This window comes from Peromyscus californicus, unplaced genomic scaffold (genome assembly GCF_007827085.1).
Source record: "Peromyscus californicus insignis strain IS unplaced genomic scaffold, ASM782708v3 Scaffold_14__1_contigs__length_90479793_seg_2, whole genome shotgun sequence".
Classification (NCBI taxonomy): domain Eukaryota; kingdom Metazoa; phylum Chordata; class Mammalia; order Rodentia; family Cricetidae; genus Peromyscus; species Peromyscus californicus.
The window spans coordinates 55,768,365-55,830,418 of NW_026294436.1; the positions used below are offsets into that span (position 1 = coordinate 55,768,365).

The 62,054-nt window shown below is 48.3% G+C and overlaps 1 protein-coding gene across 4 annotated transcripts; it reads left to right on the top strand.

The window, feature by feature from the left end:
- Positions 1–21,036: 21,036 nt before the first annotated feature.
- Olfml2b (olfactomedin like 2B) lies at positions 21,037–57,883 on the top strand. Of its 4 annotated transcripts, none has more exons than XM_052737563.1 (8): positions 21,037–21,591; positions 24,141–24,404; positions 26,220–26,327; positions 37,640–37,816; positions 42,281–42,512; positions 44,161–44,643; positions 56,110–56,290; positions 56,792–57,021. In XM_052737563.1, the coding sequence occupies exons 1-8, from the start codon at positions 21,418–21,420 to the stop codon at positions 56,904–56,906; spliced, it is 1,734 nt and encodes a 577-aa protein (XP_052593523.1). In that variant the 5' UTR covers positions 21,037–21,417; the 3' UTR covers positions 56,907–57,021. The 4 variants fall into 4 exon arrangements, with proteins under 4 accessions (XP_052593523.1, XP_052593524.1, XP_052593520.1 ...); XM_052737564.1 differs by having other exon boundaries at positions 21,039–21,591; positions 42,287–42,512; XM_052737560.1 differs by having other exon boundaries at positions 21,041–21,591; positions 56,110–56,286; positions 56,792–57,883.
- Positions 57,884–62,054: the final 4,171 nt, after the last annotated feature.

A 62,054-nucleotide genomic window follows, 5' to 3' on the forward strand; every position in this document is an offset into this window, starting at 1 on the left:
TGGTCGTTCAAATAGAGGAAAATGTGGGAGAACTGAGTTATCCCCAGGTATGTTGAGTTCAAAATAATCTACATGTTTACATCAATACTATTTTTAGAAGGTTCATTTAAAAAAATGACTGGTGCATTCACACTAAAGAAAATATAATTTTGTTTACAGCCTAAGTTATCATTGAGGAAGGAAACCTTAGTCCTTGAACCATTCAAAGAATTCAGCATCATCACAACAGCTGTGGGTCAATGCCGTTTTGATGTTAGGACATATCTGACTTTATTACCAACACAAAGAATCAAGTACTACACCAGGCGTGGTAGTGAGTACCTGTAATTCAAGGGGTCAGGTTGAGGCAGGTGGATTGCTATAAGACTAAGGCCAATCAGGGCTATACAGCAAGACTCTGTCTCAAATAAATAGACAAATAAACACATAAGCAGATAAACTACAAATAAATAAAAGGTAATGCAGGGCCCTAACAATCATGAATGTAAATGTGAACATGAGTCCTGAAATCACAGCAGTAGTCCACATTTTAGAACATCTTACACATGGCCTTTGGGATGTTTTTAAAATGAAAATATTAAGATTAAAAATTCTGCTGGGCAGTGGTGGCACATGCCTTTAATCTCAGCACCTGGGGAGGCAGAAGCAAGTGAATTTCTGTGAGTTCGAGGTCAGCCTGGTCTACAGACTGAGTTCCAGGACAGCCAGAGCTGTTACACAGAGAAACCTTGTTTCAAAAAAAACAAAAAAAGGCTAAACAAACAAACAAAAACAAGAAAACAAAACAAAACAAAAATCTGATGAGATTCAAATGCTGGCAATTTTTTTTAGTTTGGTTCTTGAAATTTTATTTTGTTGGGAGCAGGTTCTCACTATGTAGCCCAGGCTAGCATCAAGCGCACAGCAACCCTGCTGCCTCAGCTTCCTTAATGCTGGGATTTCAAGTGTGATGCATCATGAGCAGCAGCTGGGATCTTTAAGAGGCCATCGATACTATCATAAAGCAAGCCTTACAGTCACCTTACTTTCCGTATATACACATATATCATAGGTCACATGATCTACGTGGGATGTTTCGGTAAGACATTTATAAGTGGATATATAATTAATACAGTCATGAGTATAGACAAAGAACAGGCTAACCCTGTGGCCAAGAGAAAGAAAGTTACCATAGAAAATTATAGCTAGAGGGTGGCAGGATAGTTTAGTGGACAAAGGTGTTTGCTGGCAAGCCTGAGGACCTGAGTTCAGTCCCTAGAACCCACGTGAAGGAAGGAGGGAACCAGCTCCCAAGAGCTGCCCTCTGATCTCCACCTTCGGGCCATGGCTTTTGTGCACGAGCATTCGTTAACTCAAACACACACACATGCATGTGCACACACACACACACACACACACACACACACACACACACACAGTAAATACAGTGTTTTGTTTTAGGTCTTTTTTTTTTTAATACATGGGTTATTTCCCCTGGTCTCTTCCCACTAAGCTTTATTAGCCAGCTGCGTAGTACCGGTTCATGGAAGTAATGGGCAAGGAAAAGGAGCCAGCAACAGTGCCTGGAACCTACTAAAACAACTCTGAGAAGCAGATGGGGTTACCATGAGACAAGCCACTTGGATAAGAAATGGAAAATGAGTAATAGGAATGCATCAGTAACCGAACTGTAATCTCTCAGGAAAATGCCTAATCCCAGCCAGCTCCACTCTATGACATCCAACTCTACTGTTCTTCACACCCAAAGAGATTTCTGATTTCTAATAATTAGCTACTCCATTGAGGTTTTTACAATGTACCTTTGTTTCTACTTTTGTTGTATTAGACCTATAAGGCTGATGGTATGTCCTCCCCACCCCCATCCCACTCCCAAATTTACATCCAGCAGAAACTCAGAATGGGACCTTATTTGGAAATACAGTCCTTGCCAATATAGCTACAATGATGTTACTGTAGACCCTTCCTGTGAGAGAAGACTACAGGAGAGTGCTAGGTGATGGCTGGAGAGACAGTTACCATTCACACAAACCAAGGCATGCCACAGATTGCTGGTCCCCTTTGGAAGCGAGACAGAGGCAAGAAAATACTCCTTCCATGGCCTTGTGCTAGAATGTTAAAACAACCACCAAACAAATTAGTCATTGTTCCATCTGTCTATCTGTGTCTCTGTCTGTCTCTACTCTAACTTTCTCACTCTTGCCAGCATAAAGTTTTATATTGGGATAGAGATTTTATACTTTATATAATCATGCATTATTATATTATTAATATTATATGAATGCATGTAATCATGCATTACATCCTCTCCTGGCTTGCATTGTTTGTTCTAAGAAGTTAGAATCAACCTGGACAGATGATGGGGGGATGGGAGGGTGGAGGGGAGGGGAGGGGGTAGGGCTGGGGATGTAGTTCAGTGAGTAGAGTACTTGCCTAGCATGCACAAAGCCCTGCGTTCAGTCCCCAACATGACCCTAAACCAGGTATGGTGACAAGTGCCTGTGATCTTAGCAGATGGGAGGTGGATGAGAAGTGCAAGGTCACCTTCAGGTACATAGGAAGTTCAAGGACAACCTGGGACACATAAAGGACCATCTCAAAAAAGAAAAAAAAAGCTTGTATCATTACATAGAATGTGTCTTTTTTCTGGTTGTTGTTTTCAAGGTTTTCTTCTTCCTGCTGGTTTTCATTGATACAATTATCACATTCCTTCTCCGTCTGCAGATGTATGTGTTTTTCCTACTGTGAGTTCATTTAGCATCTTAGATAATTAGTTATACGGTTTTCATCCACATGGAGAATTTTCAGCTACTGTAGTTTGAGATATTTGTTTTCCTCAGCGTGTGGCTCCAGCTACAGGTCTGCTTGGCTCCTTGCTTATCACTGTGTTCTGGAAAATTCTCTGGTTATTTTGTTGTCCCCCGCCCCACCAACCCTGAGTTTTTCTTCCTCTGACGTTCACTTTAGATAGTCTTTATTGCTGCATCTTCAAGTTCATTCATCATTTTTCTGTAGCATCTACTATGCTGTCCAGTGGGCTGGTTTCCTTTTTTCCATTTTGAAATGTTGTATTTTAAGTTCTAGTGATTCTGGTTTTTTTTCTCATATTCATGTTTCCCATTTGTCAAAGAACAAAATTATGTATACTTAAAGGTCTTATTTATTTTACTCGGGAGTCAGGTAACTTTCATTCCCTAAAACAGAATAAGTACATTAATGGAACAGAGAGTGGGAAAGAGAGACAGAGAGATTGAAAATACACACACACACACACACACACACACACACACACACACACACACACACTCAGAAGGGGGTGGTGAGAATTTAAAAATAACTGCCTGGTTAGGGCAGGGTTACCTCAGAAACACTTCCTTATCATGCCAACTGCTACTGCCTGGTTTGGGAAACTGAGCTGTTATCGCTCTACCCCTGACTTCTTGGGCTGGTTAGATACAGAGCTCAGCATGACACAAGCTATTCTGTCTTCACTTACACGCTCGTCTGTTGGAGCCACACCGAGAAGCTTAGACCAAAGCACTGACCCTTCTGACACACCAGTCCCTCTCCCACTCCCCACCTCAGTACTGCACCATTGAACCAGAGACTTGAGATCAACAGGCAAGGACTTTGCCAATTCAATCATGTCTCAGATCCTACATTAAAATGTTTAAGGTTTCTCTTACTGAGTGTTATGCTATCTACTCTTTTTCAGTTGCCTGGGTCTATTTCTATTGGCTGGGTTTGTTTGGTTTGCTTGCTTTTGAGACAAGGTCTTATTCTAAACTCATGATCCTTCTACTTCAACCTTCCAAGTTCTGGGATTAGAGATTTGGCCACCATATCGGGCTGATGTTCCTTTTGATGAGGAACCATATTTTCCGTGTGTGTGTGTGTGTGTGTGTGTGTGTGTGTGTGTGTGTGTGTGTGTGTGTGTGTATGTGTGTGTGTGTGTGTTTAGCAATATTTTTGTTAGATGTTGGACATTCAGGATACTGCACTGTGAGAATATGTCATTAGTTTCCTTTAGCAATCGTCTAAGCTTCATTTTGTTTTAGAGACCAGCTCTTACTATGCAGCCCTGGCTGGCCTGAAACTCACTATGTAGACTAGGCTGACCTCGAACTTACAGAAATCTGCCTGACTCTGTCCCCCCCAAGTACTGGTATTAAAGGCAGTGCAGCAATAGTTTACTTCTGTTTTAAGGGATAGCTAAGTTCCTTGTACATCAGCTCAATCTTCTTGAGGCTTATTTCATTTAACTTTTTATGGTGAATGGTAAGACAGTATCTCTTAGTGATACTGGTGGGATTTCTTTTCTCTCTCACCACCAACCAGTTCTGACATCAACCAGTGTCCTGTAACTTAACTCTAATGACTCAGAGTTTGCATCAGACTCTACAGTTCAAGGCCTTTAGTCCCACAATATTGTACTCACTTATTTATGTGCCTGTCTTTATCATCAGGTATTCACAGTTCATAACTCAGCTACCAAACTGGGGGTTCCCCAGACACCTACCTCCTTTTTTTATGACTTACTAAAGGGACCTGAGAAACTCACAAAGGTGCTTGGCTGACGTCATGAGTAAAAGAATGCCTTATGGGAGCAACACACAGTACAAAGTATGTGGGGTGCCATGCTTTCATACCCTTCTCCAGGTGTGTGCCCCGCAGCATATCAATATGTTCAACAACCAGGAAGTAATATGGTTAGGGACCACCAGAAAGGGAAAACTGCAAAACAATTCTGGGCCCTTGACCAGTTACCCATTAAAAGCATGCTTTCACCAGCATTGTCTTAAAATGCAGATTAGGTCATAAAGTCAGAGTGTTTACAGACCAGGAATGCCTATTACACCATGCAGACACCATGACTATACAAGTGACAAAGAGACAAGGGGACTCATTACCAAGGAAAAATGGCATCCCATAAAATGTCCTTGGGAAGCCCGACAATCAGCTCAGATGGCAGAGGATCTGTCAAACAAAATCACAGCGTTCATTCACTCCTGCTTTGTTTTGCTTTGTTTTTTTTTTTTTGAGACAAGTCTCATTATGTAGCCCTAGCTGGCCTGGAACTTGCGTCAATCCTCTGCCTCCCCAGTGTTGGGATCACAGACATGAGCCACCACACTCAGCTGGGTTTGCTCTTGGTTGACTTACAAACCACTAATTTTAGAGATTGTGCAGCCGAGCAATCCATTATCAGCTTCCCACCAGCTTGCTGGTGTTAAGGCCTCTGATGAGCAGATTGTAACAATTGCTACAATTTTTAGCAAAGTGCAAAGGCTGCCTTTGCTAAAAACGCCAGCTCTTCACGACAGCATGAAGATATCTGATGAATGAGTAAAATAGAATAAAAGGCTTGACTTAAGTCTCTGTCTTCATACTATGTCTGCTCCCTTCCTATCTTAATCTTCAGATTCTACTCAGGTCTGCATGTAGACAGACTCTGACCACTTCAAAATTAACATACAAAAATCAGTAGCCTTCCTATATACAAATTACAGATAGACTGAGAAATAAATCAGAAAACAGTACCTTTCATAATAGCTTCAAAAAAATCTTGGTATAGCTCTAACCAAACAAATAAAAGACTTGTATGTATAATAAAAACCTTAAGACATTGATGAGAGAATTTGAAGAAGACACCAGAAGATGGAAAGATCACCCATGCTCATGGATCAGTAGGATTAAAATTGTGAAAATGGCCATCTTACCAAAAGCAATATATAGATTCAGTATAATCTCCATCAAAATTCAAACACAATTCTTCACAGAAATTGAAAAATAAAAACTTAAACTTCCTATGGAAACACATACACACAAACAAATGAACAAACAACAACAACAAAAAAAAAACCAAAAAAAACCAGGATAATTAAAACAATCCTAAATAATCAAAGAACTGATGGAGGTACCACCATCCGGATTTCAAGTTATATTACAGAGATATCATAGTAGAAACAGCATAGTATTGGCATAAAAACAGATGTGTTGATCAATGGAATCAAATTGAAGACTCAGACATAAATCCATACACCTAGGGACATCTGAGTTTTTACAAAGAAGCTAAAAATACATGCTGGAGAAAAGAAAAAAGTCAATAAATGATGCTGGGCAAACTGGGTGTCTGCATGTAGAAGAATGCAAAGAGATCCATACTTACCATCCTGCACAAAACTCAACACTAAAGAGGCACTTCATCCCTGGCTTACCCTCTCTGAAACCCTCTCTGATTGATAGGTTGAGATGGGATCCACTGGACCTAGGACTCTTCATGACATCTGGAGAGGTTGTATCAGGGGTGTAAGGATGAATTGAAAGTAACAGCTCATACCAACGTATGAAAATAAGAAATGATTTTTTATTATAGATACTATATATTTTATTAAAATATATTGTATATTTTATATATAAAATAACAAAGGTTAACACTAGACTTATGTATTATTTTTAGTGCCAGGAGTTGCACCCAGGGCCTAGCATATCCCAGGCAAGCACTCTACTACTGAACTACCTTCCCAGTCCTCATGATTTTTAGTGAAGGAAAAGGGGGAAATCTTTAGCCAAGTATTCCTAAGAGCTGACGTCTGTTCCGACACATTAGGATTTCCCCATTCTCAGTGTCTCAGCTTAGCTGATGTTCTTCTCCGAGTCTCACGCATTCTTGATTCTCAAACCTGTGCTAAGATGGAGTCAGGTCTGTATGAGAGAACCTTTTGAGAAATTACATTCATTTTGTGTGTGTGTGTGTGTGTGTGTGTGTGTGTGTGTGTGTGTGTGTGTGTGCAAGTGGAGGTCAGAGGGCAACTTGCAGGAGTTGGCTCTATCCTTTTATCATCTGGGTCCCTGGCAACTCAGGCTGCCAGGCTTGGAGGGAGGTGCCTGTCAGTGTCTTTCTTACATACTGAACAGCTTGTCTGAAGTTGCTTTTATATTTTGATTGTCATGAGAACTACCCTCATAGCCATAAAGAGTGTAAAGCATTATTTTTGGTTATCTGTGATGACGTTTCTTGAAGACACTGACATTTGGAATGACAAATTGAGGAAGTAAGATCAACGCACAACTGGATGGAATAAACAGACAGGAAAGGAAAAATTCCGATCCCTTCTAGAGCTGGGACATCCACATTCTTTCTCTGGACACCAGAACCCCAGGCTCTCAGACTCTGACTTCAGACTGAAAGTCATTGTGGGCTCCTATGGCTCCCAAGACTTTGGACTTGGACTGAGCTGTGGTATGGACTTTATAGGTTCTTCAAATTGCAGATGGTGTATCATGGGACTGCTCAGCCTCCATAATACACCTTCATTCCCCCAATAAACCCTTCTCATCCACCTAATCTATTGATTCTGCTTCTCAGGAGAATCCCAACTAGTACATAGTTGGTACCAGGAGAGTTCTGGGGTCTAGAATTATTAGGATACATTTCTTGAGTTGGTTTTGTAGTTTCTGGAACTTATTTTCTAATCTTGACTTTAAAATGCTAAGAACACTATTCCCAATTGTACAGCCAAGTGCCAACACCCCAAGGCCTGTGTTGCTTATAGAGAAACACAAAATACTTGTGTAGAATACTGTCTTGGTCAATTTTATACAGATTATACAGAATGTCACAGATTAGATTATTTAGAAATAATGTAAGAAGTTGGCCATTGTGGTCCATATCTGCAGTCTCAGCACTGGGAGGCTGAGACAGGGTCACAAGTTTGGAGCCAGTCTGGGCTACCTAACAAATAACAACAACAATAATAATAATTTTTAAAAATTGAAGTTTATTTGTCTGATATTCTGGAAGTTAGCAAGTTCAAGATCAAGGAGCCACATCTGGTGAGGGGCTTTTGGCTATGCCTTAACCTGATGGGGTGGAGGGGTGTTTTTATAACAAATGAACCCACTCTCAAAATAACAGAGCTCATTCACTCCTGAGGATCAAAGTGCCTTTTAAAAGTCTCATTACCCATCATTGTTGTGCTTGGAAGTCAGTTTCTGTGCCTAAACTTTAGAAGACACACTACAACTATAGCAGCTATTCTTAAACCACCATTTATAACAGGCAAGGAAGTCAAGCCTGGGGGTACGAATCTGTAGTCCCAGTACTTGGGAAACTGAGGCAGGAGGATGGAAAATTTAAGGGCAGCCTGGGCTATGTAGTAAGATTCTGTCACTCTGAGGTTCAGTGGCTAAGAGTGTTTATTGAACAAGCATGAAGACCTGGGTTCAAAACCCCAGCACCCACGTAAAAATCTGGGCATAGCCCCGTGTACCTGTAACTCCAGCTCTGTGAGAGATCCTTTCTCAAGGGAATGAGGCAGAAAGAGACAGAGAAAGACATCTGCTCCTCTGGTCTCTGTGTGCAAGCATGGGCTCACGTGTCTGCATGTACACACACACATACATGAGAGAGAGAGACAGACAGACAGACAGAGACAGAGACACAGATGGAGACAGAGCAAGACAGAGACATTGAGACTGAGAGAGGCAGGAAACTTAGTGACTTTGTACATTAGACTTCCAAACATTTAGAAAAGTAAGACCCTCGAACACAACAAATCTTATTAGAGAACTAAGTGATAAAATAACACTGTTGACTTGCTCTCAAAGTGCTGAGAGAAAAAGATGAGCTTGGGGATTTGAGTTATTGGTTCAGACAATGCATCCATAAAAGAATTCTAGATGAGCTAGGAGGGAGATTTACGTCAAAGCACAAATCCTTCTCCTGTGATTGGCTGAATTACAACTAAAGTTGAACCCCCAGCCTTTGTGAGGTGTCCACTATTAAATCAAGGCTATTGATTTTTTTTGAGTCAAGGTTTTATTATATAGCCCAGGTTGGCCTCAAATTTGCTATGTAGCAACTGAAAGTGGTAAGACACACACAATACCAGCACCCAGGTGAATGAGGTTGGAACTTCATGATTTTGAGGCCAGTCTAGACAACACAGATTCACTGTCTCAAAAAATAACAACAAAACAAAACAAAACAAAAAACCACCAGTAACAATGAAACAAATCAGTGCAAACAAAGTCACTATGTGCCAAGGTGGCCTGAAATCTGTCATCCTTTTGCTTTAGCCTCCTGGGTTTGGGGACTGCAGGCATGTGACACCCATGCCAAACTCTGGGACCCTTCATCTAAGAGTCCACTAATCAAATGAAGGAAAAGGTTGACAAAGCAGAAATCAGGGAAGCATATCCAGAAATGGGTATTCCAAGTGCCAGGTAACAGGAACATACAGTTGACATAGGCTGAAGTGATCAAAACAGGCTGTGGTGGTTTGAACATAACTGGCCCCCATAAGCTCATAGGAAGTGGCACTATTAGAAGGTGTGGCTTTGTTGGAATAGGTGTGGCCTTATTGGAGGAAGTGTGCCACTGTGGACTCTCAGGCTTTGAGGTCTCATATATGCTCAAGCCACGCCCAGTGTCTGAGACCACTTCCTGTTGCCTGTGCAAGATGTAGAACTCTCAGCTAGCTACCTCTCCAGCACTATGCCTGCCTGCACACCGCCATGTCCCACCATAATGATAATGGACTGAACCTCTGAAAATGTAAGCCAACCCAATCAAATACTTTCCCTTTGTAAGAGCTGTCATGGTCATGGTGTCTCTTCACAGCAATAGAAACCCCAACATAGGCACATTTAGAAGAGATCTGGCCTTTAGTTCTAGTTTGGGGGGGGAGATAAAAATGTCTCCTACTTTCTTTGATTGATTGACTGAAGCATGACCTAAAGGTTGTGACTCTGAGTGAGCTGGAGATGGTTGATCCATTTTGGTTTAAAGGAGACTCAGGGAGACTGGAATGCTAGCGTGAACTCATTGCTTAATAACTGTAGCCACTCACCTACTTTGAGAGAGTCCAGAACATAAGTCTTTTATCAATACTCAGAGAATGAGTTGTAGTGAACGATTAGCATCCCAGAAGGGCTCTGTGAGTGATGACTTTTCTCTGTAGATTGGCCTTAAGTAGCAACTTGGGCACCTGAACTGGTAAATCTGAATACAATGAAAGTAGTTGGATCTTGGAGTGACAGGACCCAAGTGTCAGCATTGAACCCATCAGAGACAAAGTGATCATTGCTGCTGTGATAGACAGCAGAGACAAAGCAATAACCAGACCCCTGCCTTGTGCTTCGTGATTGTGGTGGTTTGAATAGGTAGGGCCCCCATAGACTCATGTATTTGAGTGTTTGGCCATAGAGAGTGGCACTGTTAGGAGGTGTAGCCTTGTTGGAGTGGGTGTGGCCTTGTTGGAGGAACTGTGTCACTGTGGAGGTGGGCTTTGAGGTCTTATATATGCTCAAGCCACACTCAGTGTCACAGTTCACTTCCTGCTTCCTGTAGATCAAGATGTAGCACTTACAGCTCCTTCTCCAGCGCCATGTCTGCCTACACACTGCTTCCCACCATGATGATAGTGGACTAAACCTCTGAGACTGTAAGACAGCCCCAATTAAATGTTTTCCTTCATATGAGTTGCTGTGGCAGTTCACAACTGTCTGTGACTCCAGTTCCAGGCAATCTGACATATTCCTACCAAAATAAAATTAAATTAAATTTTAAAAAGTGAAGAGTTGCTGTGGCCATGGTGTCTCCTCATAGGCAGTAGCAAGAAGCAGCAAGCTGATAAAATAGCTCAATCACACTGGTAGGTAGACCTGGGCATGAGACAGAAGTTTTCATATGTGTGAGGTTTCCTGCCTCGCAGCAGCCTCTACCCAGAAGAATGAGGGGAAAGAAGGAGAAGCTGGTTAGGGGCTAGAGAAGATGAACTTAGACAGCAATTTGATGGGTTTGGAAAATGACACCAGACACCAGGTGTCACTATACCCCAAGTCTGAAAACTGCCAAGCAGCCACGGAGCTGCCTGCGAAAGATCTTCCAAAGTGGTGTGAGTGCCACCTGCTGGCTGGGCTCCGTCCTGCTGTGCTTTCTCCTGCAGGGCTGGCATAGAAATTCTAGAGATTCAAAGGCGTGCTGGACACTGTGGATGGCTCCCTAGGAGCAGTATGCCACCAAGTTCTACGATTGAAGAATCAGCCCTTTGAGCCCTTGGGGTTTGCAAATTTGCACTAATGTAGTTACCAATTTTGATCTTATAAGGGAAAGAAGCGGGCTTGGCAAACTAGAGTATACACCCTGTGGTGGTTGGAATGAGAATGGCCCCCATAGGCTCATGTATTTGAATGTTTGTTTCCCAGTTGGTGGAGTGTTTAGGATGGATTAGGGAGTATGGCCCTGTTGGAGGAGAGGTGGCTTTATTGGAGAAGGTGTGGGCTGTCTGACATGGGTGCTGGGACCCAAACTCAGATCCTTTGCAAAAGCAGTATGTGCTCTTAACCATAGAGTCATCTCTCCAACCCAATGTGTTGTTTTTCTAACACATTTCAGAGTGAAAAACAAAACAAAACCAACAAGCTATTAAAATCAAAAGTGAGTATCTAGCATTTGAAATATTTTCAAGTACTCCCAGAAGCATGGAGGCCATGTGCTAGGGAGCCCGGGAACAAGCCCTCACTTCACAGGTGGGAGTGAGTGAGGGTTGATGTGTGAACAGGAAAACCCTGGGTTCTAAGGTAGACTCTGAACCATGGTCTAATAACTCATACTTCATGAGGTTTCTGTTGTTGTTGTTGTTTTCTCTCCTATAACATGGAGGACAACACATCTGTCTTCCAGCAGGGCTTAGAGGAATAGTGAGAGGTGGTAAAACATTCCAGAAGTGACACCATCATGCATGCTGCTGTCAGTACTTAGCTTATCCCCAGCTACAGTTCAACAAGCAGGATCAACCGAGACAGGAGATGTCCACCAAGAGTGACCAGCAAATTCTCTCATCGAAGGTAGCCCCGCTATTCCCCCACACACACCTACCTGGCACACAGTAGCTATGCAATCATCAGATCAGAATTTAAGGAAACAGGATGCAGAGTTGTTGAGGAGTAGACCATGAAAACACCAAATGCCCACACTTCTCATACTTCAGGTATTCAACATGTTCTGCAGGAATTGATGGCTTTACAGAAATATGGACACAAGGCATCAGTTTTCTGTGGAAAACCACATTTAAGGCCATTATGTTTGAGAATGTACACTATGACCAATAAATCAAGCTGCTTGGCTTTGCTCAAGAATCGGCATCTTGCTGTGCAATGGTGGCCCATGCCTTTAATCCCAGCACTTGGGAGACAGAGGCAGGTGGGTCTCTGTGAGTTCAAGGCCATCCTGATCTACAAAGTGAGCTCCTGGACAGCCAGGGCTACACAGAGAAACTCTATTTCCAGCGGGGGGGGGGGGGGGGGGGGGGCGGGAATCTGACATCTTAGGTTTAACAGGAGCCACTTGGAAATCATTTAATCAAACCAATGTCTTAGCAAGCATACAAAACTGAGGTCTGGAACTTCCAAGAGAGGCCAGTGGCTTCCCAAGTACACACAATCGAAGTGGTAATACTGGAACCAGTGACAGGTCTCCTGGGCTGAGGTATCTCACTACCCACAGACTACGGTCAGCCATTTTTGTGTAAGCCTGCTGTTTTGCATGTAGTGGTTCGAGTTCCTTTAAGTGTGGAATTGTAGAAAAAGAGAAAGTATGTAGGCGAGGTGCTAAGGCCAGGCATTTAAAAACCAAGCAAGCATTCAGGATAGGGCATGAACTGGAGTCAAAGCTAGCCTTAGACGTGGGCCACACAGAGAGGTATAAAATGGGACATCCAAATGAGGGCTGGGGTGGAATGCAAGTGTGGTTATTTTATTAATGTGTTTCCTCTCCTGTTCTCACTCTTGTTTTTCTTTCAGATCATATCATGTTCCTCTCCTTTCAAGAGCGCCTGTTAGAATCAAAAGATATTTTCTGCAAGCCTCGTGGCATCTACAGAACAAAAATGTGTAGTAGACACACCAAAATGAATCAGCAAGGAATCAAAGCGTACCAGTAGAATAAATCACTTAACCACAAAAGCAGACTGCAAGAACAGGGAAAAGGAACAGCAAAACTAGAAAAAAAGTTATAAAACGGCTCTGCTTAGTGTGGGAGAAATTCATTCACTGCTGTAAGCTTCATTTAAAAAAAAATAGGGATAATGACAAAAGCCCAGTTGATAAGTGCTCAATAATGTAAATATATCAACAATTCACAATAGTGCAAAGGGTCTCTCTCTCTCTCTCTCTCTCTCTCTCTCTCTCTCTCTCTTGATAAAATGCAATCATGCAGTACCGAGCCCATTAGTAACTCAATACCTTTCCACATACCCACGTTCTAGTACAATTTTTCAGAAGGAATACCAGCTACTCCAACCAGAGCATTCATTGTACTGCAGCCCAGCAAGGGGCCAACTCATGATTAAAGTATGTGCTAACGCTGTGTAGTAGGTACATGAGTATGCACTTGAGGGTTGCTGCTGATTTTAACAAGAGACGTAATAGACGTGGAGCCACTGAGTCTGTATAAGCCTCCATCATTAAGATAAGCATCCGGTTTCATCCACTTACAAAGACTCTTCTTTGGATTCACAGCCTTAGGAGGCTCTGGTCCATGTTGAGGGGACCCGTGCTTTTAGACCTCTGTTGGGTGGGTGGGGGGTGGCACATCATGGTGGCAGTGGAGAAAAGTTGATTCCATCATGGCTAGAAAGGAAAGAAAAGAGGGAGGGTGTGGGGGTTCTACTCTCCTCTTGAGGATTCACCCCACTGACCTGAAGACCTCCCAATAGTATCACAGGCTGGGACCAAGCCCGTGCCCCCATGGGCCTTGGGGCACTATAACAACTGGATTAATTGTCCTGCCACTGTGATACATACAACCCCTGATACACGCAACTGAAGGAGGGCAGTCCTGTTTTGGCTCATAGTTGAAGGGTACAGTCCATCATGGTGGGAAAGTAACCACAGTAGGAGCTGGAGGCGGCTAGTCGCACTGCACCCACAGCCAGGATTTGGTGAGTGATGAATGAGCGCTCAGCTAGCTTTCTCCTTTTTATTCAGCCCAGGACCACCGTCCATGAGTGATGCTGCCCACAGTCAAGAGGCTTCTTCCTTCCATTCTAGACAATGCCTCACAGACATGCCCAGAGGCTCGTCTGTTAGCTGTAGCTCCTGTCAGGTTGACCGTGGAAGTTAACCACATGAGCAGCATGCCGGAACAGAATCACACTTCAGCCAGGTGGTGGTGGTGGTGTGTGCCTTTAATCCCAGCACTCAGGAGGCAGAGGCAGGCAGATCTCTGAATTTGAGGCCAGCCTGGTCTATGGAGTGAGTTCCAGGCTACACAGAGAAACTCTGTCTCGAAAAACCAAACAAAAAAAGGAGGCACACTTGATAGTAAAATGTAATTCTTTCATACAGAAAAATGCAGAAGTCTTAAATGTATCAATTTTTAGCCATGTGCACACTTGAGTAAACGCCATCCCTATCAAGGCACAGAATGTTTCTTCAACCCCAGAAAGTTGTGTTCTCTTTCTTTCTGTCAATATCAAATTGGCTCAGCACAATATTTTTGGCTTTGTTTCTGTTACCATCTGTACCAGCTTTTATCTTCTGCATTTTTTCTGTATGAAAGAATTAAATTTTGCTATCTAGTGTGCCCCCTTTCACAATCCTAACAGTTGAAAAAGTCTGCTTTTGTCTGTAGGAAGTTGTGTAGAGCTGGATGCAGACCCCACCCTCTCTCTCTGTTCTGCTCTGTCTCTTCCCCACACCATCTTTCCCTTTCTCTGCACTTGCTCTTTTCCCAGACTTGGTTCTCTTGTACCCCCACCCCTCTTCCTCCTAATAAAGCTCTAAAACTGCTACTGGGTTCTGCCGTGACCATGACCCTTTCCGAGCGGTAACTAGCGCCAGTAACCAACGTTGCTTATTGTTTCAACTAAGGCACCACTTCTCCGGCCTGCTTCTTTTTCCTCTTCCCGTTTTTCTTACTTTCTTTTTTGTTTTGTGAGACAAAGTGTCACGTAGCTCAGGCTGGCCTTAGACTTGTTAGGTAGCCAATGCTGGCCTTGAACTCCAGGTGCTCCTGTCTCCACCTCCTGAATGCTAGGAATACAAGTGTAGTGTGACTCACCATGTCTGACCTCTACTCAGTTCTCTCTCTCTCTCTCTCTCTCTCTCTCTCTCTCTCTCTCTCTCTCTCTCTCTCTCTCTCTCTCTCTCCTCTCTCTGCCCACATAGAAAGTTGACTTCCTCTCTGCTCCAAACAAAGGACCCAGTGCCTCACACTTGCTGTCCTGGTGCTGGTGAGGAAGTCGGGCAGCAGAGCAACCTGGCCAGCACACTGGCTTTCACAGCTTTACCCCAGACCCCAGTGTGAAGGTAGCAGAGCTGGATCTCTGAGTTGAGTTCCCCAAGATCACCAACAAAGCAGAACCTGGCTCTAGAGCCTCTGAAATCAGAGCTGCCCAGAAGGGTGAGGAGACACCAGATTGGGAGCAGAGTCACCAGGTGGGAGGGAGAGGCTGTCTGTCCAAGATAATATACATGTGGACATGTTGACCAAGTCTCAGAGGACAGGGAGGAATAATGCCCTTTTGTGGAATACATAGAAAATGTGGGAACGTAGAAATGCAGGCAACATATTTTGGCTCAGCACCCAGAACCTAAACAGCATATCTTTATTGAAAACATAATTTGTGCTTGATAAGCACATGCTGATTTTACTTTGATTGGCTTAAGGTCTATGTTTTACTGTATAAATCTTGGTTTAATAAAAAGAGAAATTTCCAGGGTTGGCATAGTAAAGAAATGTGAATGCCCTTAAAAACTGGAGAAATCCAGAGAAGAAACACATATTTTTACTTGACAAAAAAAAAATCCATGGTGGAAAAAATTCTCTTTTGTACCTCTTCCTAGGATCCCACAGGGACAATTTGTTTGTGTGTACCCGTGAGTGCACACGTGGAGACCAGGCACCAGTACTGGCTGTCTTCCTCTATTATGTGCTTTCATCTCTGTTTTATATTTGGGTCTGGGCCCTTCACTGGACCTGGAGCTCACTAATTGGGCAGACTGGCTGACCAGTAAGCCCCCAGGATCCTCTGCCTCTGCCAGCCAGTTGTTGGAACTGTCAGCACACGCCACTAGGCCAGCTTTTTATGTGAGTGATAGGATCCCAACTCTGGTCCTCTTGCTTGTGCAGGAAGTAGTTTATCTACTGAGCCGTGTCCCCAGCCCCTATGATCATAATCTATAGAACACGAGTTCCTGAAGTCGGAGGCCATGCTGGCTGGATACATGCTGTATCCTAGCGTGCTGTGTCCAATGAGCCAGAGCGCCTGGCTCACCCTATATGCTCATCCTATATGAACTGAAGAAGAGAGAACACAGGAGACCAAGGGTGGAATAAGACGAGAAAGCAGCGAAGCAGAGGGAACAGGGAAGAAAGACTTCATTTTCGACTGAGCTTTCCTCCCCGCTCCCCCACAACATTTATTGCAGTTCCCTGGCCTGGCTCCGACTCTCAGCCAGCCAGGGAAGGGAGATGGCAGAATGATGTTGCTCATGGGACTTGGCTACGCTCTTTGATTCTGCTGCTGTGGGGCAGGTGCTTTCTCTAAATTACACACGGAGGTGGCAGGTCATTTCTAGCCACCAGCCCCACCTGGCAAATGAAGGCTTGGTTGGCAACAGACTGACATGTCAGAGAAAAGCCAGGGGCTCCTGGGTAAACTGGAAAACAGATGCCCTTGCCAAAAGCAAACTTGGCTGGGGGCGGGGGTGGGGGGGGTGATTGGTTGAGGTGCCTAGGCAATCCCCAGCATCTAGCAATATGTTGGCAGGCAAACACGGGAAGGGTTCCGGGCCTCTGAGAGCTGAAGTGGCACTCTCGGGGCTTCTGAGACCCTCTTGAACATGTCTACAGTATGTCCCACTCCAAATCCATTTTCATGTTTGTGAGAGGAAACGATGCCACCGACCCGGGGATTGAACATCCCCTGATGGCTGGCATAGGCTTCACTCTCAGTGCAGAGCGGCCATCATGCAGACTCCTGTCTCGGTGTCTCGGTGAAGTCATCTGTTAGGCACGGAAAGCTGTATTTACTTTGCACTAACATGCCGAGGGTCGAAGGACATGGAATCAACAAGCTCTTAGTAAGGGGATTGGGGGAGTCTACAGTAGGTAACTCTGCTGTTTGAAAGCCAAACCAAGCCCAACTCAGCATCTTCAGATCAGTGTACCAGATTAACAGATAGAAGGATGCTGAGGGATAGAGATTTCTGGAAAGGCACATCACCAAGGATTCCTGGGGAATGCTTGAAAATGTGCTAAAGACATATGTAGCCTGGGCATCAGCATCTCTGACTGGCTGCTCAAACTCCAGTAAGGAAGGGGGTGGGTAGCTTAGTGGTAGAACATGAGCATAGCCAAAGAGAAGCCCGGGATTCGATAATAGGCAGGGAGGCAGGAGGCAGGAGGCAGGGAGGCTGGGAGACAGGGAGACAGGGAGGGAACACTGAGGAGACCTTTTCTTATGGTGGGTATAAAGCTAACTACACTAACCCCATCTGAATGGACATTTTTTTTAATGATTTGAATGAAGACAGAAATTGTGCTTATTGAATTTGGAGCTCACCCAAAGTTAGAACAAAGGTTAAAAAAAATCATGCTTTCAACAGGATGAAATGGATGGGCCAAACCCACCATATTTTTCAGTGGTTAAAAAATGTAAAAGCCCATACTTGGGTTAAACAAAAATCACTGGAATGCAGAGAACAGAGGAAACCAACATAAAACTTACATATGAAAAACGAAAACTACATTAAGAAAAAGAAATCATGTGAGTCACGTGAAATGTGACTGCCAAAAAAGCTGAGGCAGCTGCGTGTGCCTTAATGAAAAAGCAGTACCAAGAAAGTGTGGTGACTCAGTCTCGTCATGCCGGTTCTGAGGAGGCTGATGCAGAAGAACCGCCGGGAGTCCGAGGCCAGAGTGCTCTACACAGCGAGTTCTGGGCCAGCATGGGCTACAGAGTGAGACCCTGTCTCAAAAACCGAAACCAAAATAAAACAGAATTAAATGTTCCTGTAAAAGAGCAGAGTTAAGAAAAAGAAAAACTGGTTTCTCTGTGCTCTAACCTTTCTTCAAACTGGGGCACTGAGAGAGAGAGAGAGAGGAAGAGAGACAGAGACAGAGAGAGACAGAGAGAGAGAGAGAGAGAGAGAGAGAGAGAGAGAGAGAGAGAGAGAACAAGGGCCCAATCTGAGAATGAGGTGGTTTAGAAGGTGTGTACTTTTATCATTATGTGAAAGAAAAGCCCTCTGGTGGAGCCCTCTTGGTCATATTCTATGTGGAACCATAAGGCTGAACATGTAAAAGATACTTTAAAAGTGAGTCTTAGAAAACAGCTATACTCCAGATGAGAAACAAACAGAAGAGATCCATGGTCTCAAGGACAGCTGCTACAGCTCCAAGCATCACGACCATTCAAAGAGAAGAGGGGAGGGATAGCATTAGAAGCCCCACTTTCGGGTTGGTCTCTCATCAGGAATCAAATATCTCTTCCAGAAACTCCTTGCAGGTTTATTCTGTTTGTTGACCAGAATGGAATCCTATGGCTACCTTTAGCTGTACAGGAGACAAGAAAATGGAGTGTCTGACTTATGGGTAGCCAAATCAAGCTTAAATCAATTATGATCAGGTCAACACACCAATACTCCAGAAATAGTAGAGTAGATAATGAAAAGAGTTTGGTTGGTTCCTTGGTTACATGAGTGAGCAGCTCCATGACAGACTTCTATTGTTGGGGGGAAATGTATATTTGATTAGGTCCTTGCTAGTAGGAGTCTCTGGCACTCCGGTCAAATGCACCCTAGTGGATACTAAATGCTGTTGATGAGGGTAATGGGGAATAAACACATTCAGTTACATTACTTGTAGCTTCCACTTAGTCAACCAACAGTCGTTGAGTGGCCATTGTGCTTGTGGTAGTTTGCATGAGAATGCCTCCTTTCCCCCCATGGGCTCGTATATTTGAATGCTTGGTCCAAAGTGGATGAAACTGTTTGGAAAGGATTAGAAGGTGTGGCTTTGTCGGAGGAGGTGTGTCACTGGGAGTGGGTTTGGGGGTTTCAAAAGCTTATGCCAGGTTTCTCTCTGTGTCTGCAGCCTGCAAACCAGGATGTAAGCTTAGCCACTGCTCCGGTACCATGCCTGCCTGCCTGCCTGTTACCATGCTCCCTCCCCTCCAGATGGTCATGAACTCTACTACCCTCTGGAACCATGAGCCCCAATAAAATGCCTTCTTTTTTGAGTTGCCTTGATCATGGTGTTTTGTTATGACAATAGGAAAGTAACTAAGACAGCGCTCCAGGTACCGGTGGAAGCCTGAGGATGTAATACTGAGCCAAGTCAGCTACAGGCCTGCCATGTTACAGTAGGAAAGAGAGGCATGAAGGCTATAAATCCCCAACAACCAGTTCCGTGGGAGCACATCACAGAGGCACCACCCTGGGTCAGGGAAGGCTTTCCTAACCGGTGACTGACACCGGAAAAGGGAATGTGAAGATTAAGGCTGCTGTCTGCCCAAAAATGTATCCAGGTTGCATTTGATCTCTCTACTACCTGTTGAAACACCCTCACTATGATGGTCATCCTCCTCAGTCTTACTCTTCCACGAAATCCTTCCTGGCCTTCCCACGAGAGTGACCTGCTTCTTCTTTAAGCTGTGCAGGCTATGGTTGTACTCTGCCTTAGGGTCCCCATTGCTTCTTGCACCTCCCCGATCTACCCAGGAACCTCCTAGCTGAATGTCGCCTTGAACTTGGCCAGCCCTCAACATTTGTTTTAACTGGACTTGAAAACTACATTTGTAGCATTAACTCCCATCTAGTTTCAGACAAGATTTGATAGTGTTCATAGAAAGGTATGTATGTAGCATTCCTGCAAAAGCAGGCTTCTAGAGGCTTAGTTTTTTTTCTCCATAAACTTTTTTTTTTCTCTTTAGGAAAATACTAATACTTGTTATTATTACGGTCAAGGGTGTGTGGTTCAGTGTCAGAAAGCTTGTCTAGGATCCAGGAGGCCCAAGTTGGATCCCTAGCATTGAAATAATAATAATAATAATAATAATAATAATAATAATAATGATGATGATGATGATTAATAAATGGTAATGTTACACTTCTGTCAACTGTCATATCTAAGCTGGAGTCTGCTTGATTTATTACTTAAGCCATTCCAAGCTTGTCACTTGGCATTAGGAACAAGCTGTCTGGATTTCTCAAGGAGGTCGAATCCTTGAATTGGCCAGACTCCGCTGAGCATCTTTAGAGACAGTTGTCCTAGAAGACACAGTGCTTTTCCTGCAAGTGACACATTGTTAATCTTCATAGTAGGCATATACAGGGGACACTAATTAAGAGCACAACGGCATACAACCACGACGTTGCAAATACACACCCTTTAAAGATGATCTGGTCAGAGAGAGAGAGAAGCCTGGCGACTCGTCCTAAACCCGGAGATTGTAAGAAGTGTGCCCGGTGGCAGTCGTTTGGTTCTGGGAAATCACCAGGACAAGCAGAGCGCCAGAGACCTGTAGCCAGTATCCTTACTTTAAGCATTTAATCTAACTCTGCCACACTCTGGCAGAGATTCAAGATGCAACCTCTGGGGGGAGGTATTAGGTTCTCAAGTTGTGGCAGGCACGCGGACTACCATTGGCCTCAAGTTCAAAGCTGCCCGCACTCCGGATGGAGTCAAGTCCGGCAGTCGTTTCTCCTCGGTCCAGGTTGTAGTCCAGGGACAAGTCAGGGCTCTGCCGGGACTTGGGGGTGAAGAAAACTCGAGAAAAGGCACACGAAGTCCCACTAGGGTCAGTATCTACAGTCCGAAGCAAAGCCAGCCGCGCCCTACCCACGCCGGCCAGCGACTACTAGCGCGCAGCGGCCGATCCGGGAGGAGGCGGGGTCCCCAGGCGCTGAGCCCAAGTCTTTGCGCTTCCCGGTCCTCCTCCTCCGCGCCGTCACTGGCTGCATCTTTCGGCCCCGGCACAATAGAGGCTCCGCCCTCCCTCCGCGCCAGCCCCGCGGCGCCCTGGGCCAGCAGCCCTCCCTCGCCTCCCGCGCTGTGGCCACTGTCCGTCCTGCACCCGGTCCCCGTGTGCTTCGAGCTTCCCGGCGCCAGCCTTCCACCTGAGCCCACCCCGCGGCGACGCCCTCCAGGAGCCCGCACCCGCCTCCGCCCCCTCAGTCACCTCTTTCTGGCGACCTCTGCACAGTTCTAGGCTGCTGGGGTTGGGGAGGAGATGCTCAGGGTCTCTGGGGAGCGCAGTCCTGCTCCACTCAGCCACACCCAGCTTTAGACGGCTCTCTGAGCGGCCACTCTTCGGGACTCCAGTGAAGACGCCTTCCAGCCTGTCTTTGCTAAGACCCCTACCCAAGGTGGTCTCTGTAGGGACTAAGGTCCCTGTTGTCGCATCACTCATGGCCAATCCTCTGCCATTAGTTCTTTGCTTTGCTCTGGTGGTGACACGGGTCTGGGGATCCAGTACTCCTCCCACAGGATCAAGCGAGCCCCCTGAGGTGCAAACAGTGGCGCCCACGGAGGATGACACTCTGCAAAACGAGGCGGACAACCAGGAGAACGTTTTATCTCAGGTAGGATGAAGAATCTCTTGCCCTCCCCTCTTGCCTTGGGGGATGGCGAGGGCGTGAGGCTGGTCCTGGATGAAGAGTTTGTGAGCAGCTGTTTTTCTCTTTATTTTTAGTGAGAAGAGTATTTACTTTTCACTTATCACAGTATATTGTCTGTTTGGTTTTGGACAGGCTTTCTTGTAGACCAGGCTGGCTTCCAGCTCACTGTTGTAGCTGAGGCTAGCCTTCAACTTCGGTTCCTAAGACCTCCACTTCTCAAGGGTGGAGATTCCACCACACTGGCTTTTTGTTTTGTTTGGTTAAGGTATCCTCTTAAAAGTCAGGGTCTGGGTCCTCCTCTCACAACTGTGGGGTGTTTCGAGCTTTCCAAGTCAGGAGAAAGGAGGGAAAAGGAGGATTTCATACACTCCTTGAGAAGAAAGGTGTGTGTGGGGGTGTGTGTTGGTGTGATGGTTGTGAAAAGTACCTCTTGCCTGTGAGACTGCTTGTCCGAATCGGAATGTGTAAACAGGAGGGCATGCTGGATAGGAGGCAGATGGCATAAGCCATGGGAGCTGTTTTATGGCCTCAGATGAGACACTCGGGCAGAAGCATGGGGTGAAGACAGAGCTGCCACATGTGTGATGCATATGAGGGGAACCCCAGAACAGAGGGATTTATGTTAAGACCTGGTTCGTTGGGAGTAGAGAGGGGAAGTGCAGATCCACACAGTTCTGGCTGATTCTCAGTGGGGGGGGGGGGGCAAGTGACCCCTGATAGTGATGAGCGTTGTGGCGTGACCATTTATAAATCTAACTCAATCCTCAAAACATCCTGATAGCCCTCCCAGAGATGAGGAGGAGACGCTAAAAGTGAAAGGGAGAGCCTGGCTTCTGGCAGTCTCCAGCCTAGTTCTCAGGACTGTCAGGGACACTTCTCTCACTTATGTGGTATTCGTGCTCTCCAAAGCTGGCATGCTGATGTGCAGTGGACGTCACCATGGTCCTCAGGATGAATAATGTCGGAGAGAGGATGCTGAGCGCATTGCCTGTACCTCCATTGGGCCCTCAGTCTGGGTCTTTTCTCTCTGCAGAGAGGAGAGCTGTCAGCCTTACTTTGGGTTTGATCGAATGCTTGTTTCGTCTTTTAATAATTATGCTAACATATGCCCTCTGCCCACCCCTAACCTCACACTGACCCTTAAATTGAAAAGACTTAAAATCCCTCCCGCTGGGGCTCTGGAAAACCATAAACAAAAGCTTGCCTGAAACCGGAGCTTCCTGAAGGGAGGGAACCCATCCAGGGTTCTCTGAGCAAGGTTGCATAGGAATCCAGGCGGTTTCAGAAAGGAGACAGGAACGATTTATTCTCAGCGTGGAGAGACTAGCTGCTTAAGTCACCCTGAGCTACATACCTCCTCCTTCCACTTGGTCCAGTCTGTGTTTGACAACAATCCTAAAGCAAACATTAGCTTTAGAAGAAACCCAACCGTTGCAAGGAAAACATTACACGCCTTCTTCCCGCAGACAGCATCCCAAGGAACATTTGCAGGCTCCAAGCTTGCCTGCTGCCATCATTAGTCAAAGAAAGGGATCCCTCTGCCTGGTTAGGATAGAAGCCTTGGCTTTGGGAATATATGGCCTACTGGCCATGAGCTGATGGGGCTTAGGAGGGCTGTTCTCTCAGGGTAGGGACAGCAGAAAGCCTGCCTGGGGAGGCTGGGAGGAGTATGTACCCAGAAGGAAATGTTTAACATTCTAGATGCAGCAAGCACAGCTACTTTTGTTCTTCTGGTTCGGGGCTGGAGTTTTGGGTCAGTAGCCAAAGGAACTCTGAGGCTATATAAACCTTACAGACTTCTGGATCTGTTTTTTTCTGTCTCTACCAGTTCTCTGTCTGTCAATCTAATCCGTCTTTGGAGGCTCACATCAAATACCACTTCCTCCTAGCAGTCTTCCCTAGCTCCCAGGTGGAGCCTTAGCTCCCAGTACAAGTTTATCCCCGCTCTTCAGGGGCACTCAGCACCGTCGTGTGTGTGGCTTATTTACAGTGGGCTTTTCAGGAACAGGTTCTCTGTCCGGCCCATCATTACCTCTCAGCACGCGTTGCACAAACCTGAGGAGGTCCTCTGTAAGTGTTGAATGAATAAATGGCTGAGAAGCCTGTAGTCCTCACTGTCCAAGACAAGCTTTCCCAATCCCTCCTTCAACTGTGTCTCCACTTCTAATATGGACCTGGATTTGAGCTAAGGGGAAGGGCTGTTAAAAGAACAATGCAGATTGGTTTTTTTTGTTTGTTTGTTTGCTTTTGTTTTTTGCTTGTTTTCTTTAAACGATAAAAGGCTAAGGGCCCTCCTGAGAAAGATACAGCTTTCCAAGGCCAACGTACTAGCGGAGTTCTGAGCGCATTCAAGGAAATGTCTGCCTCAGCGAATTGTGAGCTGTGACTTCTTCACTCCACGGCGCAGGGCTGAAGTCTTTGGCTAGGGCAGGACCTTGGCAAGGTGACATGTCAGCCTCCTTGAGGTGCATGTTTTTGCATCCCTCCAACTCGGTCCCTCTGTGTGTGTCTAGTTGCTGGGGGACTATGACAAAGTGAAGGCTGTGTCTGAGGGCTCCGACTGCCAGTGCAAGTGTGTGGTGAGACCGCTGGGCCGAGAAGCCTGCCAAAGGATCAATGCGGGCGCTTCCAGAAAGGAAGACTTCTACACGGTGGAGACCATCACCTCGGGCTCCTCCTGTAAATGTGCTTGTGTTGCGCCCCCATCGGCCGTCAATCCTTGTGAGGGGGACTTCAGGCTCCAGAAGCTGCGGGAGGCCGACAGCCGGGATTTGAAGGTAGGAGCTGGTATGGGGGAAGTGCCTTGGGTGAGAGGGTCCCTTGGGGAATCTCAGAGACTACAGACTCATAGCCGGGCATGGACGGCCTTTGAAGAAGGTCAGGCCTGGCCCCTGGAGTCTTCATTGTGGATTCGAGGCTGATCTAACAAGCTGGATGTTTTCAGCTCTGAAGTCAGAGAGAGATGGGGATGGGGACGGGGGGGAGGGGGGAGCAAATTATGCCCTATGCCCACCTCTCCTATGGAACCAGGGAGGCCGGGCCAAGGGGCATCTGCCAGGCCCATCTGGCCAAAAGAACTCAGTGTTCTCCAGGAAAATCACAGTTACAACTTACTGTCAGCCCTACCAGGCACACCAAAGGTGTTAAAGGCACAAAGAAGAGTGAGCCCTTTGGTCCTGGCACTGCTGTTAGAGTGGCCTGCTCTGGTCAGGTCTTTACACTGCTCCCGGGCTCGTGTTTGTATTGTGGGGAAATAGTCCTGTGTGGGCAGCCCCATGGTTGGCTGAGGGCTTCATGTACCCTGCCCTTGCTCTTTCCCTTGCAGTGGGGTGGTCAGAACGCCTTGTGGTCCAGTCACTGCTCCATGATCCTCCTTCACTTCTGTGAGCTCAGCCTCCTTGAATATAATGTGGAGGGCCTTGCGGGATCTGGGAACACTGATGGATGGCACCTAGTGAGCCATTGGCATCATACCCACGAAGCCTGTGTAAATGAATGTATGAGGGGAGATCTGATGTGTCGAGGATCTGACACCTACTCACTGACCTAGTAGTCGTCCATTGTTCTTTAAGCAGAGAAGTGTTTAGCAGGACAAGGAATGCTTCAGGCTTGGTCATGTGATTCAGGGTAGTAGCTCTACCCAGAGAGACTTTTTGAAGCTGGTGCCACAGTATTCCGTTCTAGGGTTGGACTCTGGGGGTTTTCTGGAACCACAGCAGGCAGAAATCTATTAGGGATCAGAAAAGTCATCCAAGTCCATACTATCCAGCTGTGGGATTTCCTGAGCTGGAAAGAGAGCTTCTAAACGCCGAGCATGTCCGTGTGGAGTTCTTCATTTGGAAGCAAAGCAAGGAGATGCATGGGGAGCAGAGATTACAAAAGCGTGGCCCAGCGTGCTCCACACACAGGTCCTTGGTTGGAAGGAAGGCTCTTCTCCATGTCTCACCTGCACTTTCGCCGGAGCTCTGCAGGCCCTGGATGCTGCCGGAGCCTTGGAAAAGACAAGAAGGCTGTATTCTCTAGGGCAGGTGGCCACTTCAAACATGGGCCACTGTGTTGTTTATAACCCAGGATCAGTTTAGGTTTTTTTTGTACTGGGGAGACAGTGGGTGCCTTTCAGGGCCTTTATTCCAGGATGGAGTTAAGGGTTTCAGAAGCATGTCCTCAAGGTGTTGTTGACATTTGCAGCCACTATGCTGAGTATATGTGGGTTACCTGTTAGTAAAGAGTCTCACGCGTATGTTGAGAGAACAGATGAGAAGGCCCCAAGGAACTTAGAGTCTAGTAAGAAAGGCAGGTGAGGGCAGCTGACCTGTGCTGTAACCGACATAAACAGCTTATGGAAGTATGCAGACCTCAGGTTTACGTTCATGTAAGGTCATCTAATTGTCTTTTTGCAGGCAGAATACATACCACAGCTGGGGCTTATCTGTGTCCTTCCCTACACAAATGTGCTTCTGAGGGCCCCTCTCAATTCCTGGCTAGTGGCTTCCCTGTGGAGTCCCATCGTAGAGATCTAAAAAGGAACTTCTTTCCTGGGGTTCTGTTGGCCCTGAACCTCAACTAACTAACCCTCTACTCTTGCTTCTTAGCTTTCCACAATTATAGACATGCTGGAAGGTGCTTTCTATGGCCTGGATCTTCTAAAGCTACATTCAGTCACCACTAAACTGGTGGGGCGCGTGGATAAACTGGAGGAGGTAAGGAAGATTCTCGTCTTACTATGGTTTTATTTGTTTGTTTGTTTTTGCAATCGAGCCCCAAAGGGTATAGCATTTTAGTTCTCCTCACTCAGCCCTACTGGAAGAGGCTCCAGGACGGGTGCTGTTGACTGGCATCTAGCTCTTGTGCCCAAAGAGTTACTGCTTCCAGCACAAATCTATTACCTTAGTTTCCAAGTGTTCCTCTAGAGCAGCGGTTCTCAACCTTCCTAACGCTGCGACCCCTTAATATGATTCCTCATGTTGTGGTGACCCCCCAATTATAAAATTATTTTGTTGCTACTTCATATCTGTAGTTTTGTTACTGTTTTGAATTGTAATGTAAATACACCAAAGGGGTCCCGACCCACAGGTTGAGAACCGCTGCTCTAAGCCCTGGGTTTAATGATGTGATGACCATGAACATTTCAATATTCCCCATGAACTGGATAGGCTCTGGGGGTTCTGTCATGGAGATTATGAGGTTTCCTGATGAGTGATTAATAGATGTGAGAAAGGGAAGATCACTAGTTTGTGCAGAAAGAGCAGCAGCCTCAGGGTCAGCAGAGAAAGTTACTCTGCCACGACCAAGCAGCCACAAGACCCCCGCCCCACTCATGATGTCCCGCCCACCTTGTATGATTGTCCAGGGGACAAAAGGTACACTAACCATGGTGGAACTATGTCAAAATCATTCAGTTAAACCCAGCATCTGAGTTATGACCGAAGAGAGATGAGGGTAAACATTCCCACAATGCAATGCTGGGAATGCTGGGGCAGAGAAGATGAATCCCCACGTTCATGGTTAGCTCACTCAGCACCTTCCCTTCACTCCTAAAAGATGTTCCCAGAGGGGCCTGTGAGACCGTGAGATGAGTCAGTTGGTAGAGGGGCTTGCTGCCCTGCATCATGACCTGAGTTCAATCCCTGGGACCCACAAAGAGAGTACAGACTTCTCCAAGGGGGCCTCTGACCTCCACACAAGTGCTGTGGTACACACACACACACACACACAGAGAGAGAGAGAGAGAGAGAGAGAGAGAGAGAGAGAGAGAGATTTTTAACTGTCCCCCAAAGCCAGTCGTGGTAGCCCGTGTCTCTAATCCCATCTCTTGGGAAGCAGAGGCAGGAGGATCATGCGTTCAAAGCCAGCTTGAACTACATAGCAAGGCTTGTCTCCAAACACTTTCTTAGAAGTGGACCCCAGTTCCCCTTCTAACACCCTTAGGTTTAGACCCTTCCGTACTGTGAAGAGTTTTTAGAATATGAACGTTGTTCTGGGGACATTAGTGGGTCTAAAGTCACTTCAGTTGCCACGTGTGATAAGAAGGGTCCAGCCAGGGTCTACAACTTGAGTCTGCAGACAGAGTGAGGCAGCCACATGAGCCACAGCAGTCCTCTCTACTCTGCCCACTGTCCCCAGAGTGACTTCCTGGAGAGGTAGGCCCGATGTTGATGGCTAGCATCAAAAACAGGACCCCTCCAGATGGGTTGGTTCTGAAGGGTCAAACCGGAGTTCAGAGCTGGAAAGTGCCTCTGTCCCCAGAGTCCCCTAGAACTGTCCAAATGTGTGATATCCCTTTAAGAAAACGATTAACAGTCCAAATGCGTGATATCCCTTTAAGAAAACGATTAACAGCCACCCTGTATACTTCCATTTGCCCCTGACAGCCACATAGTTCCCATTCTTTCTAGCAAGAACAGCTTGAGGAAGATAGCTCTGTGAGAGGCTACTAGCGGCCAGGGTCAGGTACCCGTCCTCAGAGGAGGTCAGTGGGACGGACTGTGAAGAAGGGCCCAGCCCATCCCCAGCCCCCATGGCAGTGCCCTTGCCTCTGGCTGAGGGTAGAAGTGGGGGGAATCTGGTACAGTGCAGTGGCCCAGCAGGATGGCACTTAGGCACTGAGGTTTTGTCTCCATCGTCATAGAGACGAGAGTATCTCTTTTCAAAACTCACGTTTGGTAGCCAGCGTTGGACTTTTATAATAATAATCCTTGTATTTACACAGCATTTTACATTTTTTTTAAAAAAAAACATTCCATATACATTTAGTGATTTGTTTCTGTGAGCTGAGCAGGATGTGAGACCTCAGGAAATTCCATGGCTTGCCTGAAATCAAGGGAAAAGAAGCCTAGGGCTGGGTTCTGGTTCAGGCCTTCTGGTTCTGGTCCAGGACTCTCCCTAATCAATCTCAGAAGTTCCTTCCAGTCCTTGTTGTCTACCCTGTAGGCATCAGTTTTTCCTAACCAGAGTTTGAAAACTATAGCTCTTCCAAGGGAGTTTCTAGGCAGAACTGTGGCTGGGTCCCACATGCATGAAGGTCCCACTCCACGGAGGTTTCCCGAAGCCAGACAACCCAAGGCGACAGGTCGTTGTGCTGACAGGAGTCTTTGACCCATGAAGTAAAGCACTGTATCTCAGACTGAGGTGGAATCAAGACTGTGCAGGCTGTCTGTCTGGGGGTTGCAGTAATTGAAAAGGCAGAATGTTGGGTAAATGGAAAAAACACGCCTTCCCTCCAGCCTGGCTCTGTGGGAGGAATTGAAATCAAATTCTGCTCCCACTCCTTGCAGATTCTTGAATCCCAAGGGGAGTTCTTTGGAGGTCAGACAAGACCGAAGGAGGTCAGATCGGAGGGGCTGTTCTCTCAGAGTAAGCCTGTTGCCTGGCAGTGCAGGCGGGCACACACGTGCACATCTGTCTCGGGCGTAGAGGAGAATGGAGGCGTGGAAACCTCATTTGCAGAGGAAAGAGGAAGGAAGAAGAGAGAAATGGATCCTGGTTCAGAGCCTCCTCACTCTCAGTGAAATCCTCCCTGGCAGCTCTGCCTGTGGGTCGAGTTTAGTTAAGCTTTTCTTTTAAATGATGGAAAAGATACATGCATTGGCAAATGCATAGAGAACATATAGCTTGATAGTTCATTATAATGCAAATCTCTGAAAACCACCATCCAGCTGAAGACAGTGATGTTACAGTGATGTCAGCGCACCCACAGCCCGCACGCCCTCCCAGGCTCACCCCCAGGGAAACTTAATCATCTCCCTTGTTTTCTTTCCTTCCTTGTTTTTTTTTAAAGATTTGTTTCATTTTTATATGTTTGAGCGTTTACCACATGTGTGCCCATGGAAATGAGAAGAGGACATCAGATCCCCTTGAACTAGAGTTAAAGAGGGTTGTAAGCCACCAGGTGGCTGCTGGGAACTGAAACCCTGTCCTCTGCAAGAGCAGCCAGTGCTCTAACCACTGGTCCATCCCTCCAGCCCCCTCCTTGCTTTGCTCTACAGGTTTATTCTTCAAGGATGAATCGCCAAGTGTGATAGTTTTGTCTATTTTTGAACTTTGATTATATAGACTCCTACAAATCACCCAACTTCACATTTTTAACATTTAACTCTTGTTTTTGTGTCTTATTCACTCATTTTTATTCCTGTGTACTAGTCTAGTACATGGATATACTGCAGTTTATCTATGCATTTGGTGATCTTAGACATGTGCATTATTTCCAAATTCATCCTTTAGAAGAGCCCAGGAAGGCCCCTGTGTAAGAATAGCCCTGTACGTGTGCCCTGGCACATGCTTGCTTGCATTTTCCATGGTATAGACAAAGAATGAAGTGAGTGGCTTTTCAGTTGTCTTAGACCAGTGACTCTCAACCTTCCTAATGCTGTGACCCTTTAATACAGTTCCTCATGCTGTGGTGACCCACAACCATAAAATATCTTGTTGCTACTTCATAACTAATTTTGCTACTGTTATGAATAGTAATGTAAATATCTGATATGCAGGATATCTGATGTGTGACCTCCAAAGGAGTCATGGCCCACAGGTTGAGAATTGCTGTCTTAGACTTTAAGGGGGTCTTGCCAAACTGTCTTCTCAAGTGAGTCCAAGTTTATACTCCCTCCAAGCAGATATGAACCTTCATCAGCACTTGATAATATCCGACTTTCTAATTTGGGGAGGAAGGATATACTATAGTGAAACTACTTTATTGAGTTTCAAAATCTGAACCCCAAACACCTTTATTTACTTTGGGGAGGCCTGAAACACATGCACCCTGCTTTGAGAGCTGGTCCAGGAAGAAGAAACAGCCAGTGACCTTCAACCTGGTAGACTCATGCTGACCCCCTCCTGCCAGTGGCTGGGGAGGGGAAGAGAAATCAGAGAATATGATGGGGGAGTTGGAGTTGAAAGGTGGGGAGAGGTGAGGACTGGAAGTTTAGGAGGGAAACCTAGAGCTTCCAAAGGCAAGGACAAACCCTGATAATTGCATATAGACCTGGGTGGCACTGATTCAACGTAGGCAAAGATTTCATCCTTAACCCCAGGTGTACCAAGGACACAAAGATTTGCCAGCCTGTCCAAGACTGAGAATGGATTCTAAAGGCGTCATCGTTTCTGTTGCTGAGCCCAGCCCCCCGACTCCCCCACTCCACCCTCCACCCCACCCCCCATGTGTGGCTTTCCCTTTGTTCCTACGCACCGATGAGCACTGGGGGTGACATTGTGTGTCAGCTGAAGCATTTTCTCCAGATAATGCTGCCTCTGAGGAAGCTTAGAAGTCTCTGATGGGTTTTGCAGGCACAGAACTAGCCCCCCCCCCCCGCCTCTGCCAGAATGCACTGGCCCAGGCATCGATGAGGGTCTCCCCGAAATCTGAAGATCTATTGCTTTCTGTGTTCCTGGCTCAGAAGGCAACATCAGAGGAGCAGTCCTTACTCAGGGGGATGCATGTTTGCACTAACTAATAGGAAATGTAATTTTCACCTGTGTAGTGCTGGCAGTAAGTTAGGGAAACCTAATTTTGCTTTCCAAACTTCCCAGTCCATCAAAACACCCCAAGTGCTCGCTCTCCTGATCAAAGTGTCCTCTTTAGGAGAGCTCTCTGTAGTCATTTCACCCTTGCGGTTTCTTCAAGCCGCAGCTTTGGAGAGGAAGGTTCACCCCATCTCCTGCAAGCACACACTGAAAAGGCAAAGGGGTCAGTGAGAATGTTTCCAAAATACATTCCAGCTTTACTTAATTCAATTTACATCTTAATATGAGTTCAAGCCAAGTTTTACCTCTCCTGGGGTTATATACGCTTCAAATCTAATTTGCTACTGTGGAACTCAAGCTTTCCTTCTTGGCTAAAGGTAAAGGGAGTCAGCCTCCCATCCACTGGCTTAGGAAGAGCTCATCACTGCCAGGATATGGGGGAGCATGCGGCTTGGTTTTGGGGGTCAGTGTCTAAGGGTTCATCTAACACAGAAACTCATCCCCAGGAGCCCGGAACTTATCTGATCTGATTCCCCTCCCAAGCTTGGGCTCTCCAGAGGGCAGCTGGCTAGGGATCTCTTGAGGGCAGCTGGGTAGTATTGCTCTTTGTTCCCCAGGGCTGGCTCAGCAGCACCTGACGCACACAAGATGCTAAGCAGCTGGTCAGTTGGGGAAGGATTTAGAACAGCAGCAGCTGGTGGCTCCCTCTCCCCAGGTCCACCTGCTCCACCAGCTGTGGTCAGAGGGACTGGGCCACAGCCTGCTTGTCCCCTGCCATCAGGAGCACCGGCTGTTGGCAGCTGCTCTTCCCATTCTAGCTCTCTTAGTAGGAGCTGGGGGACAGCTGTCAGCCGGGATAGCTGTCCCTGGCCATCTGCTCCGAGTTGTGTCCCTGAGGGCTCAGAGCAGGAGGGGACAGCCAGGGCAAGCCCAGGAACCACTAGCCCTTCTACTGTTGATTCCTTCATCCCAGTACTGCTGCAAGACCACTCCAGACTTGCTCTCAGCACCCGAGCCTGGTGCAATAGTCATGCCTTCCAGGCAGCCTGCTGCATGGCATGGGAGCAAGGTTTGGCCTCCATGCAGTCTGGCCCAGCTTCCCCCCACAGGTGCCTAATGTATCCCAGGATTCTTTCTTTCTGCCCTGTCTCAGCCATGCCAACCACAGCTCTTCTTTCCTTCCACATCGGTTTGCTACTGGGACAGAAAGGGCCACTCTACTGCAGCGTCACCTGTATGTCTCCAGCCCTGCCCCCCCCCCCCAGGGTCTCTGCCACATACAACTCCTTGTCTGTTCTCTGTAACAGGCCTGGGTGCGGTAGATGCCTCCGTTCTTTCTCCAAAGGGCCTGGAGAGGTTTCGTCGATGGCATGGTTATAAAACCCGGCTGTGACCTCCAGAGGCTTTCTCCATGCATACTCGTTGTGGTTCTGGTTAGAGAAGCAAGGCCGTGGAGAGCTTCCAGAGCCCTGCCACCTTACTCCGTCACCCTCATAGTTTTGTCCTAAGAAAGGCATCGTACCTTTTGTCTCTACCTACCATGCCCCCATCCTTGTCCAATAGCTATGAAAGTTCAGGGTAGAGTCTGCACCCAGAGGACACCCTTTCCCCATCCCCACCCCACCAGTATGCACATTTGGATGTACTGGCTTCCACACCATGCCAAAGTATATGCCGAGCAGTGTGCTGATGAATGTCCTGTGCTGACCCCAATTCCACCCATGTGTTATGTCTACATTGCCCAGGGACTCTGCCCAGCTCACATGCTCCCTCCTTCTGGGTTTTGTACCTCTAGCCACAGTTAGCATTGACCCCCTTTCCCCACCTGACCGCATGGGCTTGCTCTCGGCTAATAGCGGGCTGTGCCCAAGTGCATATCTCTAGCACGTGGCATTTCTTCAGTCAACACTCCCTAGTTCCCTAGCTCCGCCTAGTCTAGGGACTTATAGCCAAGCTTCCAGATCTTCAGTTGTGTTCAGCCTTCTGTTCTGGCCCTCTGGGATGTCTGCTCTTTCACATTTCCTCCCCACCCTCTACTTCATGGCACCAGGATCTTTGGCAGGTACGTAGTATGCTGGCTTAAGCCAGATAGGCACCCTTCTTGCTATCTTTAATGAACTCTCCAAGAGCCAAGTTGTATACATCATAAATGTCATGGTTGCAGCTGTCCCAGAGGGGAAGAGCTCGAGGCATGAAGTCATGGAGTTCACCCATTTGACAGGGTAGGATCCTAAGCACCCTGAGTGGGTGAATGCCCTGCCCCACACCTCCAAGAAGTGCCCCCACAAAAGGTCCTTGGTGTGAAGAAGGCAGAGCCTCACGGAGGGCCAGCAGCCATGCATGGGAGGTGGCTGAGGGGAGGTAGCCACAGAGGGGCAGCTGCTGCTGCTGCCACCCTGGGGACATCAGCTGACTCAGCCCAACAGGCTGATGGGGTGATGCCACCTCCAGCCTGGTGTTTATTCAGGCGGCCAACATGCTTTGCTGTTCCCATGAGGGAAATAAACTATATAGCCCCTCTGGGTTTTCAGAGCTGGCCTGCCTCAAACCCTCCTCTGTGGAAATCCAAACTAATAGCCTCGCTGAAATCAGAAAGGAGATTGGAGACTATAAATCAATGGGTAGGGAACCCCTGGGGCTCAGTGGGCAGGAGGCAGGAGTTGCACCTGGGGGCTGCTGGGACCTCCCAGAGAGTGCTGTACAGGAAGCTCACCCTTGGGGGTCCTCAGGAGGAATCTGAGGGTAGCCTTTCACAAAATAAAGATACTCGAGCCCCCGGGCCTCACCATCCTGAGCACTCCAAGATATCAGCACGTTGGGTGGAGTCCTGGGGCTGTTGCCGGGCAGTGGGTCTGAACACAACTCAGCCTCCTTGGGGTGCTGTCCCTGCCCTTGGTGAGGGGTCAGTACTGGCCTTTGCTGCACTGATTTAGTTTCCCACAATTCTTTTCTATGGTTGGCAGTTTCTCATGTCTTGGTCTGTTGCTTCCTCATGGAAGGTGATCTTCCCCAGGTGGGATCCTCATTGTCTTGCTCATGAAGCCGCTCCCCCCCACCCCCGCCCGCGGTCCTCAGCATCCATGAGCTAACAGAGAGGTCACACAGCTGGCCTCTGAACTGCCAGGCTTTGTTCCCCGTCTTAGAATAAGAAGCCATGGAAGGGACCGCTGCTCAATGCTGGTTCATGAGGATGCCAGAGACCAGGAACCTTTCTGCTCTCACCTGGGAAGACCATGGCTGTCACAGCTTCTTTCCTGCTTCTGTTTACCGGCTACCTCAAACTTCTATTTAAAGACAGCATTTCTCAAACTCCGGTGTGGATTCAGTACACCCGAAGATTTGGGGGAAATGTAGATTCTGATCCTGCAGGTCTGGGAATGGGCTTTTCTGGCAAGCTCCTGCCTAGTGCTGATGGTACCGGCCTCTTGTCCATACTTGGAGTAGTGGGGATCTGAGGGAGTCCAGCATCCTGAGTTGCTCTGCAGATACATGACTTTTCATGCATCTGAAAGCAAATTACAAGGATGCTCCTTCATCTTTAAAGCACTTGGTAGGGTTGGCTGGGCTGGCCGAGCATCCTTAGCGGCCCAGTAAGTGAACTTCAGGAGCAAAGGCCAGGGGGCTGGCTGCTGAGTCAGCTCTGCCAGATTTTATTTTTATTTATGATTACTGTGTGTGTGTGTGAGTAATATGTGTTTGTACGCCATCGCACACATGCAGAGGACAGCTTTGTGGAGTCGGTTCTCTCCTTCCCACTTTATGTGGGTTCTGGGAATTAAACTTAGGTCTCCAGGCTTTTGAAGCAAATGCCTTTACCCTCAGAGCCATCTCACTAGTCCTCTGCCGGTTTTTTTAATGACATTTGGCAAATTGCATCCCGACTGTAGGCCTCGGCGACTGCTCTGTGCTAGGAAAGGTTAGGCCTGAGGGTTGGGGTCCGTTCCAGTGATGATGCTATGAACAGTGACTGCCCAGTTTATCCCTGTGCAGTCAGATGTATCGATCCATTCAATCCTCATAACCATGCGTCGGGAGCCTGCTGGTGCTGCCAACGTTTCTCTAGTGGGAAATGGATGCGGAGGGAGTGTAAATGATTTGCCTGAGATCACAGAGCTAGGAATAGCCGTGGTGAGGTGTAAGCTGGACACCCTCCTCCATAATCTATGACTTTAACTGCTGCACCCCTGAAACCCTGTCAGGAAAGGCCACACACCCTCATTCATGGTGAGTTCTCCAAACCAGACCCCTCTCTCACGGACTGTAGCTTTCACAGCTAATCCTGTGCGACTTAGAGTCTGACTTGAGCTAAGCTGTAGAGAACAGGGTGAGCTCTTCTAGAGCTCAAGATGGAATGCCCTTTGAATGCTGTGCTGTGCTGACCATTCTGGAGTCTGGAAAGTTTGACAAGAATCTACTGGGCTCCCCTGGGCGGCCCTCGTAGGAGCCCTGGAGCCACAGTGTCTGGGTGTCACCATCTTCTTGGATATATGAACATCACCTTGGTGCTGAGCCACCCAGTCTCCCTTCTAGGACTTTAGTAGCACCGTTACAAGCTGCAGGGCTGTGCTTTGGGAAACTTCTAAGCTTTTGCACTCTTTGCATTTTAGTCCGGTAAAGTGTGGAGAGCAAATACATCTTCTCTTTTACTTGGTTGCTTCCTCTGCCAACCTCACCAACTTAAAAAAAAAAAGAGGTCCCAAAGGTGAACACATCTGGCATCTAATTTTAATTGATTTTGTGTGCACATGGTACTGGGAGTTGAACCAAGGACCTCACACATGCTAGGCAAGTATTCTACTACAGGCTACATCCTCAGCTCTTTTTGTGTCTTTTATTTTGACAGTAAGTTGCCAGGGCTTGAGCCCGCTCTGGATCCCAAGCTGGCTTTGAGTTTGCTCTGGATCCCAGGCTGGCCTTGAATTTGCTCTGGATCCCATGCTGGCCTTGAATTTGCTCTGGATCCCAGGCTGCCCTGAAGTCTGCTCTGAATCCCAGGCTGGCCTTGAGTTTGCTCTGGATCCCAGGCTGGCCTTGAACTTACAGTCTTTCTGTTTCAGCCTCGTATGTAACTGGGACTGTAGGCCTGAGCTACCAGCCCTGGTGACATAGACTATTTTATTTATTTTCAGAGCTGGGGATGGAACCTGGGACCTCATGAAAGATAGACAAGGCTTCTACTACTGAGCTACACCCCCAACCCTGCCTTTAAAGAACCTTCTATTTATATATTTGTGTATGGGGGTCAGGCACAGGTGCACACACACTCGCACACATGCTCACATGTCACGTGTATGTGGAGGCTGGAGGACAACTTGCTGTGCTTGGTTCTCTTCTTCCACCATGTCCAGGAATTGAACTCAGGTCCTCACTCTTGGCAAGCATCCTTTCTTGATGAACTATGTTGCTAGCTCTACACATAAAACCATTTTAAAGTGTTTTATTTTTGTTATTTTTCATTATATGTATGTCTGTATGTCTATATGTCTGTATGTCTATGTGTGCACATGAAGGTATTTACAGAGGTTGGAGGTGTCAGATCTCTGTGGAGTTGTAGTTACAGGGGCTTGTGAGCTTCCTGATGTGGGTGTTGGGAACCGAACTCCGGTCCTCTGCAAAAGCCCACTCAGAACATTTAGAGTCCCATGGAAGCCTTAGTACAGGACCACAGTTGGACAATGTTGGATCTCTATGAAGTCACTCTCTCTAAAATTAACTACTGGGCAGAAGGGATTGCTAAGCCCTGTGATTCAGATCCCACCCGCGCCCACCTTCTGCAGGTACCCCTTCTGCAGGTACACCCCCCCAACATGCCTCCTGCCCGAAAATCTGACAGTCGTGTCTGTCACGTGAAGACTGCAGCCGTGTCTTCCCGGTGACAGCAGCCACCTCCCTGAGACAAGAACTCCAAGGGCATTTGGAACCCACCTCAGACACCCGGAAGACAGCAGTGGCAGCTGACCAAGACACAGCTTTGGCCCTTTCTGGTGTGAACCAGGGTTAGACCCTGGCAACTGCCAACTTGAGGGTCATTTCAGGCATCTGTTCTCATGCAAGGCTAGGAAAATTTGAAGTCAGCCTATCCATTTTCTATGTGAGTGATCCAAAAGTGTGGGAATGAATGGTGTGTGCTCATAAAAAGGCAGAGTTAGCACACTTTTTTTTTTGACCCGCTCTTCTAAAATCACCTCAATACACTTCTTTCATACGTGGAATGACCATGAATGAATGTGCAAGTGAATGGAATCTTTGGCCCTGTTCTTCATCACTTGGTAAGAACACTGTATACTAATAACCAAAAAAGAGCCAGCCCGGTGCCCTGGCCATGGCAGTGCTATTGGTAGGGAAGCTATGGTGGTCTGGGTGTTTCTAGCAGTTGGGTATCTCAGAGCTGGAAACACTACCTGGGTGCCTGTCACTGGTTCCCAGAACAGTGAGCCACACTCTGAGCCATCCCATGTATCTCCATGCTCCAAACCACCCCCTCATCTGCACATCTCATGGTTCTTCAAAACATTTTAATGTATCCTCTCTTCAAAAACACTTTTCTTCTCAGGAAGTTTCTAAAAACCTCACCAAGGAAAATGAGCAAATCAAAGAGGATGTGGAAGAAATTCGAACTGAGATGAATAAGCGAAGCAAAGAGAACTGCTCTGATAACATCCTAGACAGCATGCCGGACATCCGCTCAGCCCTGCAGAGGGATGCAGCAGCAGCCTACGCCCACCCAGAGGTACGGCCCCATATCCCCAGGGTATCTCCTCAGCCTGGACTGTGAGATCAGCCTCGGGAAGAGCGCTTCAGGGGTCTGTCCTTCCACAGGCAGGGTCTCTCTTCTGTGTAACAGCTCCTTAGGTGTGATGAGCAGGGCTTGAACCAGCTGCCCTCAACACTGACAGCCAGGGAGGTTCTGTGAATAGAGGTGGGAGTTAGTCCTCAAATCTGGGTCTCCCGAGCCTTGCCATCATTCTCCCAATGTCCCATCCTGCTTTTGTGAGCATCCCTTGCAGGACACATATGCTCTCTTACCCGGGACCATCCATGTTTGCCCCTGTCCCGGCATCATTACTGATACCACATTCTTATCCTCTCGGAAATGTCTCAGCTTGGAGACAATGAATGATATGGTCCTGTTTATGCTTAGTCACTACACACTAGTGTGTGGTGCGTCATCACTGTGTGGTCATCACTGACGTTCTGGAAAGCAGGCCAGACACAGGTCAGTACCCCTCTGATAGAGGGACATCGATCCTGGACCAGTTGGAAAATAGTGGCAGAGCGTTTCCAACTGTGCCCCCTCCACCAGTGGTAAAGGACTGCCAGTCACCCCCACAGTGTGGGGAAGCAGAAGAGAAGCAGAAAGGGGCTAGGGCCCCGATGGTCTGACTTCTCCCACTAGGCCCCGTGTCTTAAAGCTTGTGCCACCTCACAAGACCATGGGCTAGAGACCAAGCCTTCAATACATGGACCTTGGGGTTAAGATCCAAACTATAGCAGGCCACATTGCTTTGTGTGGGACTCTATTGCCTAGGGCATTGTGAATTTGGATAGAAAGGGCTCCACATGTGGGCTCAGAACTCTTTTTCATTTGGTTGGCTGTTGGTTGTCATGTATCCTAGGCTAGCCTCAAACTTGCTATGTAGACAAAGATAGCCTTGAACTCCTGATTCTCCCACCTCCACCTCCCAGATGCTGGGGTTACAGGTGTGTACCACCATACCTGGTCTATGAGGGGCCAAGGATTGAACCCAGGACTTTGTGCAAGATAAGCACTCTGCAAAGCAAACTACATTCCCAGCTCACAGGCTCAGAACTCTTGGGTAAAGGAACTGGTTGTAGTGGGGCCAAGCAGGCATACCTGGTGGGTTTGGGAACTTTGGGGACATGTGTGTTCTGAAGGCGAGATGAGAGGTGAGGACTTTGAAACAACAAACACTGGAAATGGATGGTGTGTGGACTTCCCCAATATGTAAGCCAAAAGCAATTCTGTGCTATGAAATGAGGAAGGGTCATAATTATCTGGCTTTTGATGTTTTTTTGAAACATTATATTTCTTCAGAAATAATTTTTCTCATTTTGGAGTGTCCCTTACATGTTGGCCACCAAACATGTGTTTAGCCTGCCTGGTGGGTCACCCCTGAGGGAACCCGAGATCATAACCCCAAAGCCATAAGATTTGGGGACCAGAAAGAGACTTGAAGGCCCTTGCTCCCCACACTTGAGTCCTGCGCCCCTCATCTCAGCCCCACGCTGCCCAGTGCAGCCAGCGTTCCTGGCCTTCTGCTTTTGGCTCCCCAGTCAGCCAGCTGAGTTGGAGAACTTCGTCTGTTGTCTTGATGACACATTCTGTGGTGTGTTCAGGAACCCAGCTCAGATTTCCTGAGGGCAAACTGCAACCAAATCAAACACACCAAACACTTTTTCTCCTTGCTCAGCAAAGTCACCGTCCTTTCCCGAGGCCGCACAGGGCACAAGTTGGCACAACCCACCTAGCCAAGCTGGTAGTGCAGAGGGAGGTGGAGGAGGCCCAGAGGTAGGCAGCCTCACTGTCTGTCTCCCCGTGTGTGCGGCCCTGCATCTTCGGTGAGCACCACGCTGCAGTGGGAGAGATGGTTGGGCTGTTTGTTTTTGGTTTTTGCAGATGATGTCAGGCAGTTCTTGGAACAGCAAGTGATTATTTGTACGGTGGTCTTCCAACATGGTCCTTGTCTAGAAGGTTGGTAGAGGGGCTCGGAAGCTAGGTTGAGTGGCAGAGTAGGAGTGGGAACGCGGGATGCCAGGAGGTGACGTCATTTGGCAGACTCTTGGATGAACAGAGAGAGGCAATCAAAGCCTGGTGGGGGCAGCTGCCACCCAGTTCAACTCGTCGCCAGTGAATCCAAGGAAATTATATGTTGTCTGGCAACGGCTTTCCACAGTCTTGCTCCATGTTCTTGGCTGGGACCAAGAACCGCGGTCCCTGCCCTTTCCCGAGAGCCTGGAACTGAAGACAGTTCCTGGGGTTTGCCACAAAGAAATGACATCTGGCTTCTGTAACACAGAGGGAAACCAGGGCCAGCAATTAGATGCCCCTGGGCATTTGGGGTAGGGGCTGTGGCAGGAGCCTTTGGTCAGCCTCACAGGCAGCTCTTTCCACTGGGAAGTGAAACATCTTCCACGTCTGCTGGGCAGTTGCCAGACCACGGCCCTGAGGACACAGGGATGCGGGCCACTTTTTGGATGGCAAACAAGCAGTCTTGGGGTTACAGGCAATGTAGCTTAATGTAAGGAAGAGCTCAGGCCCAGGAAGTAACAGCAGGGCCTACTTGGTGATTGTGTGACTTCATCGGTGTCTCTCTCAGCCACTTCACTGAGAGATTTTTCATCTAAGTTACCAAATGTCTGTTTCCTCGTGGATGGAATGTTGGTAACGTTACCCTGCTCCATTTTTGTGAGGATTAAAAATAATATATAGTGGATTGGCCATAATAGGTGCTCACCAAAGTGGCATGATCAACAAGCTGGCAACCCCAAACCTCTGGTCGAGGTTACCTCACAAGAACAGAGGCTTGAGGGAGGCCCAAGGAGCTGGCATGGAGGCCGGAAGCTGCCGAGGGCACAGTTGGCATACTAGCATACTTTGTGTGCTCCTGGGCAGCTCTTTGACCCCAGCGAAGGGTGACTGGCAAAGATGTGTACACATCCTTCCAGCTGCCCGTCACCACTACGTGCCAGAGAGACACACATATTTAGGGACTGCCGTATCTGCTGCACAAAACTCTCGTCGTGGGAAAACAAGCATAGACGTGAGATGTAGTGGGAAGGGGGCATGCCAGGTTCTCTCCAGGCTAGATTTTAAAGGTCAGAACAAAAGCCTGGCTTGCCCGCTCTGTGCACAGTGAGAGGGTGTCATCATGATGGCTGGACCTCTATAACTAATACGGAATGGGTGAACCCCTGCTCTGCTCAGGACATGGCCCTGGCCTGGGTCTTGTTTTTATTACGGCCTTCCTCCCAAGTGGGTATCTCCAAGGCCTGGAAGTTCAGGGCTCAAGGAACCTTACCCCTCTCCTCTGATGAAGGTGGGGAGGTTGATGGCTTAGGTGACCACAGGCAGCCACCTCTTTACTCAGCCACTGGAGTCCTCATGAGATCAGAGCTGGCCACATGTTCCCACACTCATGGTCAACTGCTCCCAAAAGCTAGAGTCACCTGCAAGGTGGCCCTGCCTGACTTTGAGTCCAGCCAACACAAATCTTGCACCCATAGTTCTTTGCTGACCAAGTGGGTGATTGTCCTGCACAGGGAGGCTATAATGATCCTGTCACACAGCAGACCCAGGAGGCCAGTGTGTGGCAATAGCTCTCTGAAGGGCAAGGTAGTTCTTTGACACAGCCGGTGCCGTCAAGGTGGCATTCTCATAGTGCCCTCAGGATTGCCCAGACTCCAGGCTGCCTGCCTTGAAGCTTCATTTGGCTTGATAAAAATCAAATGCCAGTCATAAATGGAGGCAGTTCCTTGGGATTTCTTATGATTCAGAACTTTAGTAAATATTGAGGAGCATCTGTCTGGGGAAGTGCCAGCATGAGATGGCCTCTACTCTTTCAGATTCTCACGGTCTAATAAAAGCAACAGCTTCCTTCGGTAGGTGTCTATGGAAAGCATCTGAGGGAAGGCCTGTCATGGAAATACAATCTTCTATCCCTTGGCATTTGAGTCTGTGACTCAAAAACCATACCTTTAGCATTGGAAAAGGCTTCTAAACTGGCCTCAGACTCACAGAGATCCACCTACCTCTGCCTCCAAAGTGCTAGAATTAAAGGTGTGCTTTACCACACCAGACCTCAGTTTCTTAATCTGTGATTGGACCTGATCAAAGTAGGCCTGATTCTTTGTTTGTTTGTTTGTTTGTTTGTTTTTTCAAGACAGGGTTTCTCTGTGTAGCCCTGGCTGTCTTGGAACTCTCTCTGTAGACCAGGCTGGCCTTGAACTCACAGAGATCTGCCTGCCTTTGCCTCCTGAGTGCTCCAGTACTGCCTGGCAGGCCTGATTCTTAAGGTCTGATGCAGAGATCAGTCAGCTGACATATTTAAACACTGGCCAAGCACTCTTAGGAAGCTGCTGCTGTATTTAATGTGGCCTCTGCTCCAGCCTTGTCCATCCTGTCCCATCTCTCTGACCAGTGAGTGACTTGGCCTTCCCTTTTGTCCCCTCTGAGGAACAGTATGAAGAACGGTTTCTGCAGGAGGAAACCGTGTCACAGCAGATCAACTCCATCGAACTCCTGAGGACACAGCCCCTAGCCCCGCCTGCAGTGATAAAGCCACAGCAGCCCCTGCAGAGGCAGGTGTACCTGAGAGGCCGGCTGGCTTCCAAGCCCACCGTCATCAGGGGAATCACCTACTATAAAGCCAAGGTCTCTGAGGAGGAAAACGACATTGAAGAGCGGCGTGAGTCCGGGTCAGCGGGACAGCCCCAGAGGCAGGGCGAGGAGGAAATGGCCACTGGGATCTTGTAGAGATGGGGTTCCACACTCTACCCATAGTGCAGTGTTGCAGTTAGCTAGGTGTTTGCTGAGAAGCCGTGGGCCGGTCACTTAAGCTCTCTGGGTTTTGGAAGACACCGTGGCAAAGGAGAGATGAGCTGCAGGGACTTCTGCATCCTCTCATCCAGTCCTCCTTGTTTGCAGATGGATAAACCAAGGCTTGGGCAGAGTGACATCCTTGGAGACACTCGGGAGACTCTGCCATCTGCTCCTTTCCAGGGTCCTCAAGCTTGCTGAGTGTCCAGCACCTTTCCCCATCGACATTTAACCTTCCTGCCCTTTCACAAAGAATAGATGAGCCTGTTTCTGTGTGCCTCTGTCTCCTGTCATCCCTCTTTTCCTTGCCCAGATCTCCCAGGAAGCCACTATTCCGCCTTCCTGAGGCAGCTCTTTCCTCCGACGGGTGTCAGGAAACAGCCTTCCCCGTTGCCTTCCTGCTTCGGCTGTTCTATCATCGGATGCTTCAGTCATGTCGCCGGCTGTAACTGTGGTTTCCATTCCTGGCTACCGGAGCTCTCGCTACACCCGCTTCCAGTCCGCACGTTAGGGTGTTTTTCTCCCCGCCTGTCGCTTCCAGTTTCACTTACCTCCTGGGGTCCTTGACGAACATCTGAAATCCAGCTTTCTGGCTATTTCTTTCGCCCCTCGAACCCTTGCCCCCCCCAATGAATCTTTGCTTCCTGTGTTTTTTTTCTGCTCAGAATCCTTCAGCCTCATCCATTTCACTCAGCATAAAAACTGAATTCTATACAGAGACGCCAAGCTGCCCGTGACCCAACTCCTGTCTTCCTCTGGCCTTACCTCCCACTCACAGCCTCTGCTGTGCCCACGCTGGCTACCTCAATGCTTCTCAGCCTTAGCAGGCTTGTTCAGGCCCCAGGGCTTCGCATTACTATCTTTTCTGCCTGGAATCCTCCCGTCCCCCACCTCCATGCTGCTTGGCTTACTATGTTAGCGTCTCCAGGATCGCTGCCTACCCATCTCAGGGAGTCCCATCTGGCCACTCTCTTCATTCCTGCCAAGGTTTTATTCTTTTTCTTTTCTCTCTTTCTTCCTTTAAAATTAGTTTTAGATATTGTTTTCCAGGCTGGCCTCCAACTTGCTATGTAACCCAGGCTGTCCTTGAACTCACAACCCTCCTGACACACTGTCCCAAGTGTTAGCATTGCAGGTGTGAGCTGCCCAGGCTCATAGTCCACGTCTGCTCCTCCCCAGTCCCCTACAAGGCTGGGGTAAGGATAACAGCAATTTGTCCAGAGACTCCCAAGGAAAGACACTGTTCTTCTACCCACATTCCTGGTCATCTTCTAAGTCCCCAGCCAGAAGGGCTTGGGGTGGACCTCAGCTAGAGGACTTATATAACATGCATAAAGCTTGGGTTCGGCCTCCAAAAAGAAAATAAAAGTGCTAAGGTAAAATTCTGGGGCTGAACTCCGTCTCCAAGCTCACTGCCATGCAGCGAGGAGCCTCATTCACCTGCCAGTTGCCACGCATTCTTGGCCAAATTGATCCTTGTCCCATTGCCAGAAATGAGCCTTGTGTTTCTTCCACAGATGATGAACTTTTCAGTGGTGATAACGGCGTGGACTTGCTGATCGAAGATCAGCTCCTGAGACATGAAGACCTATTGACAAGTGCCACCCGGAGGCCAGCAACCACTCGTCACACTGCCGCTGTAACAACTGACACAAGCATCCAGGCCTCTGCCTCAGCGCCCAGCCTTGTTGACCCTGACCCCAAGGCCTCAGTGGGACGGCTCTCGGCAACCACACAAAGTGCCACAGTGTTTCCAGAGCCTACGGGGAAGATGCCTTCTACTCAAGTCCCACCCACCACCGTGGCCCACACGGCCATCCAGCCACCTCCAGTAATGGTTCCTGAGGACGCATTTGTAGAAGTTCCACACTTGGTCCCTTTGTTGCCTGACACCGTTGGGACAGACATGCCAGAGGAAGAGGGGACTGCAGGGCAGGAAGCAACCTCCGCTGGCCCCATCCTGAGTCCCGAAGAGGAAGATGACATCCGGAATGTCATAGGTGAGTTCTTCTTCCTGGACTGGAACTCCTCTGATCAGCTTGCTAAAAGGTAGAGCGTCTTGTGGAGGACAGGGGCTGGGAAACCAGGCCTCTAGCTGGGATGGAGCACGGGGCTTGCATGAGTGAGGCTCTGGGCCTCACTCTCAGCCCTGCCAAAGCAATATGACACAAGAAAGGCCAGTGGAGGTATGCCTCTGACCAGTAGTTAGTTTCCCATCTAGCAGCATGGCCAACCTCTTGATGTAACATGACAGTGTCATCTATAGAATTCACATTGGAGAACTGTGCTATAGAGTTACAAACAAACAGAACAAAACTTGCTAAAATCTTACATTTTAATTAAGTTTACAGTTTTATACCGGACTGCAGTTGTGACCATCTTTATCCATGGGCGGCTGTTTGGACATTTCTGAAGTCTTTATGTATCTAAATGTGTACAATGACAAGATTAGCAATCTCCTTTCTAAAATACATATGAATGAGTAAAATGAAGACCTCACTGCCGTGGATGAGTTTTCCAAACATCAGTTTGTTCAGTGAGTTTGTGATGGATCCTGAAGTGTCCATCAGCACCCAAATAATGTTTGCCACAGTAAGATTACCAGGCCATGAACCAACAGAGGATTTTTATTGGTGGTCGCCCCAGAGTCATAGCAAAGTAGGGTCAGGTATATTGGTTAGTTTATGTCATCTTGACATAAGCTAGAGTCATTTGGGAAGAGGGAATTCCAACTGAGAATAATGCCTCCATAGTATTGGCCTATAGGCAAGTCTCTCAGGCATTTTCTTGATTAATGATGGATATAGGAGGGCCTACCTCACTGTGGGTGGTGTCTTCCCTGGGCAGGTGATCCTGGGTTATCTAAGAAAGCAGGCTAAGCAAGCCATGATTAGCAAGCCAGTAAGTTGCACTGCTCCATGTCTTCTGCTTCAGTTCCTGCCTCCTGATTCCTGCCTCGAGTTCCTGCCTTGGCTTGCCTAATGATGAACCAAATAAACCCTTTTCTCCTTGGGTTGCTTTTGGTCATGATGTTTTATGTAGCAATAGAAACCTTAACTAAGACACCAGAGAATAGGTAGTGCCATAGGCCATTGTGTGGAATTTAATGAGCCCTGTACTGGCCAGCACAGGGATGTTAGGGCATCATTGACAAATGCTCTGACAGAAATGGAAGCAGGGTGCTGTGCCCGCTGCTGGGAAGGCTGGAAAGAGTTCTAAAAGGAAGTTGTCATTTGAGTTGACTTTAAAGAATGAATAGGAATGTTCTATGGAAACAGAAAAAGAGCTTTCTGATTGGCAGGTCCAATGGTGCAAGGTACATTCTAGAAGCATCGCAAAGACAGGCCTTCCATTCCAGAGAGCTCCATGGCCACAAGATGGCTCTGATAATAAGGAAACAGGAGCAGGGGGTTGGAATGGCAAATAGAAGTAGTTACAGTAAGTAGCTGACTACCTGGGTGTGGAGGCAGGAACAACCGAGAGCTCCCATACTGATGTTCAAACAGGAGGCAGAGGGAGAAGGAACACTGGCAATGGCAGGCATTTTTTTGAAATCTCAATGCCTGCTCTAGTGGCACACCTCCTCCAACAAGGCCACACCTCCAAATCCTTCCCAGACAGCTCCACCAACCAGGGATTGAGTATTCAAGGATCAGAGCCTTTGCGGGCCATTCTCATTCAGATCACCAGAGGTAGAGATTCTCCATGGTAGGATCTCAGGGCAGAGTCTCAGGCAGGTTCACCTAGAGGAAAACCAGCAAGAAGGCAGCCCCTTGTGCTGGAGAAGGAGAAAGTGTTTTGTTCTCTCTCTCTCTCTCTCTCTCTCTCTCTCTCTCTCTCTCTCTCTCTCTCTCTCTGTGTATGTGTGTGTGTGTGTGTGTGTGTGTGTGTGTGTGTGTGTGTGTGTGTGTGTCCCTCTCTATGTGTGTGTGGGGGTGTGCTAGCATGTGTATATGATGTGTATACTCATGTGTGGGACTGTCCTAAGTTGACACCAGGCATCTTCCTTGATAGCACTGCACTTTATTTACTGAGGCCGAGTCTCTCACTGAGCCTAGAGCTTGCCATGCCTAGCTGGTCCAGCTATCCAACTTGCCCCTGGAATCCTCTGTCTCTACCCCCTCCCCCAAGCGCTGAGTCTACCGGCAACCACCACACTACCCTGACTTTTAAGTGGGTTCTGGGTCCTGAACCCTAATCCTTATACTTGTGCTCAAGTATTTCATCTCCTACTCATTTCTTTAACCTTTCCTTTCCTCTCCTCCCCTTTCCTGTCCTCTTCTTTCTATTCCTGTCCTCCTTACCCTTCTCATCCCTTCCCCTTTTCCCCTCCCCTCCCTTCCTCTCCTCTCTCTCCTCTCTGCTCTTCTATTCTCTTTTCTTCTTCAGGGGTGCAAGAGCCAAAGGCTGGTTCCCCACTGCACGAATAATCACCTTTTCTAAGCCCTGGGTCCCCCTTCACGTCTGCAGAATGTGCTAGACTCTCGGTAGAAGCTCTCTCTTCTACCCTAGCTGAGGGCTGCCCTGAAGCCACAGACCCAGACCCAGCACCTTCCCAGCTCCCTGGCCTCATACTCCACCCTTCAGCTTCCTGGCACCCCTGGGTGGGGGGAAGTTCCTTTGGCCATTTCACTGTGTGTCCCCACTGCCCTCTGCCAGTCGCTGAAAAACTCACAGTGGAGATAGCCTGCAGGTGAGGTCCACATACCTTTGGTCCTAAGACCATTGGGTTTGAGCCTGGGAGCCTCTGTTCTCATAGACAAACTAGCCAAAAGTGGAGTCCTCCACTGTCTCCAGCCTGGGTCCCACCCCCACCCCCCCAAGTCTCTCCTACCTGCCTTGCCAGGTTTTGGCACCAATGGAACTTTAAACCGGTGTAACCGCCAATAGGTACCTATCCGGAGTTCTCAGGTCTTGGCCTCTTAGTAGTCCAGCTGGTATTCTGGGAACCCCTGTGTCCTGACAGTCATTTACCTGGTGACAGGAGCTGGAGATTGGGGACATGTTCTTCTGTTGCTCAATATTCTGTTTGACTGGACTCAGTCTTGCAGTCCCTGGCAGAGGGTGTTGTTTCAAAGGCACTGGGGTTCCTGCCTCTTCCATCTACCCAGAAAACAAACAAACAAACAAACAAACAAAAAAACGTAGACAGTGACAGATGCAGTGTTTTGTTCAGATGCCAAGGATAGGACAAGGGAGAGATCCTGGGAAGACATTTTTCCCTTTATTTTATTTTATTTTTGATAGTTTCACACATATATATGCAATGCATTGTGGTTATATTCACCCCCGCCCCCCCTCCCCCCGTTATCCCCTCATTCCTTTCTCAACCCCTTCTTCCTGACTGTCCCCCTCCCCCAACCATTAGCAGTCAACAGCTCTTGGGGGCGGGGGCAGTGAGGCCTCATGGGCACCTCCTCTACCCATAATGGGTTGTTGAAGGGCTGCATCCACAGAGGCTGTGTGGTCAGGGTTGCACGGCCTGTGTCGTGTCTGGATGGCAGTCCTCCCCGTCCTCTGGCTTTTAAATTCTTTCTGCTCTTTGGGTAATCGTTTCTAATCATTTCTTGCTGTCAGGTGCCTCCCGCTGGCTGCTCTTAGTGTGGACAAGGTTTTGTTACTCGAACCTTCCCTGCACACTCCTGACTTTCCTGTGTCTGGCTAAGCCAGAACATGATGTGCTGATATCGCCCAGTCATCAGCTACATAAAAGCCATTTGGCTGAAACGGATACAGGCCACTAGGTTGCTGCTGGCAAAGGCAGCTGGCTGTTTTGTTTTGTTGCGTGTTTGTTTGGGGTTTGGGGGAAGGGGGTGGTTGACAGTTTGATTTTTTTTTTTTTTGCACAGTTTAAGATGTGTTGGTTTTGTTTTGTTTTGTTTCTCTTTTCTTTCCCTAAAAAAACAAAACAAAACAAAACAGAAAACCATTTTGGTCTCCAATTCATGATCTTTCTGTCTCTGCTTTCCAAGTGCTAGGATTACGGGCATGAACTGCCATATGCTTTTTGTTTTGATTTATTTTGTTTTCGAGACGGGGTTTCTCTACATAGCCCTGGCTGTCCTGGAATTCACTATGTAGCCCAGGCTGGACTTGAACTTAACAGAGATCTCCCTGCCTCTGCCTCCTAAGTTCTGTGAATAAAGGTATACACCACCACCCCTGACCTGACCTTACTTACCACGTGGTTTTAAAGGCAATGTAGCCTAGGTTGGCCTCAACCTTCACCTTCTGGTCCTCCCGACACTTTTGAGTCTTGGAATTATTGGAGTGCATCACTACATCCAGGGTTCAGGTAGTGCCCAGGATAGACCCAGGGTTTCATGCACACAAACTACATCCCCAGCCTCTAGAGGGAATATCTTACCCCAGGTTTCTAGACCTGATTGTGTGATAGCCTAGGATACCCAGCACTGTCCTCAAGGAAGCTTTAAATCCTCAGGAAATTTTCTAACACAAGTAAAGGGGGATTGTTTTTTACTGGACACTGGAGTGTAGCTCTAAGACAGGGAAGTTCCTGGTGATGTCAAGGGGCAGCCTGGGCTCAGGAGAGACTGAGGACCCAGGAGCGCAAAGCCTCAGTTCAGCAGCTCCAGCTGCCATGGAGAACTAGAATGCCTGTGCTAAATGGCCATGGCTCTGCAGCTTCCTAGACGTTGTCAATGCCAAGTCCTGATGTGATTGTTAGAAGGGGCCAGTTACGGGCAGCGGCGAGGGAGGGAAGGACACAAAGGACAGTAGGCTATGACAACACCAGCGTGCGTTTGTCTCCGATTTGACTCTATCATAATCTGTAAAGAATGTCTCCCCCACAGAGCACATAGCCTGAGAAACCCCAGGGCTTGGCCAACCAACCACTCTGGCAGTAGTGTGAGGGGCCCGGCCGGCCTGCCTGCCTCAGGTCAGGGAGGCTGTTCCAGGAATGCTCATGGAGAAAGATGCTGACGTGGGCTGGGACTGTGCTTTCTAATGCCTCTGTGGCCTCAAGACTCTTCCTACAGGACAGACAGCTGTCTGCCACAGGCTTCAGGCAGAAGTCTGGTAACTCCTCTATCCCAGCCCTCAGCTCACAGGGAAGTTGGCCGTCTCCTAACACGGGCCCTAAAAAATGAGTCTATAAAGTCGAGTTGTTCCCTTAGATGTATACAGCCAAAGTCTGAGGCCCTCAAGGAGGTTAAGTCCTCTTGTACTTCAAGCTACACCCCTCAGTGCCAGGCCATGAGCATCCAGACTGACTGAGGCATGATCATTCCCTCCATGAGGCTGACGGAGGGAGGGGGCCAGCAGCCAGGGTGACAAACTTGTCTGGAGTGACAACAAGCAGCTGATGGACGTGCTCACTGCTGTGGGGCTCCCTGTCCAAAGGCGGTCCATGGATGGCAGGCTCACAGGACAGAGAGGAGCTCGCAACAGAGGACAGTAAGAGCCAGGCTTGTGGGGGGTGGGAGTGGGAAAAGGCAGCCTGGGTGTTCTAGCACAGACTGGCCTGGGATAAATTGTTACATGTCCGTATCAGTTAACTTTCTGTTGCTGTGAAAGACACCATGACCAAAAGCCACGCAAGGAAGAAAGAGTGCATTTTGGATTACGGTTCCAGCGGGCTGGAGTCCATAATGCCTGGGACGGCATGGCAGCAGGCAGGCAGCGAAGGGCAGGGAGCTGGCTGGTCACACTTTCTCCGTATACGGGAAGCAGAGAGACGTAACAGAAAGTGAGGCAATTCTCAGAGCCTGCTGCCAGCGACATACTTCTTCCAGAAAATCTGAACCTCCTAAAGGTTCCATAACGTCCCGGAACAATAATATGCCTCTGCGGGATACTTTTCACTCAGACCACCACACCTTAAGAGTTTCAAAATGTAGCCAGAAGGTTTCTCCAGTCCCACCAGGCCCCCGACAGTCCTGTGGCCCACTCAGAGAATAATCACTCAGAAGCTTATATTAATTATAACTGTTTGGCCATTAGCTCAGGCTTATTCCTGACTAGCTCTTACACTTAAATTAACCCATACTTCTTATCCATGTTTAGCCTCCGTGTCTGGCTGGTGACTCCTGACTCCGCCCTTCCTCTTCCCAGCATTCTCCTAGTCTGCTCGCCCCAACTACACTTCCTGCCTGGCTACTGGCCAATCCGCATTTTATTTATCAGCCAATCAGAGCAACACATATTCACAGCCTACAGAAAGACATCCCCCAGCGTCAAAATGGCAGCTTCAGAACATTAACATGGAACCAACCCTCTGAGCAAGGGCGCTGTGTCACTGCGCAGGCCCGAGGTCCATCGGGCCATCTCTGGGTATGGTCCCCCTGAGGCTCCCTGGCACAGGCAGCCAGACATGGGTGAGAAGCCTCAGGCTGTCAATCTCAGGGCTGAGTTCTCTCCGAGGTGTGTTTTCGTATGTGTGTTCTTACGTTTGAATGCCTTTGGGTCAGCTGCTGCTCAGTTCCCCAGGCTGTGTGGCAGAGTGGCACAGAGATTGTCACACACTCGGCCTGGTGGGCTCACTGTAGCGTCTGCTCGCCTCCTAGAAGCAGTTGAGTCGAGACTTCTGAGTAGAGAGAGATGGTAAGAAGTAAGAATGGCTCCTCGGGATGGTGGCGGCGCACGCCTTTAATCCCAGCACTCGGGAGGCAGAGGCAGGTGGGTCTCTGTGAGTTCGAGGCCAGCCTGGTCCACAGAGCGAGATCCAGGACAGCCAGGGCTACACAGAGAAACCCTGCCTCAGGGCGGAGGAAGAAGAAGTAAAGATGGCGATGCTGGAGGGCCGAGAGGCTAGGATGGGAACTTGGGGCTTCGTGCGGTAGTTAGAGATGGCCAGTCACTAAGGGCTAACGCAGATGTGTGTTGTGGGAAAGCCGCTCTTGCTGTCCTGAGTAGGCAGGCTGGAAGGAGGCAGAGGTGGATCAGCAGGGGAACTGGTGTCACGTGCATGAGCCAGGTCAGCGGCAGGCGGATCTAAACCAAGTCTGTGGTGGAGGAGAAGGGCTGGGGAGGGGCTGAGGAGGAGAGAATGGATGCAGCTCACAGACCGCTTGAGGAAGCGTGTGAGGCGAAGGCGTCAGGATCACCCAGGCTTCTGGCTCGGTTAGTGGGTCTCGCGCTGCGTCGGGAAATACAGGTGGCGTCGGATGTGGGCGGGAGCAAGTGAGTACGCTTGTTAATCACCAAGTGTGAGGAAGCAGAAGGACACCCAGGGACAAGTGTCAAGTAGGCCATTGGATGCACCGTGTTGCAGAACCAGACTGGGCTGTAAGTCTTCAGTAAGAGCTGGTAGGTAGCAAAGGAAGCACCTGGGAGGGGAGTGAGGTCCGAGAAGTTACATTTGGGGATGCGGTGGGAACTGTGAGACAGTGGCCTGTGCCGCTTCCTGAGATGGGGGTGGGGACGCTGCAGATGGCCCTCAGGGTCTGGCCCAAAGAGAGGCTTGGCTAGAGTAAGAGGATGACAATATCCCTGAGAGGCTGTGGCAAGCATGTAAGGCGGCAGGTAGTAAGAGGCCCAAAGCATGTAGGCACGGTAAAGGGAACACCCTGTGGGGTGAAGGAGTACCTCAGAGAAGGGCCAGTTATCAAGCTGACAGTGGAGCAGGGGACATATGTTTGGGGCTATGTTATCTAAGATATGGCATGCAAGCAGGTGTATATACTGAAGGGGGAAGGATCCTTCCCTTCGGACCCTGGTATGCTTTGTAGTAAGGGCTCTGTCTGCCTTGAAGGACTGTGGATGAGCAAATAAATGGTTTAGAACAGAGAGTGTTCAGTGAATGTTAGTGTCTGCCACTGTGAGCCCAGATAGAGCTCTCCTCCCCGAGGGTCCGTGAACCACCTGCTACCTCTTGCCTTCTTGCTGAGGCTGATGGTCTGTGCCCATGGTGGGAGCTTTGAAACTATGTTAGTGACTTGGGTCATAGCTGTCACAAATTACCTGATGAGAAGCAAGCTTAAGGAAAGAAGCGTTTATTTTGGCTCACATTTGAGGGTGCAATTCCATCATAGGAAGGTGGGGAGTAATGATGGCCGGATCTTGAGGCAGCTGGTCACATTGCATCAGAAAGCAGAGGGTGATGGATACTGGTGTTCAGCTCAATTCCTCCTTTTGATTTGGCCCAGGACCCCAGCCCGTGGAATGATACCTGCTCACAGTTAAGGTGATCGTCCCATAATCCCTCACAGACTTGCCCAAGGCTTATCTGCTCCATGTTTCTAAGAACATTCAAATTGACCATATTAACCATCATAAGAATTGTCCCAGACTCTGAGCTTAGTGATATGTCTGGGCTTCGTGGTCTCCTAACTCCCCTGGATCCTGTCTTCAAATATTCTAAAGCCATGCATGTCAGTCCTGCCTTCCTGCATGGACTCATCCATCCTGTACAATTTTCTGCACCTCAGTGACATATGGAAATTTGTCATGAGGACCCAGGTATCAGCACTGCACAGCTACAGGCTGGGACTCCCCTCTTCCTGTAGAAGCAGGGACACCTCCCCTTGCTCCAGAAACTGACCTCATCTGTATCCATCCCTACTCTGCCAAACTGTCATAAGGCTACTGGCTAAAAACAATAGACAGTTATTCTCCAGCAGTTCTGTAGGCTAGAAGTCTCAAGTTAGTTTTATGGGACTAAATCCTTGGTGTCAGAAGTCTAGTTCCTTCCAGGGACTCCAGGGGAGAACCCATGCCTTGTTTTTCCAGAGTCCACTGGCTGCCAGCATTCCGTGGCCCATGGCCACATCAGTCCAATCACAGTGCCTCCTCTTCTTCCATAGCCCATTTTCCTGCTTCACTGGTATGTGGACAGCTGTGATGAAATTTAGAACCCACTTAGATAATCCCTGATAACCTCAAGATTCTTGACTCAGTCATACAATGTCCTTTTTTGCCATAGAAGGTCACTTTCATGAGTCCAAAGGGTTCGAGCCTGGATATCTCTGAGCCCCTGTCTTGGTTTATTTTTTCTGTTGCTGTGACAAATTACTCTAGCAAAAGCAACATAACGGAAAGGCAGTTTACTTCATCTTACAGTTCAAGGTACCGTTTACGGAGGGGAAATCAAGGCAGCAAGAGCTCAAAGCAGCTAACCATAACACATCCCCAACCAGGAAGCAGAGAGTAATATCTGTAGGGTGCTGCACTACCCACGGGGGCAGGTCATCCCACTTCAACACAATCACAATAATTCCCCATCGGCATGCCCAAAGGCTTGTCTCCCAAAAGATTCCATACTCTGCCAAGGTGACAGTTAACACTCATGGTCACAGGGCAGTCACTTAGCCTACCCTCTCTTGTCAGGGTGGATTCTCCAGGTGCTTTCGCTGTGCACTGTGAAGAAGTTAAGGTTCTGTGCCATTATGGGGGCAACACAGACATTGGAGTTAGTGGCCGGGTCAAAATGGAGGCCATTGGAGTATTGATAGTCTGACATTAAGGCCCTGCTACTGAGCACCTTAGGGCTGAGATGAGACCCTTTAAAGCATTTTGTTAAATATCCATCTTGGCTTCCAGAGCCATTGGTAACTTACTGTGTAGTAAGAGATGGTCATGGCCTGGGCAATCGTCACAGTGACATCTTACCTCATACGGCGTTTGTGGGGCTTCAGGGCATGGCTGGTAGAGAACTGGTGTCCTTGTGGAACGTTGTCAAGGAAAGAGGTCCATGGAAGTAGTCTGCCTGGGGATGGCACGAGAGGGCTTACCTCAGTGCAGGGGAGTGTGGCTTCTCCACTGGCACTCACAGTCCCGCTTAGTGCCAGGAAATGAGATATTTTCCATGCGACTGCTGCCAGGCTCAGCTGGAGACTCCTGTTTTATTGTCTTGAACAAATGAGCTCAGAGCTGAGGGAATGAGGCTGGTGGGTGGTTTCTGTTGTTTGTCAGATGGAGGCAGCTCTCTCCCCACTCTGTCAAACTCGATAAACCCCACTCAGAGCTGCCTGAAGCCAGCCATCTACACCTAACTGTGAGGCCTGCCTGGAAAACACTGCTCAACCCAGTTCTACCCGATGTCTGCCCCAGAGCCAGAGCCAAGGCACGACTGCCCTTTCCCGCCATGCTAGCTCTAGAGGCCTTGTGTTCCTCCTGCCTCAGATCACTGGAACACAGATTTCATGCAACAGACTGGAACCATTTGGACATGGTACCACCTGAAACTTCGAGAACCCTGAATCCAAACTATAGGCCTATCTTATTTTTGTCCCAAGTGTCAAGAACCAATCATTCTCATCACTGTTGTTCACCAGGGCCACTGGTCTCCATGACAGGTAGGACGGTGTCTGTTGATGCCTGTGGTTAGGGGGGTCTGAGGATGATTCTCTGGTTATCCTCTTTCTCCAGGGCCCACTAATCCAGGGGTAGAAGAGTGCATGCTCTGGTAGTTGCATGTGATTTCAGTGTCATTCAAGCCCATGCTCAGTAATGTCCCATATCAAGCATTTCATGTTTTCAATTTCATCTAGACTAGAGTCCTAAGTAGTTCTAGTGACCTGTGACGGCCTTTCCTGGGTACTGGGCCAATCCAAAGAGCCACTTGGAGGAGTATTGCTGAATTCCTGCTCTACTAAGGAAGCCTGGAACTTTAAAGAAGGGCCCCACAAGTAAAGCTGATGGGTGCCCTGCCCCTCCAACTCCCCAGCAGGAATTCCAGACTGTCTGTTCCTGGTGGAGACACAGGCCATGGACTTGATAACAGCTCCCTAGGGACGTGAATGCCCACCATCCAGTCAGAGCTGCCCCAGGCTGGTGGGGTACAGCTGTGTGGTCCTGGCTGTGCCTGTCAGAGTCCTTTCTGCTCACACTGCTCTCTGTTCCCAATCCCCACGCTCAAGTGTCAGACCATCTGCCGGCGCCTGTGGTGTGCTAGATACTTGGTGTTCTGAGTTCAGAGAACACAGGAAAAGCCACAGCCCTTGCTCCCTGGGTGCTTATACTCTTGGGGTGGATGTGGAGAGAGGAGAGAGAGAGAGACATATTGGGCATGGTAGAGAAGGTACTTCCTGGCCTGGTGACTAGCCCAGGGTAGAGTGCTTGTCTAGAGTGCATGAAGCCCTGCGTTCAATCCCCGCTAACTAAAACACACGCACACACACTCACACAGGCGTGTACTGTAATAGAGGTATGTTTGTCGTACTGTGGTAGCAGGGATCAACAGAACAGGACAGAATGGCTTTCTGGGAGATGGCACGGTACCCAAAAATGACTTTGTTATCTTTGCCTGTTAAAGAATAGGATCAAAGAGATGGAGGCAGGGTGGCATCACCGTGGCCCACCGTGGCCCACCGTGATGACTGTGGGCAGCTTTGTGGGGATAGAATGTAGACTACACAGTGGGAACAGCATCAGATGATGCTGGGATGCCTGGTTACTCGGGACTGCTAAAGGCTGCCGAGAGTTCCGGCCGGAGGGGCCGGCAGAAACTTGAGAAGGACGTCACGAGATCACTCCAACCCTTCCATGCATTTCTTCTCCACTAGGAAGGTGCAAGGACACCCTCTCCACAATCACGGGGCCCACCACCCAGAACACATATGGACGGAATGAAGGGGCCTGGATGAAGGACCCCCTAGCCAAGGACGACCGGATTTATGTAACCAACTACTACTACGGCAACACATTGGTAGAGTTCCGAAATCTGGAGAACTTCAAACAAGGTTTGTGGCTTGGGTCTGATGTGGGGAGTACCTCCCCAGCCTCATTACCCCTCCTCTGATGATGGCATAGTGAGGGTCCATGAGAAGCAGGACATTCTCTATGGACTGCAAAAGGGCATTTCCTGGAAGGGTGGTCACCTCTTTGACTCTCTCTGCCCTCTTGGCTCTTTCCCCCCTCCTGCTCCCCCCCCCACCACCACGCAGCTCCTTGGATATGGAAGATCTTGAGCCAGGCTAGTAAACATCCTCTCTTCTCCTTGGCCTCCAACAGTTTACAAAATCTCAGTCAGGTAGATGAGTGTGGGACCTTTTGAACACTCAGGGAGGCAAGTGGGATTGCTGTCGCTTTCAGGAGGATGCTGGGTAGGAACAGGAAACAATATGTCGTTCGGCACTAGAAAGTGGTAGCACCAAGACACAAACCCAAGTGTGCAGACCCTAGTCCGTAGCTGGTTCCGTCACAGGCAGTGCTGCCATGAAGCTTCCCACCTTCTTGCCACCACAGGTCGCTGGAGCAATTCCTACAAGCTTCCGTACAGCTGGATCGGCACAGGTCACGTGGTGTACAATGGCGCCTTCTACTACAACCGGGCCTTCACCCGAAACATCATCAAGTATGACCTGAAGCAGCGCTACGTAGCTGCCTGGGCCATGCTCCATGACGTGGCCTATGAGGAGGCCACACCGTGGCGGTGGCAGGGCCACTCAGATGTGGACTTTGCTGTGGATGAGAATGGCCTGTGGCTCATCTACCCGGCTCTGGACGATGAGGGCTTCAGTCAGGAGGTCATTGTCCTGAGCAAGCTCAATGCTGTGGACCTAAGCACACAGAAGGAGACCACGTGGCGCACTGGGCTCAGGAGGAATTTCTATGGCAACTGCTTTGTCATCTGCGGGGTGCTGTATGCTGTGGACAGCTATAACCAGCGGAACGCCAACATCTCCTATGCCTTTGACACCCACACCAACACACAGATTGTCCCCAGGCTGCTGTTTGAGAATGAGTATTCCTACACCACCCAGATAGACTACAACCCGAAGGACCGCCTCCTCTATGCCTGGGACAACGGCCACCAGGTCACCTACCACGTCATCTTCGCCTACTGACATGCTTGACCCCCCAAAGAGAAGTGCAGAGGGGCCGCTAGCACCTTGTGTGTGTTTGTGTGCATATCTGTGTGAGAGAGTGTGCAGGTGGGTGTGTGTGGTTTTAAAATATATATTATTTTGTATAATATTACAAATGTAAAATGACAGTTTGGGTCTTATTTTTTTTTATATGGATTGTAGATCAATCCATACATGTATGTGCTGGTCTCATCCTCCACAGTTTATATTTTTGTGCAAACGAACTTCTCCTTTGGACCAGTAACCTACCTTCCTTCACGCTCTACCCTCCAGCTCCTGAGTGCAAGGCGAAAGCGTTTCTTCCTCTGGGTCTCGCGGCCAGACTGTGCCAGGAACAGGGGTGAAGGGCTCAAGAAAGAAGTGCTAAGTGGCGGGGAATTTTTTTTTTATGTATTAGAGAAGTTCTTAAAACTCAGAAAAAAAAATGCCTTTTTTTTTTTTTTAATAAAGGAGAAGTTTTAAAATCCTTTCCCAGGTCATTTTTGTTTAGCAGGGTTGCATCTAACTAGGTGTCAGCTTCCTGCTCCTGAAGGAGACTGGGTCTGTGTTCCCAGGAAGCGTTCTTTCAGCCTGGCCTGAAATCCCAGGAAGACTGCAAGTTCGAGGCCACGTGGGCAGATGAATTCCAGACCAGCTTAGGCAACTTACCAAGGCTCTGCCTGAAAAAAAAAGAGAGTATTCTGTTGCCAAACTGGCCTGTATCAAAGTTGAGGTGTTAAGACACCCCCCTCTCCCCTCCTTGGCATGGTGGTGGTGTGAGTACATTCTTCTCCTCTCCTCTCTTCTCCCCTGCCCTCTCCTTTTCATTCCCTATTTCCCCCTTTCTACCATCTGATAGCCTCATACTCACAATCCTCCTTGTCTCATCCTCCCAGCTACTCGGATCAAGCACAAGCCCCACCACAGTGCCGTTAACCCAGCCTCTGGACTGACGTCAGTTACTGTTGACAATACAATGCCGAGTGTGACCCTCCGCAGCCTTCCTTAAGAAGTCTTCCCCCCACCCCCGCACCCCCCGTCAGTCAGTCCACCGGACAGTCCCGTCTTCTCTACTCTCCATAACCCTGTCCACTGTTCCCTCTCAAATGTGCCCCCAGATAGGACTTTTCTTTTAGGAACAAGGTTCCCTAAGGGGCAAGGAGAATTGCAGCACCCCCTAGGTCAGACTGAGCCCCACGCAGGACCTGTACTCCACAGCCTAATTCTCCTCCCAAGCCAGAATACTGCAGAAACATGGGGAATGGTGTGGGAGGAGGCAGAGGTGACAAGGTGGGAGGAGAATGCCATCATGTCACCACACAAGGTCCACAGTCCATCCCACTCTCTCTGGATGTCCTTGTGGGCTTCACCCTCCTATCCATGGCCACCCATCACTGCTGCTCAAGTCTTCCTGTGTGGCTTCCTAGCCCACCCCTCCACTCGACCCACCAGCTTCCTGTAGTTAACACGTTTTCAAATAACAGGCCGTCAGGTCTTCCAGAGCAGATGCAAGCAGCCATCCGGCTCAGTAACCCAGAGGAGATCGAGGGAGGCCTGTAGCTGGAGAGCTTCTCTCCCCGCCCCTCCCGTCCGATAACCTATCAGGGAGTGCTCACTGCATGCAGACCAAGGGAGGGCCTCCAGGAACAGCCCTCAGCGGAAGCCAGCCCAGTGCGCCTAGGTGAACCAGTTGCCTTAGGACCAAAGACTGCTTGGGCCTTCTGGTGCCTTCCACCCACTGGAAAGAGGAAGCAGAGGAAGTTGGTACCCACGGAGGACATGACAGCAGCCTGAGGTGGGGTGGTGGGAAATGCCCTCCCTGAGTACATTGAGGGCACCTCTAACTTTTAGATGACCTGACTGTTCTAGTTACAGTCAGTCACTTCCTTGGGAATGAAACTTTGGAAACATAAAGACCGGGAGTTGAGTGTCTGAGAAGGCAGAAGTGCCTTCGATTGTTGCTGTGAGTCACAGGCCCAAGACACACTCCTTCTCCTGGCCTCACCTGTCAGATGAGAGGGTCCTTTTAGCTTCTGAACTTAATGACTGAATCTTCTTTCTCTTCGTACATGCCCTAGGGTACTTGAATTGTTTGATACTGATGAGAAATGCATACTTGCTATTTCCCTATTAAAACATTCCCTACAGTAGCATTTCAAAAATAGAGGAAACATAGCCGCTCGCCCTCCCATTGTTCTCTGCATTCACTTACTCATTTAGAAAGCATTCCTGGGGTGGGGGTGTGGGGAGATGGCTCAGCTGTTAAGAGCACTGGCCACTCTTCAGAGGCCCCGGGGTTTCAATGAATTCCCAGCACCCACGCGGCAGCTCACAACTGTCTGTAACTCTAGATCCAGGGGATCTGACTCCACCACACAGACAAAACATAATGCACATAAAATAAAAATAAATCATTCTTAGAAATTAAAAAAGAAAGAGAAGGCATTCCTGGAACCCCTGCTGAGAAGCCACTCAGGAGCTTGTGTCCAAGAGCCCAGCCTCTTAGATTTTGGGGTTGTGTAACAGAATGTGAGGGCTGCAGACAACTTGGCAACACACAGTTCTGGACACACAGTTGCCAACAATTAATTCAGAGTCAATCACACTGGGACTCTAGGGTGTTCCTGGCTGGTATCGCCCTGTCGCTCTCGACGTCACTGCAGCTTTGCCACCAAACATGCGACATGCATGACACAGTAGCTTGGCATCATATGTGCTGTTGGGCCATGCAGTCCACCTGAAGCACCTCAGCTCCATTTGAGACCTGTGTGCTATGGGCTGCATTCTTTTTATGAATGCAAAGTTTTGTGCTCTTATAGAAGTATGGTAGTTTATAGGCGGAAAAAAAACTTTTGATATTTTCCTACCATTATTCCCCAGTATATAAGTATCAAATTAGTATATTTTTGGATGATTAGATTATATTAGAACGTTTGATTTCAAAATTGCTGCTTGAGATACTGACTTGAGTTGCATAAAAAAAATAATAACTAAATGAATTTTGGCTTGGGATTAGGTTAGAATTTCCAACTATTTCTAAAATGACCCTAAAATATTTTTCTGCCATTTTGGACTATGTATTTCTTTGAAACAGCATTCTCAGTAAATAATGATTATCAAATCAAAATGTGAATCAACTTTGAAAACACTCTACATCTAAAATATCAGCCATTCAGTCAAGATGTGAGTAAACTAGCAACCCATCTTATTTATATGAAAATTGCTTTCATCTTTAATAAATGTTTCATTTCCTGTTGCTGTGATAAAATATACTGAAAAAAAGCAACCGGAAATAAAGGGAGGTGTAGCAGGAATCTTAAAAGTTCTTATTAATAAAATCAAACCCGGGGCCAGTTATTGGGGTGAACACTGGAAGAGCAGAGAGACAGAACAAGCCACAGCTAACCTCACCTGGCCAACTTCTCAGCTGATCCTGTTTCCTCAGACTGGAAGCCTCTGTGTCCTCATCCCAATGACTCTCAGCTGAACTGCTGCCAGAAGCCTGAAAGCTTAACCAGCCAAATGCTTAACCAGGCCAAATGCTTCTAGTTCCTGGTCCTCACGCCTTATATATCTTTCTGTCTTCTGCCATCACTCCCTGGGATTAAAGACTCACTCCCTGGGATTAAAGGTGTGTGTCACCATGCCTCCGTATCCTTGAACACATGGATTTCTGCCTCTGGAATGCTAGGATTAAAGGCATGTGCTACCACTACCTATCCCTTATGTTTAATATTGTGGCTGTTCTGTCTCTGACCCCAGGTAAGTTTATTAGCATGCACAATATTTGGGGGAACACAATAGCACAGGGAGGAAGAGTTTATTGTAGTTCATAGTTGACGTCACAGTCAGTCATTTCAGGGAAGTCACAGCAGCAGGAGTCTGAACAGCTGGTCACCTTGCGCTCATAGTCAAGGTGCAGAGAAGGAATTAATGCATGCAGGCTCGTGCTGGGTTGACTTCCTCCACTCTGAAACAGTCCAGGATCCCCTACCTAAGGAATGGCGCCATCCATGATGGACACGTTTTCCTTCCCATCCTTTAACATTATTCCCGTCGGGCTCAAAGTCCTATTTCTCAGATGATTCTTGATTTTGTCAAGTAGACAATTAACACTCACCACCTTAAGTGGTACATTATAAATAAGTCCACCAAAAGTTGTTTTAAGATACGTTTTGACTTACTATCAGTACTTTTTATTTGTATAGTTATCTTACACACCTGTGTACCGGGGATGTGTACAGGTTTCTCAGATGGGGAGGGTTTCAAATGGAGCAAGTATAGGAAACCGTACTGTGGGGAGCACACATGCGTAAAGTGGAGAAGAGACAGGGAGGGGGAGGGAAGGGAGGAGGAGGGAAGGGAGATGCTGCTGTCACAGGTTACTTCAAGTCTTGGGAAGGAGCAGAGGAGAGATGTATGAGGGTCTGAGCGTGCAGATGCAGAGGCCGGCAGCAGGCAGAGCGACAAGGATCAGAGGCACAGACTACCCGGGCCCCGGGAAATCCCAGAGATTCTGAGGTCACTGGTGAGGCTGCTGGCATTCTGCGGCCACTGCTCGGCCAGTGCATGGGAATGCCATCAGGTGACTGCAAATGCCTCCTTCCCATCTGCTCCTAACTTGTGAGGAGGGATGCTGGATGCAGGAAACTCTCCTGGGG

Bases quoted from the DNA above. Each gene is read 5' to 3' on its own strand.
- Olfml2b (XM_052737560.1), top strand. From the start codon at position 21,418: ATGGCCAATCCTCTGCCATTAGTTCTTTGCTTTGCTCTGGTGGTGACA. The intron at 42,513-44,160 runs GTGAGTCCGGGT...TTTCTTCCACAG, and splicing joins AAACGACATTGAAGAGCGGC to ATGATGAACTTTTCAGTGGT. The intron at 44,644-56,109 runs GTGAGTTCTTCT...CTTCTCCACTAG, and splicing joins TGACATCCGGAATGTCATAG to GAAGGTGCAAGGACACCCTC.